Genomic DNA, 68,450 nt, shown 5'->3' with positions numbered 1-68,450 from the left:
GTGGAATGAGTGAAGTCAGAGGGAGAGCACCATTGGTGGGATGTGTTTAGGGGTTATTCCCCGTCAGCTACCAAAATCTTTAACATAATGACCCACCCGATATTGGTGACAACATTAACAATAGTAAATCTTATCCTTTGGTGTAAACTCAAGGAACTTACTGGGCAAGTATGGTCACTAAAAATAATAATGAAACATAACGAACCACTTTTAAAAGCCAAAGAATTTGCTTAGGGGAAAGAAAAGGGGAGAATGTTACAGGACATCTTGGAAAAAAAGGGTTAAAAGTAAGAAAGAAGATGCTTCTTAACAACTGTACCTGGCACTTAGAACTATTAGAGATAAAGACTGTCTCACTAACTCTCTGCTAACTGGTAATAACGATTAGCACAAGGAGGAATCGTAGAAAAATAGGATGGACTGCCAAAATAGTGCCCTACAGTTAACTCGTCTCATTATAATGTCATTAGAATGCTAAGGAACACACCTCCTAGCTAGAAAAGCCCCAACCCAATTAAGCCCCCTACTCTCTGAGCATGCCTGGTGAATTGAAAGAGAACTGTAACTTTAAGATGAGGTAAGAAAAGTATTAAGCAATAGTTAATTAAGGGGTAGCACCAGGAGGCGTAACTAACGTTGTTAACTGTTTTAAATACCTTTTCATGATTTTAACCCGGTGTGCATGTCAGGAGGAGAAATCCCCTTGCACCCGGGACCGCAATAGACCACTGTCGGCTTTACACCTCTGTGTGAGCTGTGAAGTTTGTTTCCGCGTGTCACCGCCCCCTCGAAGGCCCTCGCACAGCACCGTCCTCTTCGCCAGGACGCGTGTCCCAGCGACCGGGGTGAGTCCCCGTCCCCGTCCCCGGGGACACCCGAACCCCCTCGCTATGGCGCGGTCCCAGACACGGCAGGAGGGGCGGCCGAGGGGGTGCGGTGCCTCCGCCCGGCAGAGTGGCGGGCGGGTCCCGCAGGAGAGAGCTGCTTCCAGCACCGCGGGAAGCTCCCCCGGAGGGGCCTGGGGCCGCTGCCCGGCTGTGGCGGAGAGGCGCGGGCCGTGGCCGGGGCGAGCTGCCCCGCAGCCGGCCCGGCCCGCAGCGGAGCGGAGCGGAGCGGAGCGGCAGGTCTGGGCGCAGCGGGGGGCTCCCGGGGCGGGAAGCGCCCGGGCCGCGGAGAGAGCCGCCGGCAGCTGCCGCCAGAGCCGGGGCGGGGCCGGGGCGGGGCCGGGGCGGGGCCGGGGCGGGGCCGGGGCGGCGGCGGGCGGTCGCCCCGCGCTGTAACGGACAGGAGCGGCCGGTGGCCGAGGGGAGCCGCTCCGGAGCCGGCCCGGCCCGCAGCGGAGCGGAGCGGAGCGGAGCGGCAGGTCTGGGCGCGCCGGGCCGCGGCCGCCCCCGCGGCTCTCGACAGCGGCCGGGGCAGCGCTGGCGCCCGGAGCGGGCGAGGCCGGCGTGGCAGCCGGGAGGAGCTCGGCTGCGGTGCCCCGCCGGCAGAAAGCCGCGTCCTCTGCGCTCGCCAGGCCGGCGGCGGCAGCCGGAGAGAGCCCCCCCGAGAAGGGGCAGCCGCCCGGGCCTCGGGCTGCCGGGCGTGCCGGAGCCTGGGGCTGGTGCCGGCGGGCGGGAGCGAGAAGAGCTGCGGAGGGGTGACCCAGCGGAGCGCCTGCTCGGCCCGGTGGGAGAGCTGCGGGGGGAGGTAGGAAGGTGGGGGGGCGTCGGGGGGCTGAGACGGAGCTGGGCTGGGGGAGCCGCGCGCTGGAAGGAAACAGACAGACCCGGTCTGTTAATACATGTCTCTGTGACTCGTGTCACCATCACAGTTTGGGGTTTCTTGATAATGGGATGGCCGACACGGCACCAGGCCAGCTGGGGTCGGATGGGATTTCTCAAAGGGGGAAGAGGGTCTTTGCTGCCGAGCTAGCGGGTCTCATTGACAGAGCGTTAAACTAGACTTGGAAGGGGAGGGAGATGATATCAGGCTTGCCCTGACAAGCTGTGGGATGACACGCCAAGGTTAGCGGGACAGGGTGCTAGCGAGGGCCCTCAGCCCGTTGCTCTGAGATGTGCTGGGTACAGGGCAGCACAGGTGAAGTCTTACGGAGATGAGCTGGCGGCTCCCGAGGTAATAGGAGCCAACAAGGAAACAACAGTGAAATCATAGAATCATAGAATGTTGTGGGTTGGAAGGGACCTTTAGAGGTCATCTAGTCCAACCCCGCCCCTGCCATGAGCAGGGACATCTTCCACTAGGTCAGGTTGCTCAGAGCCCCGTCCAAGCTGACTATTTCCAGGGATGGGGCATCTACCACCTCTCTGGACAGCCTCTGCCAATCCCTCACCACCCTCATTGTAAAACATTCCTTCTTATATCAAGTCTAAATCTACCCTCTTTTAGTTTGAAGACATTACCCCTTGTCCTATCGCTACAGGCCCTGCTAAAAAGTCTCTCCCCATCTTTCTTATAAGCCCCCTTTAAGTACTGAAAGGCCACAAGAAGGTCTCCCCAGAGCCTTCTCTTCTCCAGGCTGAACAACCCCAACTCGCTCGGTCTTTCCTCATAGGAGATTTGTTCCTCTCTCTGACGATTTTTGTGGCCCTCCTCTGGACCTGCTCCAACAGGTCCGTGTCTTTCCTGTGCTGAGGACTCCAGAGCTGGATGCAGTATTCCAGTTGGGTTCTCGCCAGAGCGGAGTAGAGGGGCAGAATCACCTCCCTTGACCTGCTGCTCACGCTTCTTTTAATACCTCAAAGGAATTAATGTGTGTTCCTCTGAGGAGGTGACATGCTGAAGTGCCTCTGCACCAATGCATACAGCATGGGCAGCAAACAGGAGGGGTTGGAAGCCACCGTGCTGCTAGAAAGCTACGACCTAGTTGCCATTACTTAAAGCTGTTGGGAGGAACCCCATGACTGGAGTGGGGCTATGGATGGCTACAGGCTGTTCAGAAGGGACAGGCAAGGAAGGAGGGGGTGAGGGCTTGCCCTCTATGTCAAGAAATGGATAGATTGTGAAGAGTTGTCTCTGGAGGACAGCCACGAGCAAGTTGAAAGCTTGTGGGTGAGAATTAGAGACCGAGGAAACAAAGGTAACCTTATGCTTGGTGTCTACTACAGGCCACCAGATCAAGGGGAGCCTATTGACAAAGCCTTCTTGCTGCAGCTACAGGAGGCATCGCACTCGCAGGCTCTCGTCCCGCTGGGGGACTTCCACCACCCCGACATCTGCTGGAAAAGTAGCACGGCGAGCTGTAGGCGATGCAGGAGACTCCCGGAGAGCACTGAGGATAACTTCTTAAGCCAGGTAATGGACAGCGTGTCGTGGATGGCGTGATAGATGCACTGTGCTCCTAAGAGAGAAGCAGCAATATGTTTATTGATATCAAACCTTGTTAAATCTCTGTTTCACAGTAAATGTGACAGTGGTTTAACACGATTCGATGGCAAGGGACACTTGATTATTTACTGCATAGAGGACAGGGTCAGGCAGAACTGCTAGGGAGACCCTCCCGCTGACTCACGAGGTTCAGAGAGGACCCCCTTTGCATTCTAAACTCCTTCCCTTGGAGGAGTCTAGGTGCAGCTGGATCCAAACTTAGTCTTGGACTTGGTCAACGGTTTATGTCTAAAGGATTATATGTGCACAAGCAATCAAAGATATAATCTTAGTGAAGCTTACAAAGTTTAGCAAGCTATTAGTCACTTACCGAGGATCTGCTGCGGCAAGGACTCTCTCAACACCGAGGCATAAGGGAACTCTGCGGCAGGCGTAACCTTGGGAGGCGTCCCTACTCAAGGGGAGATCCCGTCGTGCAACCCGCTGCCGTGCAGGAGAGCTCAAAGGTCTCTTGGGCTGCTCACTATTTATGGGGGTAAGATGACTGACTCCTAGTCATATTTGCATACCGACCACAGAGATCTTAGTTTCTTTCTTCCAGATTTGGCTTGAGTGGGACTTTGACCAGCACTGTGGTTAGGTGGGCACATTGCCCACATCAGCCCTTGGCTATTGTGTTGTTATCTGTCTCCTGAATCCACTTTGAGCCGGATGCAGCCATCACGACCAGACGCAGCCATCACGACCGCCACTGGTGGTTATCGCTCGAGCAGGGTTAAGGGGGATAAAGGTCAGGTTGTGGAGGTGGGCTAAGCACACAATGTCACCCAGCCCCACTGGAGCGGGTGCGATACTGGACCTGACGGTCACCAATGCAATTGAGCTAATTGGTGACGTTAAGAGTGGAGGCAGCCTGGGCTGCGGTGATCATGCACTGGTGGAGTTCACAGTCCTGAGGGATGTGGGTCAGGCAAAGAGTAAAGTCAGGACCTTGAATTTTAGGAAAGCAAACTTCCAGCTGTTCAAGGAGTCAGCCAATAGGAGCCCCTGGGAAACTGCCCTCAAGGGCAAGGGAGCAGAACAGAGCTGGCAGATCTTTAAGGACGCTTTCCAGAGAGTGCAAGAGCTCTCGATCTTCAGGTGTAAGAAATGAGGAAAGGAAGGCATGGCTGAGTTGAGACCGGCTGGTCAAACTAAAGGGCAAGAAGGAAATGCACAGGCAGTGGAAGCAGGGACAGGTATCCTGGGAAGAGTATAGGGACGCTGCCCGGTTGTGCAGGGATGGGGTCAGGAAGGCCAAGGTGTGGCTGGAGCTGAACTTGGCCAGGGACACAGAGAATAGTACGAAGGGCTTCTACAGGTATGTCAGCCAGAAAAGGAAGGTCCAAGAAAGCGTACCCCCCTGATGAACACGACTGGGAAACTGGTAACAACGCATGAGGAGAAGGCTGAGGTACTCAGCAACTGTTTTGCCTCAGTCTTCACGGGCAACTTCTCTTCCCACACCTCTCGAGTGGATGGACCGCAAGACAGGGACTGAGGGAGCAAAGTCGCTCCCACTGTAAGGGAAGATCAGGTTTGTGACCCCATGAGGAACCTGGACGTACATAAGTCTACGGGACCTGACGAGATGCATCCCGGAGTCCTGAGGGAATGGGCTGATGTAGTTGCCAAGCCACTCTCCATACTGTTTGAAAAGTCACGGCAGCCAGGTGAAGTCCCTGGTGACTGGGAAAAGGGAAACATTGCACCCGTTTTTAAAATGGACAGGAAGGAGGATGCTGGGAATGACTGACCTGTCAGCCTCACCTGTGTGCCTGGGAAGATCATGGAACAGATCCTCCTAGAAGCTATGCTAAGGCACATGGAGGGCAGGGAGGCGATTCGAGACAGCCAGCATGGCTTCACCAAGGGCAAGTCTTGCCTGACCAACTTAGTGGCCTTCTATGACGGAGTGACTACAGCAGCGGACAAGGGAAGAGCTCCAGATGTCATCTACCTGGACTTCTGTAAGGCCTTTGACACAGTCCCCCACAACATCCTTCTCTCTGAATTGGACTGTCCGGTGGATGAGGAATTGGTTGGATGGTCGCATCCAGAGGGCAGTGGTCAACAGCTCAATGTCCGGATGGAGATCAGTGACAAGCGGTGTCCCTCAGGGGTCCATACTGGGACCAGTGCAGTTTAATATCTTCATCAATGACATAGACAGTGGGATCAAGTGCACCCTCGGCAAGTTTACAGATGACACCAAGCTCAGTGGTGCAGATGACACGCCAGAGGGATGGGATGCCATTCAGAGGGACCTGGACAAGCTTGATAAGTGGGTCCATGCGAATTTCATGAGGTTCAACAAGGCCAAGTGCAAGGTCCTGCACCTGTGTCGGGGCAATGCCCGGTATCAATACAGGCTGGGGGATGAATGGATTGAGAGCAGCCCTGCAGGGAAGGACTTGGGGGTACTGGTGGACGGAAAGCTCGACATGAGCTGGCAATGTGCGCTCACAGCCCAAAAGCCAGCTGTATCCTGGGCTAGATCAAAAGCAGCGTAGCCAGCAGGTCAAGGGAGGTGATTCTGCCCATCCACTCTGCTCTCCAAAAGAGGAAAAACCATCTTGGGTAGATTCCTTGGAGGAGTATGGGGCTGCTACCCTGGGTCTCAGGTCCCTAAAGCACACGTGAAAAAACTCCTGGAGATGCCTGGGAGGAGTCTTGGGCAGATCCTGGAGGAGAGAGTTTCACCCAAAGGACAAAAATATACTCTGGGTGCTTCCTTCGAGGAGTCTGGAGCTGCTACCCAGGATCTCAGGTCCTTGAAGCAGTGGTCAGAAGACTCCAGAAATTGCTTTGGAGGAATCTGGGGTGGACCCGGAGGAGAGAACTTCCTCTAAAGAAGAAAAAACATCTCGTGAATCTTTGTTGGCAGAGTCTGGGGCTGCTACCTGGGATCTCACGTCACTACATCAGAGGTCAAAAGACTCCAGGACATGCCTGGTAGCAGTCTCGGGTGGATCACAGAGGAGAGAGTTTCCTCCAAAAGAGGGAAAAACTTCTTGGGTATCTTCCTTGGAGGAGTCCAGGACTGCTATGCGGGACTTCACATCACTAAATCAGACGTCAAAACACTCCAGGAGATGCCTGGGAGGAGTCTCGGGTGGATCCCAGAGGAAAGAGTTTCCTCCAAAGGAGAAAAATATACTTGGGAAGCTGCCTTGGAGGAGTCTGGGACTGCTACCGGGGAACTAATGTCCCTAAAGTATATCTCCAAACACTCTGGGATCTTCCTGAGAGGAGTCTAGGGTGGATCCCAGGGGAGAGATCTTCCTTTTAAAAGAGAAAAATCATCTCAGGAAGCTTCCTTGGAGGAGTCTGGGGATGCAACCTGGAATCACAGGTCCCTGAAGCAGAGGTCCAAACACTCTGGGAGATGCCTGGGAGGAGTCTCGGGTTCATCCTGGTGGAGAGTGCTTCCTCCAAAAGAGGAAAAGCTTTTCGGGTAGCTTCCTTGGAGGAGTCTGGGACAGCTACCCGGGATCTCATGTCCCTGAAGCAGAGGTCAAAAGGCTCTGGGAGATGCCTGGGAGGAGTCTCGGGCAGATCCCTGAGGAGAGATCTTCCTTTAAAAGAGAAAAAATATTTTGTGAATTTTCCTTGGAGGAGTCTGGGGCTACTATGTGGAGTCTCAGGTCCATAAGAAGTGGTCAAAAGACTCAGGGACATGCCTTGGAGTAGTCTTGAGTGGATCCCAGAAGAGACGTGTTCCTCTAAAGGAGAAAAAACATCTCAGGTAGCCTCCTTGGAGGAGTCTGGGACTGCTACCTGGTATCTCAGGACCGTAAAGAAGAGGTCAGAAGACTCTGGGACATGCCTGGGAGGAGTCTCAGGCGTATCCCGGAGGAGAGATCTTCCTCTAAAGGAGGAAAAACATCTGAGGTAGCTTCCTTGGAGGAGTCTGGGGCTGCTACCCGGGATTCCACGTCCCTAAATCAGAAGTCAGAACTCTGTGGGAGATATTTGGGAGGAGTCTCAGGTGCATCCCAGAGGAGAGAGTTTCCTTTAAAGGAGAAAAGACATCTCAGGTAGCGTCCTTGGAGGAGTCTGGGGCTGCTACCTGGGATCTCATGTCCCTAAAGAAGAGGTCAAAAGACTCCGGGAGATACCTGGAGAACTCCTGAGGAGGAGGAGGATTACAATGAGTTCTGAGGAGAAGGAGAAGGGGGAGGAAGAGGAGAAGAACTCCTGAGGAGGAAGAAGAAGAGGAGGAGGAGGACAAGGACACCTGAGGGCATGGAGGGCTCCAGGAAAAAGGAGGAGAAGGACTCCTGAGGTGGAAGCAGAGGAGGAGGAAGAGAACGATGAGTAAGAGGATAACTCCTGAGGATGAGGAGGAGGATTTCTGAGGAGGAGTATGAAAGGGAAACCTGAAGACAAGGACTCCAATAGAGGAGGAGGAGGATGGGGAAGACTCCTTAAGAGGAGGAGGAGGACTCAAGAGGAAAAGGACTGTGGAGGAGGATGACAATGATGGCAACTCCATAGGAGGACAAGGACTCGTGAGGAAGAGGACTCTAGAGGAGGAGGAGGAGGAGGACACCTGAGGAGAAGACCTCCTATAGATGAGATGGAGGAGGACACCATAGGAAGAGGAGGACTCATGAGGAAGGGGAAAAGGAGTCTAGAGGAGGAGGAGGAGGAAAACTCCTGAGGAGATGGAGTAGGAAGAGGAGGAGGACTCCTGAGGAGGAGAATCGAGACAAAGAATTGAGTCCTGAGGAGTAGTAGGAGGAGGAGGATGACACCTCTAGAGTAGAAGGAGCACTCATGAGGATGAGGACTCCTGGGGAACATAAGGCCAGCTGAGGAGGAAGAGGAGGTGGACTCCTGAGGAAGAAGAGAAGGAGTCCTCCTCTTGAGGAGGAGGTTTCCTTAGCAGGAAGAGGAGGACTCTGAGTAGGAAAAAAGGAGGAGGACTCCTGAAGAAGAGAAAGAGAAGGAAGACTCCTGAAGAGGAGTACTCCTGAGGAGGATGAGGACTCCTGAAGAGGAGAATTCTGTACAAGGAGTCCTGAGTAGGAGAAGGAGGACGATATCTGAGGAGGAGGAGGAATAAGAAGAGAATGACGAGGAAGAAGATAACTCCTGAGGATGAGGACAACTCCCAAGAAGGACAATCTAGAAAAGGAGGAGTCCTGAGTAGGAGCAGGAGGAAGGCTCCTGAGGAGGACGACTTCTATCGAGTAGAAGAAGCACTCATGAGGACAAGCGGGAGGACTCCTGAGGATGATAAGGCCTCCTGAGGAGGAGGAGAACTCTTGAGGAGAAAGAAGGAGTGGACTCCTGAGGAGGACGAGGAGGAGGATTCCTTAGGGGGAAGAGGTAAACACCTGAGGAGGGTGTGAAGGAGGACTTCAGAGGAGGAGGCGGCGGAGGAGGAGGAAGAGGAAGAGGACTCCTGAGGAGGAGGAAGATAAGGAGGAGTTCTGAGGAGGAGTACTCCTGAGGAAGAGCAGCACTCCTGAGGAGGAGAACTCTGAAGAAGGAGGCATCCTGTGGAGGAGGAGGAGGAGAAGAAAGAGGAGGACTCCTGAGGAGGAAGAGAAGGAGAAGGACTCCTGAGGAAGTGAAGGAGGAATCCTGAGGAGGAGGAAGAGATGGACTCCTGAGGAGGAAGAGGTAGAGGAGGAGGACTCCTGAATAGAAGGACTCCTCTAGGAGGAAGAGGAGGACTCCTGAAGAGGAGAACTCTGAAGGAGGAGGAGTCCTGAGGAGGAGAAGGAGGGGAAGTCCTGATGAAGAGGTGGAAAACTCCTGGACAGGAAGAGAACTTCTGAGGACTCCTGAGGAGGAGGAGGAAGAGAAGGAGGAGGACTCCTGAAGAGCAGGACTTCTGAGTAGGTGAAGGAGGACTCCTGAAGAGGAGTACTCCTGAGGAGGACGAGGATTCCTGAGGAGGAGAATTCTGTAGAAGAAGGAATCCTGAATAGGAGAAGGAGGAGGATTCCTGAGGAGGAGGAGGAGGAAGACGATGCCTTAGGAGAAGAAGGAGGAAGAGGAGAAGGACTCCTGAGGAGGAGGAGGACTCCTGAGGAGGAGAATCTAGACAAGAAGTGCTGAGGAGGAGGAAGGGTCCTGAGGAGGATGACTCGTATGGAGTAGAAGGAGCACACATGAGGATGAGCGGGAGCACTCCTGAGGAGGATGAGGAGAACTCTTGAGGAGAAAGAAGGAGTGGTCTCCTGAGGAGGAAGAGAAGGAGAAGGAATCCCGAGGAGGAAGAGGAGGAAGAGAAGGAGAAGGACTCCCGAGGAGGAAGAGGAGGAGAAGGACTCCTAGGAGTTGAAGGATGAATCCTGAGGAGCAGAAAGAGATGGTCTCCTGAGAAGGAGGAGGAGGAGTCCTGAGGAGAAGAACTCTTTTGAAGGAGGAGTCCTGAGGAGGAGAAAGAGGGGAAGTCCTGATGAAGAAGTGGAAAATTCCTGAATAGGAAGAGAACTTCTGAGGAGGACATAGGAGGACTCCTGAAGAGGAGGAAGAGAAGGAGGAGGACTCCTGAAGAGGAGGACTTCTGAGTAGGTGAAGGAGGACTCCTGAGGAGGAGGAATAGAAGGAGGACTCCTGAAGAGGAGTACTCCTGAGGAGGACAAGGACTCCTGAGGAGAATTCTGTACAAGAAGGAGTCTTGAGTAGGAGAAGGGGGATTCCTGATGATGATGAGGAAGAAGACGACTCCTTAGGAGAAGAAGGAGGAAGAGGACGAGGACTCCTGAGGAGGACGAGGACTCCTGAGGAGAATTCTGTACAAGAAGGAGACCTGAGTAGGAGAAGGATGAGGATTCCTGAGGAAGAGGAGGAGGAATAAGAATATTCCGTAGGAGAAGAAAGAGGAAGAGGAGGAGAAGGAGGAGGACTCCTGAGGAGGAGAACCTAGACAAAGAGAAGTCCTGAGTAGGAGGAGGAGAAAAGGGTCCTGAGGAGGACGACTCGTATAGAGCAGAAGGAGCACTCATGAGGACAAGCGGGAGGACTCCTGAGGAGGATAAGGTCTTCGGAGGAGGAGGAGAACTCTTGAGGAGAAAGAGGGAGTGGACACCTGAGGAGGGCGGGGAGGAGAATTCCTTAGGGGGAAGAGGTAAAGTCCAGAGGAGGAGGTGAAGGAGGACTTCTGAGGAGGAGGAGGTGGAGGAGGAAGAGGACTCCTGAGGGGGAGGAAGATAAGGAGGAGTTCTGAGGAGGAGTACTCCTGAGGAAGAGCAGCACTCCTGAGGAGGAGAACTCTGAGGAAGGAGGCATCCTGTGTAGGAGGAGAAGTCCTGAAGAGGAGGACACCTGAGAAGGGGGAGGAGGAGGAAGAGAAGGAGGACTCCTGAGGAGTTGAAGGAGGAATCCGGAGGAGGAGGAAGAGATGGACTCCTGAGGAAGAGGAGGACTCCTGAGGAGGACTCCTGTAGGTGGAAGAGAAGGACTCCTGAAGAGCAGAACTCTGTTGAAGTCCTGAGTCCTGAGGAGAAGTCCTGAGGAGGTGGAGGAGAGGAAGTCCTGATGAAGAGGTGGAGAACTCCTGAATGGGAAGAGAACTTCTGAGGAAGTACATAAGAGGACTCCTGAGGGGGAGGGCTGCTATAAAGGAGGAGGAGGAGCAGGACTCCTGAGGAAGATGAGGACTCCTGAAGAGGAGGAGGAAGAGGAGGACTCCTGAGAACAAGGACTTGTGAGGAGGAGGAGGAGGAGGAGGGCAAGGACTGCTGAGGAGAAGTGGAAGAGGAGGAGAGGGGGCAGGAGGCATCCTGCGGAGGGGGAGGACTCTGGATAGTCACGCCGTCGATGATGCAGTCGTTACCCAGCGCTCCTCCAGTGACGGGTGGCAGCGGCAGAGCCGCGGCAGAGGCCGTTTCTCGGTGCCGGTCCCGCTGCCGCACACGGCCCCTCCTCCCGGCGCACTTCGCTCCGTGGCGGCGGGCAGCAGCCCCGCTGCAGCGTGTCCCTGCGGGAGCCCCCGCCCCGCAGCTCCCCGCCCCTCCGCCCCTCCGCCCCGCGGCCCGGCCCGGCCCGGCTCCGTCCCCGTCCCCGTCCCCCCGCCGCCCCGTTCTCCCCCGGCCCCGCTCCCCGCCGGGCCGCGCTGCCGGGGCTCCCCGCGGCGGGGGCGGAGCCGGCCTGAGCGGCGACTCATGAATATTCATGAGGGCGGGCGGGGCCGCGGCGGGGCAGGTTTTTGGTGTCCGTGAGGGTACGTTGTGTCCATAGGGTTTGTCGGTCAGATGAACGGAGGGAAAGTTAATTTCCGCCCTTTAGTTCAAGTGTGGAAAAAAGGACACGCTCAATGCTTGCTGCTCTTTGTGGTGACGTGAATTGGGTGGTTTTAGGGTGATGAAGCAGCCTCAGAGTGGTGTTGCAGAGGGTGGGAGCTCCCGGAGCCAAGGTGCATCCATCAGAAGCCGGCACGAAGCCGGGAGGCGAGAGCTGGCCCCGGGCGGGTTCTTGCCTTCTGCCTGCGGGAGGGGTTCCCACAGCTCGCGGGTGCTGGGAGAGGCTGGGGGTGGGCACGGGGGTGTCCGGGGGCCCAGCGCCTTTGCAGAGCCTTGCTGCTCCTCTGGCTTCCAGGATGGAGAGAGTTCCGTTTCTGCGGTGAGCTTTTCAGTTGCACGTTTTTCAAAAGACAAAGTCTGGTTTTTCGAGTTCGAACATTCAGAAAATAATCTCCTTACACCTGCAGACGGAGCAGAAACCTGAAGTCATTAAGGTACAAGAAGTAATTGGAACGTGCTGAAAGTTTCTATGTGCTGGGAAGCTGGGAGTGCTTCTGATTGGGAAATATGGCAGCAGAACTTGCTCTGAGACTGGAAATAACTGCAGTAATGTTGTGGCCATTGATGACTATAAATGTGATGTCACTAATTGCCATCGTTTTTCTCTGCAAGCTTGTACCGCCTGATGTGCTGCCAGCCTGCCGGTTGTCACCTCGCTGCTGGGTGACCGCTCCTGGGTGCTTCTCTGGGGTCCCCTGTGCACCCAGGCTTTTAAGGCAGCCTTGCTGCTGCCCCTTCCCGGTACCCAACCCCTGACCCAGCCCTCCTGCCCCAGTGACACACATCCCTGGGCAGCCTCGGCGAGTCCCCGGTTCCTTCCTTGCAGCGGCTCCTCCGTGCTTCTCCTGCGCCGTCCTTCTGCCCAAGGGCAGCTCCTGGGGCTGCTCCTCGTCCTAAGGAGACAACGGGGACTGTCACAGGCTGCTCTGTGCTGTGCACTTCTCACAGCTGCATCTTCTTAAATGTTGAAAAAATGCCTGTGTGAAAATAAAATTAATAATCAGAATAATTGATAAGGAATTACTAACCAAGAATTAATTGAGATTTAAACAAAATAGTTCTTCTTCCGAACACTTCTGTAGTTCAACTTGCCTATCTTTTCTTCACCTCGCCTTCAAGGTCCTGCTCAGTTCTGCTTTGTCCTGCATCTCTGTTTCTCGTACCGATCTCATGTACCCAGGCAGACCGATTTCCTCCTCCTTTTCCCCGGTTTTCGCCCTCTGAATCTGTTCTGTCATCACCTGGTCTTTGTGGAAAGACGTTTAAAAACTGCAGTTGCATGCTCCGGCCTTCCAGGAGGTGCCTGTAGCTGCAGGGATGCCATGTGAAGCAGGTGGGACAGGCCGGGTGTCTGCTCCGGGTCGGTGTTTCCTCCCCTCTGGTGCTGCTGAAGGCAGGGTGCTGTGGACACGCAGCTGCAGCTCGGGTTCAGAGCAGAACCGGGTCTGTGGAGGGAAGAGCTGCCGGGTCCCGCTGGGTGAGCCGCCGTGCCGGGCTGGAGCAGCACCGCAGTGCCGGCAGAGCTCTGGTCCCTGGCTGCCTCCTGCCCCGCAGCCCGGTCCCCCAGCAGCGTCCTCTCCCCTCTGCCAGCCTGCTTGCCCTGGGACTGAGCTTGGGCTCAACCTTTTGTTCCTCATTAGTGCGTCAGGGGTTTACCGGGGGTTTTTGTTTGTTTGCTTGCTTTTTATCTGCCATGCTCTGTTAAAAAAAAACCAAAACCCCAAACCCAGACCCTTACTGTAGCTCATTGGATTTCTGGCATTAAATTAGGTAGTGTTTTATGGGCTGAACTAAAGGAAGTCTGTAGGATTTCTACCCAGGAGGGAAGTGACCAGAAAGGACTGTCCTGGTATGCTGCTGCCAGCCTTCAGTCTAGTGAAATGGCTGGTCGTGGTGTATGTTTGTTGCAAATACTCTGATTTTTGAATAATCAAGATTTGATCATATAGAAAGGTTAAGTTTGATTAATAAATAAAAGAATAAAATACAAAGGTATAAGTTAGGATTGTTAAGTTTGAAACAATAACCATAGGAACCTCACCAGGGAGTCACTGTTCCATATTAAGGACCTAATTGTAGCGAGATTGAACGATGAAGAGTCGAATAGAGCAGTTTTGTCTGGGTCCCATAACAGTGTGACCTGATATGCACCAGTGATGCTGCTTGGAAAGTTCCTTACCTTTCCCACCTTGATTCGAATGTCAAGAATGCCAATCAATAGATATTAATGGAAATAGCCATTGATTATTTTAAGTACGGACATTGATAGAATGGTATAATCAAGAGAGCTATTAATGAAAAATTAAATTATATATATTCTGTATGAAGGTAACGAGGTATTACTTATCTGTGATTTAATCATAAACTAACTGCTGAACAATGTAGTATTGTGAATAGGTAGGATTTGCTTGTCAAGAGAATGATAAGTTGTAGGCCTGGTCAGTAAATGGAGGAAAACTTAGGAAGATTCCAAGAATGGAATTTTGCAACCAACCTGAGCCTGCGCAAAGATGGGGTTCGACTAAAGGACACCATGAGGAAGACTATGGACGACCACCAGAGGACCTTAGACGACCACCTGTGTCCCTGGAGGCGCATGCGTCACGAGCATTTACATATATTAAATGAGTTCTCGGAAATGGTATGAGTATGTTAATTGTTTCTTGGAAATGTGATGAATATGTATACTTTGATTGTGTATAACTTTTGTAGCGGAGAAACTAAGCACGCACACGAGGTGGAGCGATCCCCTGTGCGTCCAGTGCTGCAATAAAGAAGTGCCTGCTAACCTACGTACATTTTGTAGGTGAGTTTTTCTGTTACAGATTTGTAACATGTTTAACAGTCACGTAACCCAAATGCATGTTAAATGTACAAGTTTTGCCCTTGTTGCTGATCTGTCTGGGAGATAATTCTCAGGAGGTCATAAACGGTATGTTCTGCTGTGCTTTAAAATAATCTGTCGCCAGAAATGTCTTCCTTAGTGCCTGCGCAGAGCGAGAACCTCCAGAAGCGAGGGCGTGCTGACCCTCGGGCAGCTTCAAAGCAACGAATACTTGTAAATAGGTTAAAAATCCAGTCCCCTGGTAGCAGTGTGTCTAAGTCCACCTGACTCCACATTACTCAGCACTCAGTTAGAAGTTTTTGTGGGTAGGGGTGGATGAAGTCGATATACTCTAGAGGGAGGTGCTAAAACTGGCCAGGCAGTTTATCTAAATAAATCAAAATTTACCTTTGAATGGAGTGGCATGCCTTTAGATGTAGGGGGGTGTATTGCTTTTTCCTTCTTTTGTCTGAGCACAGCGCAGTGAGAGGTGCTTCCACCTGGGGGAGGGAAACTCATCCAACAGCCATCATCAGCCTCAGGGCTTGTGGTCCTTGATGGAATCGTTAAGTGCTTGAGTGCTTGGGATAGCTTTAGTTGTGTGGTGCTTCTCATTCTGCTCCCAGCTTTTCCCATTAATGTTTGCTCTTTGGTTAATTTGTCTGTACACTGTTTACTAAACATTCTCCATTCAGAGCTCTGAGTCGTGTCCCCCCCCCCTTTTTTTTTTTTTTTCCTTAAAGGCAGGTAAACTACATGTGCCTTTCTTTGAAACCCCATGAATAGCTCTGGAGTTTACCTTGGGGGCAGGGAAAATAGGGACCCTTTAGAGTAGAGAAGAGAATTTAATAGGGGAAGCACTTCAGTGATATGCTGCTTGTGAGGAGGAAAGTACCTGCTTCAACTTCTTTTGGTAGCTTCTGCACTGTTTAGCAATGACTACTTAAAAGACTGACTACTTCAGCAAAAGAAGAAGAAATCACTTCTGATTTCTGTGTCTGACTGAAAGAACTAACCTGAACATACAGAAAACTGATGTGAAGAGCCATTTTTGGTCATTACTGGGTCATCAGTGGTGGCCTTTGTATAAATCGGATGATGAGGAGAAATGGCCCTTTAATGCAACCTTGAATTAGAATACCTTGGTGCAATTGATGTTGTTTTTGAGGAGGAGCCGGTACCGCGTTTCCCGGATGGGGGGGAAGCAGGGAAACGTCCCCGCGGCCTCCCCCGGCTGGGGAGGGAGCTGGAGCCCAAAAAAACCGCTGTGACGAGGCCCGAGCGCGGTGCTGCGTGGTGTGTGCCCCAACCAGCGCCCAAGGGGGCCCCTCCCGCCTCAGCGGTGCTTCTTGGAGGCAGCAGCCCCGCTGCTCAGAATGACAGAGAAAGGGCAGACCCCGTCCTTGATTTTATTTTCTCAAGATGAAACCTATCAACCAAGCTTTAACACCTACGGATGGTGATTTTGTAATGGTACAGGGAGCTACTGGCCAAAGTGAAAAGGCATATTTTTTAAAAACCTCTTAAATTTAAATTGGGAAAAGAATTGGGAATACACAAATTCTTATATGTGCCTAACTCACCAAAACCTCTGTTGGGGTGAGACTTATTGGAACAACTAAAAGTGGAGATAAAATTTGAGAAAGGAAAAGTAGAACTTCGAGTGGGGATGACCAGCTAATTGAACTTCTGAGTCTGGCCCTCAGAGATACTCCTGTTTGCTCAGAAGTACCTGAGGAAATCCAGAACCAAGTATATCCAGGGGTATGTGCCTCAGAAATACCAGGAAAAGCGAAAAATGCCTCCCCAGTAATGGTCAGGCTCAAATCAGGGGCGCGGCCTGTAAGAATTAAGCAATATCCCCTCAGAACTGAAAGTAGGGAAGGAATACGACCAGTAATCAAGCGATTATCAAATAGAGTAAGAACAGAGGAGGGGATAGAGGGTCTTCAGTGGCTGCAGTTTTGATCAGTTTTCTTCCCAGGGGCGCTGGTGCTTTGTGGGCAGAAAACTCTCCCTGGAAGTCCTCCTCCTGAAAGGTCTGTTATGCACTGTACCTCCCACCTAATTTTTGATCTTTCTTTAATAAACCTTTTTTGTTGTTGTTGTTTGGGGTGTTTCCCCCCTCTCCAGGACGTGATATGCCTCTGTTTTGGAGAAAAGCAAGTAAAAGAGCAGAAGCTGGGACAGGACTAGGTAAGTCGGAGGAGTGGTAGAATATCATGGGCAAAAGTGCGTTTGGATTTTGGTCTGCTCCGAAATTTTCGTACTGGCCTTCCAACTCGCTTGTTACTAATGTGGAGGTGATTGTGAATGAAGAGAGGAGGGGAGAGACAAAGGAGTGGAGGGAGCGAGGAAGGGCTCAGGGGATTTGCAACACCTCGTGCTACATTAATCCATTCAGCAAGAGATCCTCCCCACTGCTCCCGGAGCTGTAATGTGCCGCTCCTCTAGTGTCAGAAGGGGTGACTTGCCAGTGACACTGGAGCTGTCACTCCTCGCCCCTGACTTCATAATTCCCTTGGAAGCCAGGGCTACAGCCTCTCTCTTAAGAACGTGTGTTAGGGGTGCAAGTGCACAGGGGCAGCAATGTGAACGGCGGGCAGTGCGAACAGGCAACGTCTCAGTCCATGGACAGGGAACTTGTTATTCCTGTCTTCTGGTGACGGGATGTCGTGGGCTTTAGCATCTTGCAGAAGGTTGTTCTTGAGAGGATGAGAAACAGGGAAGTGCTCGTCCGTCTTCCTAAGGTGCGGCATTGGGGAGGCACAGTTGGGCTCCCAGCGTGTGGGAGAATCTGCTTTCATACTAATTAGTTAGTATGTATTAAAATGAATTTGTCCTATCCTGCCCATGTGAAACCAAAGTGGGGCTGGTCCCTGTGTGGAGCTGCTCCAGGCAATGCTGAGGCAGCCTAGTGACTTCATCCCCAAGGCTTTTCCTTATTTACCTTTTTGGTTCAGACTTCCCACCTTGTTTCCTGAAGTTTAAGACCCATCCCGAGACCGTGTTGCCGTAACTGTGGTTTGAAGAATACCCAGTGTTCTTGCAAGTGGTTGCAGAAATTGCTGAAGTGATGTCCAGCTTCCTCATTCAGGGCTGTTCTGGATGGAGTAGAAGGGGTGGAAAATTATGATTCCTGTCCTGGAGTTTTCCTGGGGAAGGTTTCCCAAACCCCGCATGTTAAGGTTGAAAATTTTCACGGTGGAAATTCATTTACAAATAATCTGGTTCTCCTGAAATCAGAGCGCTCTGTGTTATGCCTCAGTTTTGATGTTTTTCAACGTTGGTGAGTCACTACAACGTTAAAGACATATTTTGGTTTGTGGCACACTTGCTTCCCTCTCAGGCTTTCCCCTCCTGAACCCAGGCTGTACTTTCCTCCCTGTTACCACCTGCGTGAGGGTCCCTGCGGCAGTGTCCGAGGGAAAGGCTGTGCGGGTTTGTGTGTTGCAAGCCCTGCGGCTGGCCTGGCCCACAGCGGTGGGTCTGAGCCAAAAGTCTATTTTTCGTAAGGCGATGGAGGTGATTTGGGAAAAAAACTCCACTTGTTCATGAGACTTGATATGAAATTTTTCCAGGTGTTTCAGGAAAGGAAGTAATTTGAGTTGGAGCTACTGTGTCAAGTATTTCTGATTGGTGAAAGTCTAATGATTTTCTCTCAAATATAAAACTTTCCTCCCAGAAAAAGCTTAAGCTTTGCAGAATATAAAATCTCTGTCAGGAAGATCTTACCGGTTGGTAATCTGCTCCCGCGCTGTGCATATACACCCTCGTAGCACAGATCGGTTTATTCTATCATTCTGCATCTGCTCGTTGAGCGTTACAATCTCTGTCCAAGAGTAATTGAGCGTGCATTTGCAAGATAAGCGTAAGTGACAGTATCACATTTGTGACAGCAAATAACCCTGTCTTGGCCCTATTGCTGGGAGATGGGCCTGTTTGCAGGGAGATGTAATTTGAGATGGCAGACACCCTGCTTCAGAACAGGAGTGGTGCATGGTGGAAATGGTGGCAAGCTTTGTTTATTTCTTCATTTCTAAGCCCTGCAGCTGAGTTCCTACCTTAGAGATGGCAATTCCGGTCGCAGCAACAATGCGGCACAAGGTTCTTGTTCTGGAGGTGCAGCGAGGTCAGTAAGGGACCCAGCCGAGGAGCCTGTCCGGCCGTCTGGGCCGTCTTTCCCCAGCTGACGGCAGGGTCGTGGCCTTTGACAGATGTGGAGTTGTTGTTGTTGGCAATCAATACCTCCCCTGCTCAAAGTGTGAGGAGCAGCCAGCCTGCCTCTGTTACGATCTCAGGTGGAGCGGGTCTTTGCAGCTGAGCGGCCGTGCTGTAAATGCAGCTCTACCTCCTGCCCGGTCTGTCTGGCCATGTTCTGGTCTGGGGCAGGAGCCTCAGTTCACATCTGGGGGGTTTGGGCAGCTGGGTGCAGGCTTTCTGTCCTGGCTTTGGGTGAGACGTGCTGTGCCGTAGGTTTCAGCCACTCTGTTTTAGTGTCTTGGAGGCTGCACCCCCACGAGCCAGCCCCGTTCAAGAGCAAACGTGTGCAGGTCCATGCATCTGGACTCTGCTCTCCTCGCCTGTCCTCTTGCAGTGTGGAGGAAGGTTACTTTAATAAAGTGAGAAGCCTCTTCCATGGCTTAGTCTGCTCCTCTCTGGTTACGCCCAGGGATGATCTCCAGGGACTCCACTCTGCAGGGACCTCTCTCCCCATGTCTCTGGCTTCTTGGTCCTTTGCTTTCTTTCAGGAGATGCAGCTGAACCAAGGCGTCTGGTCCGTGCGAGCGGCAAGTCAGGGGGAAATAGGAGTTACCAGCAGGGCTGAGAAGCTCTGTGGGGTTGGGAGGAGGCTCAGACCGTTTGAGGGCAGCGCAAAGCCCGATGTGCAGGGAGCCAGGGCTCACACGTGCCTCAGACTGACCTGCAGCAGTGGGGCAGGACAGGGGTCCCTCTGAGCCCCCCTCATACAAATGCCTGCTGCTGGAGAAGGTCCAGCTCAGTCGCTTGCCCCGTGCCTGGCACACTCACCTCCCAGGACTACCAGAGCCCTCAGCACTGCTGGTGCCCAGGGAAACCCCCAGCACCTCGGCCCTTGCTGGTGCCCCCTCCACAGCAGGAGCCTCCCCAGGCCTGGTGTTCCACCCAGTCAGGGGCTTGACTCCCTCTTCCAGCTCCAGCCCCACCTCTGTCAAGGAACGTGACTGTGCAAGGCAGGAGCACGTGTTTGAGCAATCTTTGCAGGGTCTTCAGTTAGGAACACAGGGATGGTGGGACCCCCGGGACAGGGGACCAGAGGCTTACATGGGCTCACAGCGGGGCCAGGGTGCCCAGCAGCCTGAGGGACGAAACCGCATCTCTGCTGGTGGGCTCCCTGTGTGGAGCTGCCCCTGCCCCACACAGATGTGCCCAGGCCCGCCGGGGCTGGGGACCAGCACCAGTGGGGCCTGTGTTAGTGGACAGGGGTCCGATGGGCCAGCCAGAGCCCTCTGCTACACTCTGTCCCTCTGCTCAGCCCCTGAGCCATAGCTGACCCTTTAAGATCCCCCGACATTCCCTACTTGTCCCCCAGTGCCCCCCTTCTGCCCCCTGACCACAGCCCTCTAAACTGCTGTGCCTCCCTTGGTTCTCCCCACCCATCCTCCAGTGCCCCCTACTCCCCCCAGTGCCCCCCTTTTCCCCTGATACCCCCCCACTCTGTCCCTGGGCAAGTGCTGTGGGGGGGCCCAGCATGGCAGGACACCGGGGAGGGCAAAGCCTGCTGTGGTGGTATGGTCAGGGTGTTCCCTGGGCTGTTCCCTGCACCAGCCCTTGCTGGTGCCAGAGGTGGTCATGCCGTGGTGGGAGGGGTGGCAAGGGGATCCCCATGGGCAGTGGGAGGGCACGGCAAGGCCCCAGGACCCCATGGGGAGACCCCTGCTCTGGGGTCTGTCCCAGCATGACTGCGTTGTGCCCAGCCCATGAAGATCCAGGAGGGGCCATGCAGCTGGCAGCCCCCAGCCTCGGTGTCACCCACATGTGGTCCCGCCAAGCACAAGGGTGCCATCGGGGGAAAAAAGATACACTGCCCTTTAGGCATCTTGTGCTGAGCTTTATTTAATTAACTCCTTGGTGCTGGCTGGAGACAGGTATCGTGGAGAGACTCCTCTAGCGCCTGCTTCACTCGCGGGTCCTTGTTGTGCTGCAGTCCCAAGAGAGCTGGAAGGACACAGGCAGTGCTGTGGGGACCTGGTCCTGGCCAGGCGCTCCCCTGTCTGCTCCGCTCCAGGGATCTTCCCACAAAAACAGACGTCCCAAGGAGCCGGATCTCACTAAAACCCTCTGAACCCTTCCTTCCCCACCCCCTGCCTTACCTCAGCAAAGAAGGCTGTAGCTGTCACCCGCAGCTTAACTGAGCAGGAATCCAGCCATGGGAAGAGGGTCTGCTTCAGACAGGGTGATAGAAGCCCAGCATGGACCAGGACGCTGCGCAAGGGAGCACAAGCGAGGGACACACAGTTACCCAGGAAGGCCAGGTTGCCAAAATTCATGTACACCAATGCAGATACTATTCTTCAGCTCAGGATGGCTTCCCAGGCATGCTGGAAGGGTCCTGCAGGCACTTCCCTGGGCACAGCCCCGCAGGAGGCAGCCATGTGCATCCCTGGGGCTCTTACCTGGTCAGGAGACGCACCCCATCAGAATGGGTCAGGGGGTCTTCAAGGAGAGCCCACGCTGCCCGATTCATGAGCAGCCGCATCCACTTCTCTGCCATGCATTTGCCTAGCACCAACTCTAAAGCCATAAGGAAAACCCTGGCAAAAGAAACAAAACACAAACCCAGTCAAAACACAGGCAAACAAAACAAGAAAAAAATCAAAACAGCAGCAGCACCACAAAACCAAAGAAAGATCAAATCACTGCAGTTTAGGGGAAGATTTCTCTTTAGCAGAGCTAAATACCCCGGGAATGATGCTTCGTAGACTGCAGCTAACGACACTGGCATTTTCATCATGCCCCAAACCCACTGAAGCAGAAGAAACTCCACGCCCCTGGACTGACTCCATGCTAGAGAACCAAGGCAACACCTAATACCTCTTCCCACCAGCATTTTGTGAAGAATGATGCCGTTGCCCGCAAGAGTCACGCTCCCCCCCGGTGGGGGTCCGCTGAGGGAGTGCAAAGCTATCGTGCATGCAAGGGTATGCAGAAGGCAAGATGACAGCCGTCCACAGCACGAGCTGCCTCAGATCGTCCTGCCTGGGAGCTGGAGTTTCCCCATGAAGGAGCAGAAGTAAACCCAACCACGACGAGCAGTTTGCTCATCTAGGAAGCGGGGCAGGCAAAGCCCTCCCTCAACCCCACAAAGGCACGTGCCTTGGCAAGGGGAACCGAAGCCAGCCCCTCCATCTGCCCCTTCGGCTCCTTACCTGCACGGCTTCTCCTCAAGCACCTGGCCCTTGAGGAACAGTTGTCTTCCGCCTTCTCCCAGGGGGGAAAGCAGCCGCTCCTCGCCCAGGGTTTCACTGGCCCACCTCAGGAGGCTGGGAAGGAGGTGGGGAAGCAGCTGCCTGAGCTCCTCCGTGCTCCTCAGGGCAAGCACCACTTCGGAGATGGCACGGGTGATCTGCAGAGAAACGTGACCAAGAAGCCCCTCTTCAGGCAAGGCCTTTTCCCACCAGCCTGGTTCCCCTGCCTGCCTGGGGCAGGGGGGTTACTGTCCGCAATTGTCACTTCTGCAACAGCCTTGTGGCTCAGGAGCACAACACTGTCCCAGCTCCCCACACTGCTTGAGGCTGGCCCAGCACAGCGCCCTGGGAGTCTCCAGGGGCATCTGCAAAGGGCACCTGACTCCCCCTTTTCCGAAGCAGGAGTTACAAAGCAGATGCAAAGCTACAGAAACGTGTCTGCCATTGAACGTACCATCAAAGTCTCCAGAGCAGTCTCATGGTTGTGCCACTCACAAGCGGAGGAGTTGGTCCCCAGGCAGTTGTTTCGTGCTCTGTTTAGTTTCTCCACTAAGCACCTCAGGACCTGAATCCCAATGGTGCTTCTCCCCAGGCTCCTCCACAGCTCCACCACGTCACTGCAAGGGAACAGATGTTCACCCCTGAGCCCGTATCTTCGCAGTCCTGCAGTGCCCTCAAACCTTCTCCTCCTCTGCAATGGGGCTTACAACGCCCCAGTCACGGCAGAGACACAAGCACACAGTCTTGCAACACTCAAGACAGCTCAGGCAGAAAAAAGACCTGCTTCTTAACTGGGCCACCCCAGTGCACGCAAGCTGTGGGGTCTCTGTTTGACTACAGTGGGGAAGTGGCTGGTGCACGTACCTGTCCATGGGCAGACCTTTCCGGAGGAGACTGCTGATGACGGGCTCCTGGTGAAAGTGGGCGAGGAGAAACACGGCCCAGAGCAGGAAGGGCCTGTGGGTGCTCTGCCGCATGTAGGTGCAAAGGGTCTTCAGGATTTTTGGCACCTGAATGGAAATGGAGGAGAAAGAAGGGCTCGGTGCATCCTTTACCCCCTCCTGCGGGGCCCAGACACAGTCATTCAGCACAGGAGCAGTGCCTGCTCCCGTGACACAGGGTCCAGACCTAGCTTGAAACCTCACCCCTTCCACCCTGCCTGGCCCTGGCTCACGTCTGGAGATGGGTGTGCTCTTGGCAACTGTGCACACGTACGCACACATGCACGTGCTCACACGCACAGACTCAGTCACTGCATGTGCCTGGGCCCAACCGTACGAGCAGCTGCGTGCCCTTGTGCACACAGAGGACACGGGCACGTTTCACACCCAACGCTTGAAGAACTCTCCCCACATGTGTGTAGCGATGCAAGAGCAAAACCAAACACGCTCTTTGAGACCCTGAAGTCGCCTTGCAGGGCCTCTGCAAGGGCACCTGACTCCTTCAGCAGCCCCTTGGCTCGACACACAGGTGGCATTTCTTGAGCCTGTGCCAACTGCACAGGGTGTCGTTAAAAAGCCAACAGGAGCAAAGACAAAGTCAAATGGGAAAAAGGTCGCCTTTACCTCCTGGACTATTTCTTTCCTGCATTCCACCAGGAAGATGAACACCCACTTCCATAGTGGCTTCACACACGTGGGTGTGACGTGCAGCAAGCTGGGCAGGACCGCAGTCAGAAAGTCTGTAGCCTGCGCTGGAGGGATGCACTTGCAAACAGCCTGGAGAGAAGTCAGGAACAAGAGAGACCACGTCACAGCTCTGCTCCAGCAATTCAGAATGGAAAGGAAACTTGACAGAACTGTTAGTTCGGCAGTCGTGCAGGGGGCAATCACTTTTTCCTCCTGCTATGCGTACAGTGCTGTTTACATCTGATGCAGCTACCCGATTGGGAAGTGTCGCCCCCCATGTTGTTTGCTTATTATGTACCAAATTTGTATTCTGACAAGAGCAATCACACACGCACACATATACGGTATCTGCTCCAGCATGCCTGAAGGACAGTCTTGTCTCAAAGCCTCCTGCTACTTGCTAACAACAGCCATCCTGGACAGCTTGCTCTGGAGACAGCGAGGGACGCTGGAGGGGAGCAGGGAGACGTGCAGGAGCCCAGGAGCTGGGCCCCCACCCCGCTCTTTTGGGGCCAGTTACCTTTGCTATTTTGGCGCAGGTCTGCACGGTGTCTGGGCTGTTCAGCTCCTCACCAAGGCACCTGATCTCATCTGCCTGAGGCACCACCTCCATGGTCCTGGCTGGAACAAACACCAGGAGAAAAGGGGAGTCACGCCCACAGAAAGGCAACCTCTGGCCCTAGATACTGCTAAAGGAGAACCCAGGGGGTGGCAGTGAAAGCCACAGGGAAACCCAGGGCCCTCCTGAACTCGGTGCAGCAGGATTTCCCGAGCCCGATAAATGGCTGACAAATCCCGGGCTGGAAAGAGCCCTCTTCCTCCTTGAACCATTTGTTGGGGCTTCAGGGTTTCAGCAGCTACTGGCCTCTGATCCCAGCAGCTGTGTCCCCTGTTCCCACACAGGCCACCATCGTCTCTGGGAGGCAGGAAACCTCCCCGTGACTGCCTCAGCACAGGCAGACCCTGCTGCCTGAAGAGGAAACGGTTCAAACACAACCCTTTGCGGCACGCCCCGGGCCTGCAGTTCAGATCCCTCTTCCCTGCCCAGTTTGCTCTGGGCAGCAAATTGGTTTCCTCTCTTGTGCTCGGCAGGAGATTTCTTCCCTGGCGGCGATGAGTTTGGATAGTTTGCCTGGGGAGCTGCCTGTCTCTCCAGGCTCAAGGCAGGGAGCAAGGGGGAAGGCACCCTCTGGAATGTCAGGGGCCTCATCCGAGCGAGTTGTCTGACCACCCTCTGTCTCTCCTGGAACGTGGAGGGGGGCAGACATGGAGGGGGACAGTCCCCAGCATTGGTGGCAATGTCCTGCTCTCAGACAGCAGTGGGGGATGGCCCTGACCAACCGCACACATGCGCTGCGGAGGTGGGACTCAGCGACCCTCTCCCAGGGATCCTTCCTGACATGTCCAGGGAGGCAGAGGGCTAACAGGGTGGGGGCACAAAACCAGCCAAGCACGTTGCCTCCCGCTTCCCTCCTGGGGACAGGGCCTGGCCCTGCAGGATCCCAGTGGTGCCAGGCCGGGAAGGGAGGGAGGATCAGGCAGAGCAAGGCTGGGAAGCGCCCGCTCTCCTCACCTTGCATTTGGAGAAGGTAGCCAAGGCAGACCCATGCCCTCTGGCGGGACGTGGCCAGGCAGTCGCTGGTCAGAGTCGCCAGCAATCCCACCAGGGAGCCGAACCGCTTGCAAGGACGTCCTCTCTGCAGGGGAGAGCAGCAGGAAAAGGGTCGCAGGCAGCCCCAGCACCCGCTCGCCTCTATCGCCCATCCTGCTCCCTGAGCAGCGACCGGGCAGAGGGGCAGGCAGAAGGGCTGCCCCGTAATCCCTGGAGCCCCAAAACCCAGCACCCAGTTGGGCAGGGTTCCCTTCTGGGGCCATGAATGGTGGGAAAAGGGCGCCAGGGCATGCGAGGGGGCTCTACTCACCATGAGCTCGAATCGCTCCTTGCAAGCTCCCAGCACGTGGGTGCAAACCTGCAGGGCTCTCTCCCGCTCCCATTCTTTGGCTGAGGTGAGCCAGCCCTTCAGGACCTGAGGCAGGGTGCATCTCTCTCACAACAGGCATCTTTCTCTCCCTGAGATCCCTCTCCAACTCCCTCCTTCTCTGGCCCCTTCCCAGTGCCCCACCGAGCACTGGCACTGCTGCCTCCACTGCCTCGCTCCCTCCAGCCGCCTCTGCCCTGAGCCTGCTGTTGCTACCCTGCCAGCATCTCCCCACTCCAGCCTTCCTCCAGGCTGCTCTCAGCCAGCTCAGGGCTGGCTCTGGGCTTTCCCTCCAACAGGGCCCACTGCTCTGCCTGGCCTGAGGCTGCAGTGGCCGGGCGCTCCCGTCCCCCAGCTCAGCCCCTGGCCCCGGCCAGATGCACAGCCTCAGAGCAAGGAGCCAAAGCCCCACGTTCCCGCAGGAAAGGTATCCACCTCCTAACACCCTCTAAGGCCTCCACTCTCTGCCCCTGCAACACTTTCCCTCTTGCCGCACGGCTACTCACATGGACCACGTCATCAAAGCAGGCAGAGGTCACCTCTGCCTCCAGAAAGGTCTCTAGGAGATGGCCCAGATCTTCCACATATCTCCTGTGCAGGAGCTGAAAGCAGGAAAGCAGAGCTGAGGTTCTGCATCATGGGGGCTGCCGGGGCGCACTGAGGTGGGATCCTGACCCAGGGGTGGGCAGGCACTGGCCAGCGGGTACCTGCATGTTCACAGCTGCCCTCACTGTCTTCCTGCCCTTTTTCATCCGCTCCTTGGAAGGACAGGACAAGACAGTCTGGCAGCACACTGCCAGCAGCTTGTGATTTTCCTCCCGCCTCAGAGGTGGCCTCAGCTTGCTGGCCAGAGGAAAAAGGAAGAGAAAACACAAAGGAGATTTACTGTCTCCAGAGTGGCTCAAACCACATCTGGGTTCCTCCTAATCGAGGGCCCCAAATCCAACACCCCCGCCCATGCCAGCGAGCACTGCCTTCAGCGCCAGCAATTCCTGCCTCCTCCCAGGCAGCAGGCAAACCCCTGCCCCCAGGTTAAGGAATCCCGGGGGCTCCCTTCCTGTGGGAGACACCCGACATGGGGGACACCCTCCCACTCCACAGCCCCAGCAGCTCCCGGCCCCATGCTCAAGGCCACTGGGGCTGCCCCAGCCAGCTGGGATGGGGCACACTGGGAGTCCCCACAGCCCGGGGAACAGACCTCACCTCAACTCCTCCAGGGCCTGGAACACTCCATACACCAGGGAGTCCCAGGGCTCCCCCTTGATCCAGTCCTGCAAGTCCCAGAGAGAGAATCACAGAGTTGGCAGGGGCACGGGACGGCCCTCCCGCCTCCCCTGGGGACACGTTCTGCTGCCAGGCCTGGGCAGACACTGCCCCGTCACCCCCACACATCCCCAAAGGCACCACAGGAGGGCCCCTGCTCCCCAACCACAGCCACCCAGCACCAGCACTCAAGAGCCCCACCAGCTCCGGACACAGCTCCAGGAGCTCACGTGAAGCCCAGAGACCATCGTGCCTCTGGGGTAAGGAGTCCGATGGCACAGCCCAAAACTCCCCCGTGCGACCGCCCCGGCTACAGGCACTCACCAGCAAGGTCCACGTTGCCTCCTGCTTTAAGGACAGCTCAAAGCTGCCGCAGTTGCCCACAGCCTGGATGGCACAGCTGACCTCGGTGATGCTCTGCACCAGGGCGAGCTTGAGCTGCAAGTCCTGAGGCCAAAGAGAGCAAAGCACCCCTTCAACTCTTTGAAGGGCTGAGAGGTGGAAGAAGAGCATGGGCAGGGGAAACCCATGGGGGGCTGGATCTGGATGTTGAGGACAAACCCTTCCTTGGGAGATCTTTAGAAAGGGACTGTCCACCTCAGTGCACCCCAGCCCCAAGGGGCTGGAGCTGGGACACCCAGGCATCCCTGCCCTGTGTGCCCCATGCTCCTACCCTCTGTTTAGCTCTGGAGAGCCGCAGGATGTTGCCCACGATTTCTTTATCCACGCGGGTGAGCAGCTGCTCCTTGGGGGCACGCAGCGCAATGCCGCTGTAGGTGCGCATCAGAGCAGCACGAATGGCCTGGGCGCTCTCCATCTTCTGCCACTGCTGGACCTGTGTCAACAGAGATGCCCTGAGAGGTCAGCCCCGGGACTCTGGCAGGCTCCTGCGGCAGGCCCTGCCCTGCACCCTCACCAGCTCCTTGTTTCCCTGGGCACCTCCCAGCAGCTCCCCAAGCCACTCCTCGAGCTGCGAGTTCCAAGGCCAGAAGTTGTTCCCATCCCACAGCTTGGGATCTCGCATGGGGATGGGGACGAGGGGCAGCCAGCATCGCACACACTGCTGGCTCTTTTACCACTGATTTGAGAGGTCGAGGAGCTGCCTGGAACCTTTCTGTGGAAAGGTATCTGACAGAGCCTGTCACGGTCCTGCTCAGACACGCAGCCCGTGCTCGTCAGGGGTGCAGATGAGCCCACTCTGCTCACCTCCCCAGGCCAGGCTGCACCGCTCTCTCTGTAGGGCCCTGCCCTGCCCTGAAAGGCTTCCCCACAGCCCCCAGGTGGGGAGCAGAGCCAGTGAGACTTCACCAGGCTCCTGCTCTTGGCCCTCAGCTTTGGGGAAGGGTCAGAGTGTCACACCGTGCCCACCCCCTTGTCGCCAGCTCCTGCTGAAGTTAAGTCAGGGGCAAGGTGGCTGCAAGCAAGCAACCGCTGCAGCTGCCCCAGCTGGGTGGCTCTGATCCACCCGGTGTCAAACCCCCTCCTCTCCAAAGACACCTCAGGGGCCCCAATGTCAGGACGTCCCCTCTGAAACAGAGGTCTCGGCTAGCTCTTACACGAATGCTTATCTCAAGGCAGCTGCCACAACTTGGCTGCTGCAGGTGTAGAAGTGAAAGAAGGCCAAAAAAGGAAAGCCAAACAGGGAAACCCTGGATCCTTTACCTTCCAGCCCATGGAAGTCTGATAAAACCAGCCTCTGGTGAAAGCGGTGGAGAACATGTTCACCGTGTCCAAGACCAGATGGAAGTGGCTCTCAGCCGTGTGGGACACAACAGAAATCATTCCCTGCAACCACAGAGAAACAGGGAGTTGGCTCCAGCCCAGGCACTCGGCCATGGCCAGCAACAACGGCCAGGCAGGACATTGCGGCAAGGGGGAAATGGCAGCATGGGGGAAATCGAGGTCTGGAGCAGCCCTGCCTCTCCCCCAGGAACAGGCAGGGGATGCGCAGGACATGAACATCACCTCACCTGGGCTTCAGACAGCTGCACAGGGTTTGTCTCCTGCAGGAACCTCAGCACCTGCCCTTGGACGTGTCTGAGATCCTGACAAGCTGCCAGCACTGTCCCAAGGGCCTTGTACAGGAAAAGCTGCAAGAGAAGAGGCCACGTCCGAGATGTGGTCACGGCCCGACCTGTCAGGAAAGGTCTGGCCCCAGACAGACCCGACCACCCCTGGTGGTAGCCAGCCACTGGAGTAGCCCAGGGAGGCGCATTTTGGGGGCAAGAGAAGGGGAAGCAATGAAAACCGCCTGCGTGGGCAGAGCCCCAGCCCTGGCGCGGGGCAGGAGACACACCTTCTCCCAGGAGCCGGGGGCAGAGCTGCCCAGCTGCTGGCTCAGCTCCTGGCTCAGGCCCATGGTCCAGGCCCTGTCCTCGATGGGCTCCAGCGACGCTCGCAGGAACTGTGGGGAACAGAGAGGAAGCGAGTGTTCCCCTGCCCTTGGCCAGGATGCTTTCTACGCTCGCATGTCCCGGGACACTGCTGAGGGGAGCTACTGGGAACGGCAGACTCTTCCCCTGCCCCACCCAGCCCTCTTTTCACCAGCCTCCCTCTTCCCCTAACACCTCAGGCGAGACCCTCCCGGCATGCCAGACATAGAGGAGGAGGCAGTGCTAAGGCGTGTGCCACAGCGATAGAGGGCATTAGCCATCAGCCGTGGCACGTGCGCAGACAGCAGCTCCTCTGAGCGGGCAGGCACCTACTGCGGGGGGAGGCACAGGGCACTCAGGAGGTGCCCCCACCTCCTGCTGCCTACACAGGCAGCCCCGAGCTTCCTCCCACAACTTTGTCTGTTCCCTCTTCTCCCCCTCTATTTGTGACACCCCCCAAGGATGCTGTACCTTGAGCACACGATGCTCCCACTCTGCAGAGTCCAGGGACCTCTTGGTTTTCCCTAGAAAGCAAGAGGAAGCAAAAGCCCTCGCTGCTATTTAAGCTCACACCAAAGACGAGCCCTGTGGTCTCCTCTGCGGTCAGACCTCCCAACATTCCCAGGCCATCAGGCTAGAAAGGGCCTACAAGCACCTACACCAAAGCCCTTGTGAGGCCAAAGACACAGGAGGGATCCCAGGAACATTTGTCAGGGCCACTGATTTGCAGCTCTTCTCCCAGGCTATTGCCAAGGACAGCTGCTGCAAACCTGGCCTGGCCTGGCAACTTGGTTCTCCAAAGCCAGGGGCTGCACCCCCTCCAGGAGCACCAGTCCTGTCCCTCCCCCAAACACCGTCCCGGCCAGGACATGGGGGTGCCGCCAAGACCTGCCCTCCAAAAGGACATCAACAGCCCCATCCATCCCCTGGGCCAAATCGACACTGGGGGACGGCTGCCCCCAGCCTCAGCTTTGGCTCCCTGGAAGGGGAAAGGCTGCAGAGCAAGTGCTGGGGAACTGGGGACAATTCTCCTCCGTCACGCTGGGAAGCTGCATTTTCCTGACCCCCTTCCCTCCCCCCAGCCTCTCCCTCCCCACCCGCACTTTACCTTCCAAGTACTGCAGCAGGAGGGGGATCTCGGTAGTCCACACCACCCCCAAGGCTCGGTGTATCCTGCCATGCAGGGCCTGCAGCAGCTGCAAGGCAGCGACTGCACGTTCGCCGCTCTTGTGAGGAGCTGCTGCCACCACCTAGGCGAGGGCAGGAGAGAAGGGTCACTCCTGCCACCAGAGCTGCAGTTTTTCCCGGGAGGGAGGGAGGGAGCTCGATGCCGCTCCTGCACCCGGGCTGCTGCTAGCCCCAAGAAAGGAGTGGGATACCGGACAGGCCCAGGCAGTCTCAGGCACACTGCCTCCTCCTTGGGGGATCCCGGCACGGGCCTCAACAGCATCTCTGCCCTGGGCTCCCCCACCACCCCTGGCCAGAAAAGCTCTTTCCCCCGGGCCCCACTACTCACCAGCAGTCGAGCCAGCAGGGCCTGGGGAGCCGGCAGCCGGGCTGTGGGGAGGAAGAAAGGCTGGGTGAGCCAACAAGCCCCCTCCGTGCCCTGCCCATCGCGCCTCCGATGCCCCGCACAGGGCTGAGGGCTGAGAGCAGCTGTGCTGCCACGGCGCTGACCCGGGAGAAATCCCCAGGGCTGCCCAGCACGGGACGAAGGCAGCTCCAGCATGGCCAGGAACAAGCCCCGGCTCGCCAGGAGAGTGCTGCGAGCAGGAGAGGCAGGCCTCTGCGCTGGGCAAGGGGCAATGCAGGGCAGAGCCCCTCGTGCCCAGCAGCAGAGCCTGGCTCCGCCCTTTGGTTCTCCCAGGCTTCTGCTGAGGGCTGGCAGGGTGCATGTAGACACAGACTGGCCAAGCCCCTGGCTGAACCCATTAGCTTCTACCTCGCTCCTGGGAGTCCACGGCGTCAGGCTCCTCCTCGTCTTCTTCACACCCTGCGCTCTCCCGTCTCTCAACTAGGGCTCGGAGACAGCGGGAGAGCGGGATCAGCATGCCGCTGTACTGGGCTGGCACTACGTACTGCAGCAGCCTCGGCCACAGGAGCTGCAGAGAAGAACCAGACAATTCACCACATCAGCATTTCTATTCAGCTCAAAGACAAAAGTGACAGTCTGCGGTTCCCTGAGCCTTGTGTGCTTCAGCACATGTGAGGGGAGAGGTTCACAGCATGGGGAAGCATGAAGAAAAATGTCCTGAAGGCAAGAAGTGGCCACAGCAGCAGGGCACAGGGTGACTTACTTTGGTCATCCCTCTCAGAGAGACGTCCAGCGAGCCCAGGATATCCACACACAGGGCTCGAAGAGCTCCTTCCTCCGGTGTTACCCAGGCAAAAAGGCCTCCTGCCACCTGTAAGACAGAGTTGGCAAAACCCCTGTTACTCTCAGCTCCTGACCGACAAGGCTCAGGCATGGCCTCACCAGTGCTCCTGCGCCAACCTCCCAGGAGCACTGACCTCCAGAAGGAGGACAAGAATGGCCAGACCCAGCTCGGGAACCACTTCCCAGACCCTGGGAAGGACTAGGAAGCCTGGGAGCAGAAAGAGACACTGCTTGTCTGCACGGTCCCCCAGGGCCCAAATGCTGCTGTCGTGCCATGGTGAGGAACGTGCCCTTCAGCAGGGCTGTGCTCGATGCCAGCCCTGGCAGCAGCACGCCCAGCCCGACAGATGTGGAGGAGAAGCTGGCTCTTTCCTTTGCCCTGCTCCCAAAGCAGAGCCTCCCCGAGCCCTGGAGCAAAGCAACACCCACAGATCCCCTGGTTGGAGGGAGGCTCTAGCCAGAGGGAAGGTCCTCAGCAAGTCAGCAAAAGGCTCAGCCATGCCCATCCTTCATCTCCTGGGCACCCAGCTGGAAACACTCACCAAAGGGACTGCCAGACGGCCTGTCCCCTTGCCAGAAGGGATGCGGGTCCCCAGACTGCTATTGGATGGGCAGGGCATGCTTTGGAGGGCCAGAGTATGAGAACACCACAGAAAGATCCTCTAGCCAGGCCCATCTGGCTGCAGTGGCTGTGTTTTGCTGATTGTCTGTGAGCACTTAAGGATGGAGGATGTCCTGTCCCTAGAAGACCCCTCCCTTTGCAAGGCAGCTTTGCTGAAGGTGTCTGTGGGCACAGCTCAGCCTGTGGGGTGCGCAGGCAGCCCCACAGTCCCAGGTGGCACGCCCGGGTGCAAACCCTCATCATTCACTGACGTCTCCACCAACATCAGCACACACACACACAGGAGGAACAGCCATTTGCAGGTCATTCCAATGGCAGCGCCGGCGCTGATGGCCCTGCAGCGTGGAGCTCTCCATGCTCAAGGATGCCTGCAGAAGCTCTCAGCACAGGCCAGGCACTGCTGGAAGCCCCAGGTGTCCCGCTCTGCCCTTACCAGTCTGCCTGAGGTCCGGCTGAACTCGCTGAAGATGTGCCCCACCACATCCCATGCCCAGCAGCTCTGGGAGCCGGAGCTGAGCAGCTCCCGGATGAACTCCAGAACTGCCCTCCGCACCTGCCAGGGGAGAGCGTGGTTACGGTCCTCCTGTTCAAAATCCAAAGGGAAGCCGCCTTTGCTTGGGGGCAGCCTCTGTGGCTCGCGGAGAGATGACAAGCGCATGGCAGAAGCTTTCGCTCCTGCCATCAGGGCTGGGCTTTAGCACCAGGCTGGACGGGCATTTGCCCCACAGAGCACAGCGACCTCCCCGCTCCACTCTGCCAGCTCTCCCCAGGGAAGAGCCATCACCCACTGCCTGGGCAATGCGCTGGCACTTCCCCAGGCACCCCAGCTCTGCCCTGAGGGAAAGGCTTCCTCTGCCTCCCCTGGTGGCACTGTCCCTTCCCAAACCAGCTCACCTGGGCACTGGGGTCGTTGCACACTGACCCCATGGCCTCCATCACCTGGGGCAGCTTCTCTCTCACTGCAGGTGCTGGAAGAGATATGGAGAGGTGTGCATTGAGGCAGAGCCCCAATGGCAGAAGCTTCCAAGTTTTTCGCACACCAACGGGACAGAAAAGCGGGGCCTGACTCTGACTTCACAGGAGGCAGCAGTGTAGCCAGAGCGACTCCATTTCTAGAGGCACAGCTGTTTTATAGGGACTGAAAGCTATGGTAATATGGTAACACAGAGCACGTGAGAAATGACTTGGGTACAAGCAGCTCCTGTGCACCAGCCCACCCGCCCACCCACCAGCCTGCCCGTGTTACTGAGCTTGGAGCATCATCCCTGGTGTGCCACCATTTCTAACTGCCAGAGGAGAGCTCGAGCCCTGTCGCAGGGCGTCAGCTCGGCTGGGGGACCCGCTCTTTGCAGCTCCTTTTGGGTGCAGGTGCACCGCTTTCAGCCCGTTCCTGCTCTCAGCCCAGCAGCCCCAACCCCTGCCTTCTGTCCCTGGCCCATGGCACTGACCGTCAGAGTGGGCCAGCGCTCCCAGCAGGCCCAGGGCTGCCACGCGACCGGCCTTGCTCCCACCGCTCTCCGGGGAGTGCAGAAACATGCCCGTCTCCTCAGGGCATATTCGTGCTGCAGGGAAGAAATCGCATTCTGCACTAGCAGGCAGCTGCCTCTGACTGCCGAGGACAGGGAGAGAGCCGCCACAGCACGACGGGGGATCGCCCAGTCTCCTCTCCTTACCCTGCAGCGCGATGCAGCGGGGAAGTTCTGCCTTAGGGGCCAGGCCAGGCTCTTTGGTCACGTCAGGGAGCTGTGGGAACAAGGTCTGTTTTAAAGAAATCTGCATCAGCATTGAGGGGGACTGAAAAGAAAGGGTGCTCTCTGCCCTCCTCTCCCAGAGTCCTGCTGCGACTTGGCTGAGAGGGAAATCACTGTGGGAACAGGGCTGCCCCTCAGGCCCATTCCGAACAGCCAGGACCAGGCCTCCTGCAGCCTTAAGGAACCTACGTGGCACCTGTCTCACAAATCCTGCCATGTTCCTGGCCTGCAGGAAGGTCTGTGAGACAACGGGGGAGGAAGAGGAGGCTAAAGCTACCTAAAGGCACATCTGGGAGAAGGGGAGTCCCTAACAGCAGCTCCCAGGGAAAACCACAAACCCTCCTGGATGGGGCTTCTTGTTTGCCCTCCCCTCAGAGCAGCATCGGCAGGGTCTCTTTCCTCTGAACAGAGCCCGCTGTTGACAACTCCGTTTCCCGGCACTTCCCACTCATCAGACCTCAGCCCTCACTGGACGGGACTGGACACGGCCCTGGGCATTAGGGCAAAGCTCTTCCCACACACAGAGCCCTACAGAGATGGCAATGCCTCCCTTCCTGAGAAGACGAGCCCCGGGGACTCTTGCCTCCCTTCTGGCCCCTCCCCGCATTTCTCTTTTCTTGCCCAAAGAGTGCGGGGAAGTCTCAGGCCTCCTCTGCTCTCCCCCTCCCTGTTCCTTCTCTAAGGCCTTCCCAGCTCCTCCTGGCACCCCACAGCTCCCCAGTGCCTCGTGGCACTCGCGCAGACCCACCCCAGCAGCCACGCCGGGCCCTGCGCAACACCTCACCTTGTTGACCCGGGAGGTGTCTCGGACCTCCTGAGATTGGTGCAGCAGCCAGAGGAGCTGCTCCCAGGCATGCTCGCGGTGCTGCTCCTCACGCAGCAGGACCTCCATCATGGCAGCCACCGCCCTGAGCACAGCCTGCTTGTCCTGAAGAGGGAAGGGAGAGGCTCTGCTTGGAGGGCTGAAGGTCTGCCTAGCACTCAGCATCGCCTGCACACCAGTCTGCCCTTCCCACTGGGAGGGGTTTCCCTTTCCCTTCTGCCCTGCAGCAGAAGGGCTCACTCCAGAGGAGAGAGAGCAGTTCCCCACGCTCGCACCCCAGCCCTCCCTGCAGAAAGGCCCCAGGACTCGGCTGCTTCCTGCCAGAGAGCCTCCAGCCCCAGGCACAGTGACAGCAGGCTCCCGGCCTGGGATGCTTTCTCATTCAGACCGCTCCCTCCCCTCACCCCTCTGCTCGCACCCCACCAGCCACAGACAGACCCACCAACGTGGACATCCCCGCTGTGGCCCCAGGCGTGGAAAGCAGCACTTCTTACCTCTTCTTCCTCGCAGCCCAGCCAATTTACCAGCGCGTAACGGAAGACTGGGTAAATGTCTTCACAGAGCTGCGCTTCCCCGTTGCGAGGGAAGGGGCATTGCTCCCGGCTGCCGAAGTATGTATTGACCCCTTTTGACCATTGCTCCAGAACTGCACCAGGAGAAAGGGAAGGGCAGCACGTGAGAGTCTGCAGCAGGGACGGTACCTTGCACCCTCACCCAAGCCTGCTCTAAGGATGGTCCCAGGCTCGGCAGGGCTCAGCCCAGGACCAGATCTGCATCTGAGGCCAAGCTGTGCCCTTGAGGTGTCTGGTTTCAAACACCCCACCGTTTCTCTCCTCCTCCCCATCCTTTTCCTCCTCAATGGCCTGTTCCCCTCCAGTATTTCCCAGGGGAAACAGGGGAACAGAAGCCATGGGAAGGCACTCAGGAGTTCCCCTGTGCAGCACCGTCACGTCCTACCCACAGAAACCTCCGGGGCTTCTCCCGCTCCTTCTGCACACTCACAGTGGTTTGGGATCGCCAAGGCCTGACCTCACTGTGGGCTGACACCTGCCATGTTCCCTCTGAGATCACATGGAGGCATCAAAGGCCACCCCAGCCCCTGACCCTGGGACCCCAGCTAAGGAGGGGACACTCACCACTGCAGACGGCGCGCAGGATCCGGCCGCTCCCCACCCGGCTCAGCATGGCACGCAGGGCAAGCAGCGTCATTCCCACGAAGGGGATGCACCGCAGGGCTGCAGAGAAGGCAGGGACAGAGGGACCGAGAGGGTCAGTGAGAGACACGGGAGACCGGGGTCGATCCCTGGCAAGGCTGGGGCTGCTGGGCCATGTGGGACATGCCAGAGGGTGTGGGGAGGGCTGCCTTCCCCAAGGGGGACACAGGAAAGCCCTTTAGGGAAATGGGGAGGACAGTGTGGGGCAGAGACCCTGCGGGTTTGTCTCCAGTGGGTTCCCACCCTCCAGGAACCAGGACTGGGCTAGTAAGGCAGAGCTGCCGGCCAGCCCTGGCACAGAGCAAGGAGGCATGGCGACTTCATAGCCCCCCAGTTCAACACAGAGCCTTCAGGAAGGGGGAGGGTGCTTTCTCCCCGTTATCACAGACCCCTACCCAAACCAAGAGGCCCAGGGTGCCGTACCGTAGCTGCGGGCCATTTTGCCCAAGGTGAGGAGCACAGTCTCATCAGGGACCTTCCCCATGGCCTTCAGGTGGCTCTGGAGCTCAGACATGACAAAGTGGAAGCGGGAGCGGGCCAGAGCCACCAGGACGTCGCTAGCAGCCATCTTCACATCATCTGTCACACCCTGAAAAAGTGCCACAAGTTAAACACTCCCGAGAAAAAGGCTGAGGCACTCGGACAGGCTGAACGCCCCTGCCTCCCCTGCAAGACCCCACGGGGCAGTTTGCTCAGGCCGGGCGCCTGCTGCCTCTTGTACCCTGGGGTAGGCGAGCAGCTCCCCAGTGAGATGAGGGAGGCTTTTCCCTAGCACAGCCCTGTGCTGCTGCCTTCTCTCCCTCTCTGCAGAGATGCCAGGAACAAACTGTCACAGACTCAAGGACCCCCTGGGGCCTCTCCACGGGGCTGCTGGGTTCCCAGGGCTGTTCCTCAAGTGAGCTTGAACCCAGCTCTCGCTCAGTTAGAAACAGCCCCGCGTCCACCTCTCTGCACTACTCTCTGCATCTCCTCTTCAAATTCCCTATAAGGAGGAGTCCCCTTCGGACCTCCACTGGGTCTGAATAGTTGAGGAACATCTCTGTGCTGCTCTGGATTTCCCCAAAAACCAGGGCCAGAGACAGGCTGCTTTGGCGGCCTTGAAAGAGAACAAGCTCACCTGGGCTGCTCGCATGTCACTGGACACCTCTGCTATCAGGCGGTTCACGACACCGCTCTGCAAACTGCCATCGTCTCCTTGCAAGAAGCTCTCCAGCTCCCGGTATGTCTCCACTCGGTCACCCTGGGGACAGACCACACATAGGAGTGATGGGACTTGCTTTGCCCTCGTTGCCAGGGACCCACGAGAGAGACCTACTGCCCCCCAAATCATCTCTCTGCCATGGGCACGAGGTACGAGCTGCAGGCATCGGTCAGGACAGCCATGGGGAACGGCAAGATCTTCCACGGCACCTCTGACACTACCAGAGAGCCAGACAGGGAGGTTGATTCCACCAGGGTAAAAGGCCATGCGGGAGCCTACGAAGTCGTTCCTGAGGATGGGGGATGGTGGAGGTCAGACGGACAGTGCCAGGCGAGGAAGGGGAAGATGTGGGAATGAGACCAGTCCCTGAGGAGGGGGAGCCATGAACTCCCTGCACCTTGGGGCACAGTGTCGCTCCCCTCGCACAGGCAGGAGCCCAGGCGCTGGGACAGTTCTGGAACCAAAGCTAAAGTGGGGCCTTGAGCACTTGGGCAAAGGTGCTGGAGAGATGCTGGGATTTATGCCAGAGGCTTTGCCTTGTCCAGGAGAGCACTGCAAGCTCCCAGGGAAAGGAGGGAGGGAGCAGTGGCATTAGTCCAGCTGGAGCGGCAGGATCGGCGCTTGGGGACGAAGCGCCTGCAGGAGGGCAGAGGTGCCATCAGGCGAGATCCCCCTCTGCCACGGCACCTGGGGAAGTCAAGGGCTTGGAGGGGAGCCCTCGAGCCCCCTTGTCTCACCTCATGGTCTTGCAGCCGCTTTAGCAGAGAAGCCCCACTAGCCACAAAGGTAGTGACGGCTTCAGGGACAGCCTTCTTTGCCCTGCCTCCATCCTCAGGATGTGCAGGTCTGGACTGAGAACCAAAGCACGGGCAGAGAGCTGGAAGAAAAGAAAGAAATGGTTTTGCTGGCTGCAGGGCTTTGCACCAGGGAGGGGAGAGGATCTTCCCAGCCTCTCCCAGCACTAACAGCCCGTGCTGGGCTGTACTGGCAAGAGGGCAGTCAGTGGGACGAGGGAAGGGAGTCTTCCCCTCACTGCGGCACTGGGAAGACCGCACTGGGAATACCACACTGGGGGACTGGATCCATTCTGGGCTCCTCAGTGACAGAATGGCAGCAATGCGCTAGAGCGAGTCCAGCACGGGGGCCCCGAGCTGGGCGGGACATGGACATGGGGCCCTGCAAGGAGGCGTTGGGAGGGCTGGGGCTGGGCAGCCCCGACAAGAGTCGGCCGGGCCAGGTCGTCTTTGAGCAGTCCCCAGCTGCCCCACGGAGGGCAGGGAGAGGATGGAGCCAGAGCCCCCTCGGAGGTGCCTGGCAGCAGGATGAGAGGTGACGGCGACGCAGGCCCCAGCAGGCAGCAGCCCCCAGCCCCCCACCACCGCCTCACCTCTGAGTGCTCTCATCCTCCTCAGGGCAGCAGGATCCCCCAGATGGACGCACTGCTCTCTCTGGGTCCTCCTCCTGCGAATGCCATGAGAAACTGGGGCAGCACCAGCCCCTTGGGAAGATATAGAGCCTGGCCATTGTGACACCCGTGCGGGGCGCGGCGCCTCACAGAGGGCTGCTGTGACACAGGGACACGTGCTGGGGACACGCCGCGGGGCGGGGACCAGACACGGAGCACCCTGCGGATCTCCACAGGCCCTGAAATGCAGGATTTCCCCATTCTCCATCACTTGAACTCACTCATGGTCCTCGAGCAGTTCTAGCAAGGACTTTCTCCCAAGAGCCCTTCCCAGCCCCGTCCCCGATCCACGTCCCCCTCCAGGGACCCGAGGCCACCGGAGCACTTTGTGCCACCGCTCACAGCCGCACGGCGTTACTCAGCCATCTGGCAAAGCCTCGCTGGCACCCAGGGCCTGAGAGCATCAGGCCACAAGCCTCCAGTAAACATGCACGGCAAAGTTTTTCCCCATTTTCCCATTTTCAGCCCAGAACAGCAGCGCTGATGGGGGGCTCCAGCCCAGCCTGTCTGGGCCCTCGGGGCACAGCTGCTCCTGGCCCATCCCGCCCTGCGGGCCGTGCTGGGCCTTCTCAGGGGAAGGCGCGGGCCCTCGCCCTGAGGCCTCGCAGCACGAACAGGCGGAAGGTGCCCAGCCCAGCCCCAGTCGGGCGCCCTCCTGCTCCCTCCCTCAGTGCCAGTGTCACCGAAATCGGGAATGAAACCCCTTCACACTGGTCTATTAAAGAGCAGGCATTACTTCATTCGGCGCCGGGTGCATGGGGGATCTCTCCAGCCAGCATGCACCCCGGGCTGAAATCATGACAGGGATTTAAAACAGGTAACAATGTTAGTTACGCCTACTGCTCCTACCCCTTAACTAACTATTGGTTAGTACCTTTCTTACTTCATCTTACAGATACAGTTCCAATTCCCTACGCATGCCCAGAGGGGAGGGGGCTTATTTGGGTTGGGGGCGTTTTCTAGCTAGGAGGTGTGAGTTTCACACGACAATGAGGCAGGTCAGCCTTAAAACAGTTTTGGCACTCTCTTCTATTTTCCTAGATTTCGACCTTGTGGTAATCCTCACCGTTAGTTAGTGGAGACAGTTTTTAACTGTAATTTTATGTCTAAATACCAGGTGCACGCATTACAAAGTATCTTCTTCAGTCTGGGTTGGAAAGGGCAGAGCCAGCCATCAGAGGGATCCCTCCCTCTCCAGCCAGGTCCCCCACAAAAAGCCAATTCAGGTGCCCAGCAAGCCCCTCTCCCTCGTCAGGGAGCTCCAGTCCAACGCCAGGCTCTAAAACCTGCTTCTGTCTCTCGTGGAGTGTCAGAGAAGTCCCCTCTTCCCCGCCCCGGGCTGGCCCTGCAGCCGGGGGAAGCACCTTCCCTGTTTGGAGGTACTTACCAGGGCGGCTGCCTCTGCAGCTCTTGCTGCTGCCTGTTGGTCTCAGTGACGTGCTTGAATATGTCCCAGCCTGCTTGATGCGGCTCCAGCCTTTCCAGGACCCGGACCGCTCCTGGAGAAAGGTGGCTGCAACAGCAGGGAAAAGTCATCCCTCAGCTTCTGCTGGAGACCCCTTCTGCCTCCACGCCCGTCCGGCCTCTGCACCCACCCACTCCTCCGTCCACCCGCACTTTCGCCCCGTGGTGAGTTTTAGGCCTTGGCTGTGGGGGGACCCTGGTCATGCCCATGTTAGGAGGAATTAGGTACACTTGCTTACTCTTTTATTACATGAGCAACGAATCACACACACACATAGTCACAGAATCACCAAGGTTGGAAAAGACCTGTAAGATCATCAAGTCCAACCATCAACAAAAAAAAACCCCAAAACAAACAAACAAAAAAACCCAACACACATCACACACCGCCATGCCCATTAAGCCATGTCCCGCAATGCCACGTCCACACGTTCCTTGAACACCTCCAGTGAGGGTGACTCCACCACTTCCTTGGGCAGTTTATTCCAGTGTGTCACCACTCTCTCAGTAAAGACATTTTTCCTAATGTAGATGAACAGCAGAAACGCTGTGGAGAAAAGCACTTCTTCAAATCTGTTATAAAGCTGTTATCTTCAAAAGCTACACACTTATTGGGAAGAGTTGAAGAGATGATTTAAAGGGAATATGTGAAGGAGAAAAAATAGTCTGTCAAGACTTACACCTCCTGTGCTTTCTGCTGATTGTTGTATAGTGTGCAGCACTACATCAGTGATGACACCATGACACTGTGGTGCACTGTGCTGCAACTGGGGAAGAGCAGTCCCTGGGCACTGCAGACGGTTTTCCTATGCAGGATTATTACTGTGTTTGGATATGGTTATGTGAGGAGGGAAAGAAATACCGGTTCAGTGTGGTACAGCCAGGGAGGGAGGGAAAAGGAACGAGGATCAGGGCAGGTCGCTCATGTGGGGATGAGGCAGTGGTTTGTTTGGGGGCTTAAAGATCTCTTCTGAGATGGAGATGGGGCTGTGTGTGCTGGAGACTGAGCTGAGGGATTCCTGTGAGTAGGGGGGGCAACTGATCGCAGTGTGAATCTTGGCTGCATTGGAATTGAGTCTGGTGGTTTCCTGCATCAACAACCTTTTCTGCTGTCTTCTGGAGGTAAGAGCCAATTGAGGTGGAATCTCACTGTGACTGTTGGTGCTGAAGTTCTCATCATAGCCTAGTCGGAGAGCTCTGGAGGAGACAGGGGAAGTGTCTTCTTCCAAAAGTTTGGCAGCTTACTGATTTGCTTCCTCACAGTTTATATGGTACACAGGGCAGGCAGGAGACCATCTGATGCCTCAAGGCTTTTATGCACGACCAGGTGAAAGCCTTGTCCGGTGTCCGGAGACAACTTCACACAGCCACAGCTCCGGCCGCGTGACGTGTGCCCAGATATCTCGGGACAGTTGCTGGAATGGGGAGGGAAAATGGTGGTGGAAGTTTCCTGCTCTCTAGTAAATCCTTGTTATCGTCACATTGCTTGTTTTGCTTTTTCCCCTACTGTACGTTTCCTGGTACCACCACCATCATACACTTTTTCTGGGACTTACAAAATACTTTCCTTCTGTTTGTCCACGCCTGTGAGACTTCAGCTGCTCTGCCCTGTTGCACGGCTTATTTTGCTTCTCTCTGATCGTGCCTCTTAACTTATCTCTGAGGGCTTGATGCGCTTCCGTATTTTTTCCTCTTTGTCTTTCTCTGCATCTGTGGGGTTTTTTTATTTTTATTATTTTACACTCCTGTGCAGTGGACACCTTTCTTCCCTTCCCTCTGAATGAGCTGGGGCACTTCCTTGTCCCTGTCTGTGCCATTCCCCGCTCTCCTTGGGTAAACGGAGTCTCTGTGGCCTCCCAAGTCCTCACGTTCCTTTGGTGGCTCTTGGGGCCTTAAGTTTCACCGAAAGCCTTTCTCTTGCTGGCAGTGTGTGGTTTCAGATGCATCTTTCCCTTTCTTGTCACTCCTCTGCCCCATCAGAAAGAAGGGTCACATAGATGTTTGGACAAGGTTCTGGAGCAAGTGTTTTCTCATGGTTATTCCTCAGAGCGCCCTCAGTCACGAGGCATTCCCATCACCCTCTTCTTCAGAGCTGGCCTGGTCTCAGACATTGATTGCAACTTTCTTTGCTCCTTAGTTTGGGTGCAAAACACCGCTGGGTACAAAAGAGAGGATGCTGCTCCCGGCAAGAGCTGTTGGTATCAAAGTCCCTTGCATGATGATAGATGCTGTGAAGGGTCTGTGTACTCCCTGTGTCCTGCCTCAACCCATGTACACGGTGGTAGAAGTCCTGCCTTTTGCTGCTCTTGAGCTTTTGACTGTTAGTGGCCTCTCAGTGGAGTCTTTCTTCTGAGTCCCACTCTTTGTTTTACAACGGGTCTGCACTTGCACACTCCTGTCCTGGCTTGTGGGGTAGCTGCTGATCCTCTCTCATTGCAGCTGTGAGCAGGTGCTGGAGCCTTTTACTGGAAGAGCAGAAATGGATGGAGTGGAGCGATTCAAGACCGTCTTGGGTGGCCTAGAGAGTGGAAAAAAAATTGATTTGGCAATAAAAACTGGCAATCTAACTTGGTTTTTTAGCTGCATGCAGTTTGACTGTCTGCAGGGGTAAATTCACCCCCACGCACGTTTAAGCAGTCATGCTTACAAGAAAAGCCAAGAAAGAAATCACCTTCATCAGGGGGAAGCATTCCTGCCTTTCTGTGAAATTTTATCCTTCAGACAGGTAAAAAAAAGACCCCTTCCTTATACATTGTAAGGTCTTTATTGCACTTGATTTTAACCACACACATTTATTTCAACTCAGACTAACGTCTTCATTTGCCAAATTATAAAGACTGAGGATTTCGGTGCCACAAAAATCTTACTTAGCATCTGTATGGAAGCTCAGGCTGAACTAGCAAGTTACTCTCAAAACTCAGGGAAGGTTGTTTGCTTTTAGTTTGCATAGTAGATACCTGTATAAAAAGTCTTCTATGGGTAGGTATTTCCCGCAGCAAAAAATAGAAATTAAAAAGGAAAAAGAAAAACAACCTAAAAAAATCTAAAAAATACCCAGAACATTTGATGAACTTTATTCTTTGACTAATAGCTGTTGCTATAACTAAGATCGCGAGATGTTGTTTCCAAAAGTTTCAGACATTTTTCAGTACAGTTAGCTAAGTTTCATTAATCTGAGATTTGTTTATTTGTTTTGCAGCAGGTTTTATACTAATGTGTGTCTTTAAGAAAATTTCCAGGTTTTCTGTTTGGAAGGAATTGGGATTTGTACAGTCGCATAGGAAGGAACTGCAATGAAATTACTTCAGAAAGAATTGGTAAGTGGTTGTCATCCTCAGGCCTGGAGGTACTGAAAAACCAGCGCATCCTCTGCAATGTTAATTAGCTATCAATAATAAGCATAAAACTCATTTGTACAGAGGTGATTAAACCTGGCTGCGTACAGAAGCGTGCTGTGTTCCCAACAGCGGCCCCGCCACTGACTTCAGTCCTCCACCAAACTCCTTTTTTCTTCTCCACCGCAATAAAACTAGCCTTTCCTGTACTGCTGTAACCTTAGTTCCCCCTTACGGCACATCCATTTCTCCCACCCAGAGAATAACCCGTTTCCCTCCATACGCCGTGGTCTCCCTACTGCAATAGGTGCTGGGGCCCAGAAGGTACCATAAAGGGGCAGTTCCCAATTCCCCAAACAATAAATGCAAATAACTGCTGGACAGCAATACACCACGGAAGGTGGTATGAAAGTTATTTTACTGCAGCCGCTACAGTACGTCACCGTACGATGCTGAGCTAGAACACTGCAAGGGAATGGGAAATGGCTTGGAGAAAAACTCTTGTGATTGCCCCTAGAGCTTCAGCAAGAAAGGCAAAGATGAAAGGTGAGTTTTAAAAAGCACCTGCCATTTTTGACATAACTATCAGTCTGATGCAAAACACAATTTTTCACTGCCAACTGGAAACTCTTCAAGTGATTCTGGATTCCAAGTAAGATGTACCTTCCGTCAAGATATATTGAGGATTTGATGAGTTTACTGTATAGCCACAATTCTTCAGATTATGATGGTTTATATTGCTTTGCGTATGTGAAAGTCAATGAACTTTTTTGTCCCTTGCATGAAGTAGTCAAAACCTTTCTCCTTGTAAAAAAAATAAAATAAAATAAAAAAGGTTGTTGAAGTGATCAGAAAAGACTCTGCTCAGTTTTAAATATAGAATATACAATGGCCTAAACTCTGCAATAAAAAAATACTGTAACTCTTGATTTCCATGACAGTAGAGCCAAACCGTTCACTTCGCCTTACCATCAAAAGTCAGCAGTTTCCACAGTTTCAAAACTATGTGTTGCAGGACGCACGCAGTGCTCTTCAGGGAGGACTCGCTCCCTGACTGATCGAGCAAGGCTTTTAACCAGCAGGATTACAATTCCACCTCTTAAAAGTTCAGTTTTCTTCCCCTGAATCCAAACTCATCTAACTAAAGAGGTCTTTCTTGCTAACAACAGCTTGAGGGCTTCTGAGGGCGCTTCCTGCTCCTCAATGTCTTTTTTTACCCCCCTCGACCACACTGTTCTGAGCAGAATTTTTTTATTTTTCTTTTTTAGCCTTTTGTCTACCCATCTCCTTGAGTCTCTGCTCAACAGGGCAGCTGAGCCCACAGACTTTGTCAGGTCCCTGCTGACACAACTCCTAAGGATACTGAGGATAATTAGTACAAAAATAAATGCTTTTCATGTAAAAAGATACTTCAGTGGTGCATTAATAAGCGATGTCTCACAATGCAGCTACGTGTTTAAAGTGTTGAATCTTGAATTGGTACAAAGAAAGCCTCTGAGGTGTCATGGAGTATATTAGTGTTCATGTGGACTGATAATTACCCCATGGAACCTGATAATGAATCTGTTCGTTGCAAAACTAGTCCAGCAACTGATTAAATAAACCTAATCTACATTCTACTGCTAATTGGCTTTTCTTCTTTGCATGATGATGGAAAAAATTCAGTATAGAAATGGACAAAACCTTCACAAAGTGAGCATGCCAGGAACAGACCGAAGGGGAAAGAGGGAGGAGAAATTTTCTTTCCAATGTTATGAGACATTCACGAGGTTGTCTTTTTTTAACTCCATTTGATGACTTGCACATCCTGATAATAAATGCTAATTTATTGAAGGCTTCCTGAGACAATGGGGAAAAAAAAAAAATACTTACCAGATTTGATCAGACACAGAAACACTAAGGTAAATATAAAACTATGTAACAACAACAAAAGAAGAACCCAAACAACAAACACCACAGGTTTTCTTGGAAACCGGAATTTATCTAACAACAGTAAATTCATTCCCAGAGAGAAAGTAAGATGGCGACAACTAGGGAACGCACACAGAAGCATACGGAGCAATTACCAGACACAGGAGTTCATACATGCATCCTTTCATCTAGCAAAGACATGGGACATGGTTTTTCCTGTTGTTATAAGGCAATATATTTGGTTTGTGACACTTGAATTTTTGAAAGGTTTATGCTAGCTCATTGGAAGACAATACTGAAGCTGTGCTTTGCATTCCCCTAACGGAAATGAAGTGAAAGGATTTGCACATGTATTATGAGACAGAACTTTGAACAATGACTTTGAACGCTGTCTTATCGTGGGCTTTGGTGACTTTTTTGCAAGATAATAATTTTTGCAATGATTATTAGAGGACTCAAAACTCAGTAGATTTATTTCTTTTCCCTCCTGGTCTGGGAACTTGTAAAGCAGTTTACTCCACCACTGTCACGGGCACTGAATCGGACTCAACAGGTAGCACTTCACAAGCAAATTTCTGCCCAGGGAAGCAATACCTAATCTAAGGTGCAGATCACAGGCTGTTAACTTAGCTCTGTGTCCGCGCTTCAGCAGCGGTGAGGCAGTTTAGCCCACACTTACCACTCACCTACCGCAGGATTAAGCATTCAGAATAGCTCACGTGCTGCAAAAACATCCAAAGTTTGTTTACTCTGAACTACGAGTTTCTGCCTCCTCTACAAAGTTGCAGAAGCACCTCACAAGCATTTGATACCAGAGGCACTGATGTTTATATGACCTTAGCTGTGATCCTAGACCTAATAAGGCCATGATAGCAATCAATTACAGTAGCTCATTGGTGGCACTGCAAAAGTGACACTCACAAAACCAGGCAACCACCAATGAAGATCGTCGCACCTTGTGGCAAAGCTCGGTCGGTTACAGGCAGCACCCAGCTGACCGAGAAGGGACTCTCACAACATTTCACCCTATATGCACACCCAGAGAGGACCATGAGATGACCTTTGGCTCTGCTTGGAAGACCTGCAGCTTCGGGGGAATTTACACTGTCTGTGCAAATGGCAGAACTGCAAAACAGGTTTTTACAAGTGTATAAACTGTAATTATACAGCACTGTGCCCAGCCTGGAGCAGATTTAATAATATTATTAATACTGCCATGAGTCAGACCAACTCTCAGAGGGCATAGTGTAAACCTTGATATTGTTCTTCAGGAAAATAAATTGCTTCTCTGGTAACAAAGAGATCCATTAATTTTGCCGGCCTTTTCCATCTCTGCACACCAAAGACCATAAACAAAGCTCACACTGTACGGATTCTTCATTGCCAATCTATCCAACTGCTTTAGAGCGTCGAAGGGAAAGAAGCTTGGAAAGGAAATATGATTCTGACCTCAGTAAATTCATGGATAGATGCCAGCTAAAGGTAAGTAATTGCGCAAGACTGAACAAAAATATTATTCTTACCAGTTACATGAAATGCTTTACTTTAGGGGTCAGCTGAGTAGATGTCTTGCCCTGTAAAGCAGGACTTCTTTTTCAAGCTACTGCTTCTGAATAATTCATACTTCAACTTTGTTCTAGAGTCATTAATATTCCTTCTCATGTTCATTGAAAAATTAAAAAGCAAATTAAAAAAAAAAAAGATGGTATTGGACTAAAAATAGTCCTTTGGCCTATGTAGTGGCTACCATCAAAAAACCCTCAGCAATCAGCATTCTGTTCCTTTTGCTACACACACTGGAGGTTCAACACCTACAGTGCAGTAAATTTTGATCTTTAAAAAAACCAAAACAACTGGTGCGAGTCACTTCAGACAAATCATTCTGAGGAGCGTATTGGCTACTATCAGCTTGTATATAACCTGACATCATAGTTAAAGTCTTACAGCATCACGGACTCAGATGGGTCTCGTCTATGTGGTGCAATGCAGCCGTTTCACATCACGCAGAAGGCTCCAACCTATCTCTGAACGAGGTCCTCTGCCCAGGCTGCTTTGTCAGATCAGAGCATCACAGGAGTCCACTGCCAGCCCCTGGCTAGTCCAGATGCTCAGGCTTCTCTGCACTTTATCACACTGCTTTTTGCAGCACAAATGTACTACATTTATTTACTAGCTGAATCTTTTTAGGTACCATCTATATCTTCTAAAGGAATCATCATTTACAAGTCAGGTAAATATTTGAGGTACCAAGGTAAAACTTTGAGTTCAAACATCCTTCTTCCACTTCAGTTTATCAAAATTGCTACAGCACTCCAAATAGATAAACAGCAAAGAGCCGGTAGTTTATCAACAGAACCGGTTTCTCATTTCATAGATCAGATTTCTCAAAGTGCAGTTTGACACAAAAAAGCCAAAAAGCAAACACAAAAAGCCGACACCTGAACAGATTGTAGCTTATGAAGTTAAACGAATACATTTGGCAACTCAGCACCTAAATCACTAGTCAGATTTTTCCTAGCCTAGACACGCTCCTTGGCAGACACTGCTTTGTCTCCCAGCACAGCGTATGTGCCTGACGAAGGGCAGGAACACATACAGAGCTGGATTCCTTTCATCTGTGAGAGCTGTATCAGGAAAATTCTATGATCTGCATTATACCTTAAGATAACCAGACAAAAACCAAGGTAACGACCAAACAGTGGTTATTAATAATTTCTGCCTCACTGCCTCTGTACTGGGCACTCCATCAGATCTGTGCAGATACAATGGGGTCATACTCTTGTCACCCTGCATAGTTTGGGTGCCCTAGTAACCCTGATGAGGCCGCATACTCAGCTGGACAGTAACTTGTGGTAGCCCAGTTTCCTTAAAATGACACTAAGCCCAAGCCAAATTAATGTAAAATTTAAAGAAAAGCATTTATTCACAAAGTCAAAAACAAACAACACAGTTACAAAGGGTTATCAAATGCCAACATGTAGAAGTGCAAAAAAAGAAGTGTAAGTCAATATAACAAGGTTAAATATGGAACATCTCTCCCCTTCCCTTTCACAGCTGATTTGCTGCTGTTACAAGCTGAATATCAAGGCTCCAGTCTTGCTACACCTTACAAATCAGGCTGCAGCTGTTAGGAAGTGATTCTCCAGTAGAGAGAAATCACCTCTGTTGGAGGTGCACGTGCCCTGCAAGACCCAGTCTTCTCCCAGAAGTTTCCCAAAGGGTCCAGACAGACTTATACCACCTCCCCGAAGCTTGTTCCAGCCCTCCCTTATCCAGAAGGCACACTAATCACACACCTTGATTACAATAAGCCCTGTCTTACCTCCTTGAGATTGCACTGGTTATTAAACCAGAGCCTGTACTGTTAACCTGTGCAGAAGCAATTGATCAACTGCTGTATATTAGACACAATTTCAGCTGGTCCTAAAATGAATAAAACAACTGTGGGAGATTCTGAAACTCGCTAAGAGTATCATCTGAATCAACCAAGCACAGTGGCAGCAGTGCTTGGTGACCCTGCTCAAGCATATTTGCAGCGGGACCCTGAGGCCAGACAAAGCAGGAAACCGTAACGTGCAGGTTGGCAAAAGACTACGAGGCACAGGACGGCAAGGATGAGTAAGGCAGAGAGGATGAGTAAGGCAGAGAGGATGAGTAAGGCAGAGAGGATAGCAAGAACCTCCACACTTAGAGCCTAAACCTCCCCTGTCTCCTGGTTGGAGGAAGCAGAACAGAGAGCGTGTCCTGCAATGAACAAGGGAAGTCATGATCTTAATGTCAATACTCAATGTTCTCTTAATGTCAATGTCAATCCGGAGGGGTAATACCTAGTGATTCAATTGGTTCTCCCTTTTCTTATTCTGAAATACATGAATCAAAGGTCATATATCAATATCAGTCAGGAAATTAATTCTTCTGCTTCACCCACCACAGAGACACACATCTCCATTATACCAAGCAGCAGTTCTCCTGTAAGGAAGGGGAGTTGGCACCATCTTTCATCAAGAAATTATAAAGCTCTCAGCTGCCCCTTTTTGTGATTCACTGTGCATGTTCCAGTGTGAAATGAGCCTCACGCTGACCTTTATCCCTACCCTAACTGACGCATTAACCGATCTACTTAGTGCAAGCATTTACATGAGAAAAAACATTGCTCTTTAGTGCCTCTTGATTGAAACCAGACCGTAGCAACACACAATCTTTTCAGGGACTAGTGACTAATGCTTCCTCTTCCAAAAAATCTTTCTCCTAAGGTCTGTAACAAGCCTGAATGGAATAATGTGTCAAGTCCCTTCTCAAAGGTGCTTCTTCAGGGTATTTCGAGAGCAAAACACGGACACATCAGGAAAAGCAATTCCACAATTTACCAAATTTCAGAGAGACTCAGCCCTTGTAGGAAACAAGCAGTTTGCCACTGTATCAAAGCTAGAACTGCACCATCTATTCCTACATACCTCTTACCACGGTTTTCTTTTGTTTAGCACATAAAATGTGGCATAAAGCGTACGTGACCTTTCTAGTTACAGTTCTCAACTGTGTCCACAGAAAAAGACGACAGTCGCTTGCAAAATAAACGTATAAAAATAAAATGTATTTTATAACTATATATATGCATTTTACAATATATATAATATAATAATGGATTTTATATACATTTTTATATCTATTAAAAATATATATATCATAAAAATAACATAAAAAATAAACATATAAAACTCGCAAAAAATCAAGAGGACTTACAGGATCAGTCAGTTCTGGCAAGCTCGCTTCGTAGGTGAGAGGTCTACAGTCACAAGTATTATTCACCAAGACACAGGGAAGAAACATTGGTCCCACATCGTCCCCATCGAGCACATCTACTGTCAGGCTGGTTGTACTTGTCCTTCGCTCATTAAGATTCTGTCCTCAGTCCTGTGGAGCAAACGAGTTACATCTGGTGAGACTTTCTGAACTCAGAATCTACAAAAAAGTTTGAAGTTAAAGCGAAGGGCAAAACATATAAGCACCATAATTATCCAGGTTCTAGGAAATAGCTAATTACAGAAACTTCCGCCTCCGAGCTACAGCCTTTAATTTCATAAAGGCTCAGAAATACAATTAAGAGGTAAAAATTTACCTCTTGAATTAAGAAATGGTGTGAGACATCTATTACTCAGAAATAATACAGTTTTGAGAAATTAATTCTCAGGAAATGTGTGAGATGAAGATACATGTCTTGTTAAATAGATATAAAAATGGAGCATATTTGTAGGAGATAGAGAGTGCCTTGTGCCTTACTTAAAATCTGAAATGTACTCTTATGCTGCCTTGTGTAGCTCTACCGGATCCTATCTGTAAGTAAAAGGACTTTCACTTACAGAAACGGAAAGCATAAGCAGTAACAGCTACTTTTCTAATTGGCAGTGGGAAGGCCATGGACTGTAATGCTCAATCCACCTCTGCATGCCACAATTTAGGAAAGATTTAGCACCTCCTTCCCCACCTCCCACCCCCCACCCCCCCTCAAAAAAAATAACCAGCCAGAGGACAGCAATGAGATTGATCTAAGATCTCCAAACTGTACTCCATGTGGAAAGCTGATTTGTCTAGAGAATGAGTTATACTGCTCATGGTTTAAAGGTTGAAGAACACTTCTGTCCACAATAAAGCAGCTACAATGCTGCATCCCAAAAAAGTCTCCATGCTGCGTGACAGGTTCTTTTCAATCTATCATGGTTTCACTTTGTTTGTTTGTTTGTTTGTTTTGGGTTTTTTTAACTCTTTGGGTACACAAGACACCATTGACTACTGCAACTTCTTTATTGTCTCTTTTTTCTCTTTCCAGATGGTACAGAATAAAACTATACTTTCCTGAATTGTGGGAACCACCCGGATTATTTTTATATGCTGAACAATGTACACGCTAGCAACAGTTCACCGTTCCTTTCTTTCTTCTTTTGTTATCATAGCAAAAAACCAGCATGACTCTCCAATACTTTTTTTAAAATAGTCAAAAATATTTCCATTTTCATGAAGCAACTGTTGTGATAGCTTTTCTTTACAAAAAGAAAATCTTGCGGAGGGAGTATGGGCCATTAGCTAAGTCTTGCCCTCCTATCCTAGAATAACACTGACAGAAAAAAGCAATTTTTTTTAAGTATTTATGCTGTTTAATATCGTCATCTGCGTAAGACGAATAGGTCATTGCTCTGAATCAGACTGGGTACTTACATTTTTTTTCCTATTTTGGAGTCCACTCAGTTCTTGGAACCCCTTTACCTTTACAGTTACTAAATACGTGAATTTCTGAATTCAGTTTTCTTCATGGTCAATGATGAAAAACAGTAACAGCTACAAGGAGCAGCCTTCATCATCAGCCAATCTTTTCTACATTCCCCCAATATGTGCTCTTGAGTAATACTGGGTCAAAGCACAGAGTTATTGATTTCATAAGAAAACACATGGCCTTGCAAGACATTTCCATCATGCAAGCTGCCCTATGATAAAAAAACACGATACAGAGGCTATCAGCACAGCTCTAGTTCCAAACCCAGTACCACAAAGGTGACAATTTACTGTCTAAGGACATATATTCAAAGGAACGAACAAATTAAGATGAGATTGCTTTGTTGTACTGCCACCATGGATCCCAAGCTGTGCCTTCACCAGTTGCTCCCCCAGCGTGACAGGCTTCCCTCCTCACGCGAGGTGTTCGCACTGCTGCATGCCATGCCCGTCTCTTGAAAACCACGACCTGCTCAACTACCCCAGTTACTTTTCTAGGAGTGCTGTGTCTCATGAAACTCACAGCTCTGACATCAAAGGAAAAGAGCAGAATAAATGCAGAATAAATTATTGGTAAAACAACAAGGCAAATCAGTTCTGAGCCTTCACGTATTCCTTTTCAAGAGATCAGCAAGTTACGTTACCCGGGTAAAACGACTTGTTCCAACAGCCGTAACTGTGTGGGCCAGGAGCGTCTTTAAATATATCTGAGTGCGAGAAGCACTGAGACAGCCCCGGAGCTTGTCTTCTATTGGGGGAATGCTGAACATGCCACAAAATATGTAGGGAAGTGGATTGTAAAATGTATCTACAATTCTGTATCAGCAGGATGACAGTAATATAAATGTGTGAATTCAGGAGCAAGCTATCTAAAGTTGCTTCAGAGCATTCTCATTTTCCCACAAACAAAGTAGTGTCACAACAGAGGTAAACAACAGAGGAGAAGTTTTCGTTTCGGCTATTGTCGGAAGGACAAAAAGGGAAAAAAGCTTTCACAGCCTTCAAGGGCACCAAAAAACTTCCCTGATGACAGATACATAAGATACAGTTTAAACATCACTCTTCTCCGTATGCATTATCCACTGCCAGCCACTCTATCAAAACCTCCACATACACTTGCAAGACAACTTGAAAGAAAAATCATACCTTCATAGAAAAATGCATTTCAAACCTGAAGGATACAACTAAATTATATCCATTAAACTCGTTTGAGATCAAATTAGCATCGCTAGATTTGTTAGAAAATGAACACTTAGTGACACCAGAAGGCACTTTTCTGCATGGGCTGTACTATGAATTTGCAACTTGCTCCTTGTGCCAAAAAGGTTGTCTTGTTACACACACTGAGCAAGCTTTTTTAACCAGTAATAATATGTCTAAGCTTTCAGCAACCGAGATAAATCTTAAATAAGATCTTCAGGAGAAGAGTATTATCAGACCTGGTAGTTCAGCGAGACTTTTCCTTTCCTTTGAAAAATCTCAATCTCCAAACTAAACCCCCCCCAAATCAGTGGCACAAATGGTCGTTAAGAGAGCTATACTTACATTTGCTTGAACAATGACAAAATAATGTGTCTTTTCTTCGTAATTTAGTCTTTCCCATAGAATACTGCTCCAGACAAAGTGAGAGGAATATCAAAGGTGCTGCTGGAAGTCTGAAAAAGTTAAAACAGTACGATAAAATTGAACATGCTTCGAAGTTAAAACATGTTTCAGATAGGACACAACGAGATGATCGATTGGATGGCACACCAAAATTGCATATGCTTTCCACATTAGAGATTTTAAAGTCTTCTATGTTTTCTCCCCGCCCAATTTACTCTTTAAGAACCCCACAATAAATAATCTGTACGTAACAGAATTCTGATTCTTTGCATATACATTATTACTTCCAACCACAAACTGAAGTCTAACTATCCTGCTTCTTGCAGATTTGCCATGCTGAATTAGCAGCGGTGTGTTCAGAAAAGCTTTCTCTGTTTGTCAGCTGAGAGTTCAGGTCTTCCGTTTCTACGGTTTGGCGTGCCTTCATCTATTTTTTCCCACTATTGTAGAAAGTATCAAGTATTAGAGATTAAGAAATCCACGTCACTGTACTTATCTTCTCTTTACTCTGGCTTTCAAGAGGGCAAGGAAGTAGTAAACATGCGGAGAACAGTAAAGCTACACGCATAGGTGCCAGTTCACAGTGGCAGTTATGCACTTGTTCATAAGGTAGTAAATTCAGATTTCACAGTGTCCCGCCAGCGAGTAGGCTGGGGGTGCACAAGAAGCTGGGGGGGTACACACGGTTGGGACAGCTGACCCCAACTGACCAAAGGGATTTTCCATACCATAGGATGTCGTGCTCAGCAATAAAACTGGGGGGGAGGGTGGCAGGGGGGCCACTGCTCTGGGTCTGGCTGAGCATCGGTCAGTTGGTGGGGAGCAATTCTTTTCATTTGCATCACTTGTTTTTCTTGGGTTTTATTTTCCTCTCTCTGTTGTTTGGGGGTTTTTTTCCTTAGGTTTGTTTTTTTTTTTAATTTCTTTTTATTTATTAAACTTTTTATCTCAACTCACAAGTTTCTTTCTCACTTTTACCCTTCTGATTCTCAACCCCATCGCACCAGATTTTGTTATTACCATCCTGCTAATGACACAATAGATCCTGCCAAACCTACAACCTGCAAAATGTGAAGACCAACTTAGGCAAGACACGTTCCAGAAATTACAGTCAGCACAGGGAACCAGATGTATCTATCTTGTTCTGTCCTTGCCAGAACTGCTGGGTGACCTGTCATCAGCCCCAGTGACTAACAGCAACCAACAATCTCTAATCTGCCTTAGCTGAGATGCAGCTCCTAGGAAAACAGCTCTTTCAGAAAGTCACGCCTTGTGATTTTGGGAAAGTGTTTCAAGGAAATGTTTTTAACACTCTAGAATGGTAAGACTAAGCATGGGAATCTCACTCCAAGTTCTAGCTCTGTCACAAATTACCTTTTTCTTTTTTTCTTTTCACCAGAAGCATGGCACTTCTTTCTGAATGCAAGATGAGTTACATGGGCTACACAGACAGCCCAATGAAAACTGAGAAATGAGTCATTCCCATCCCCCTTCCTTGGCACTCCAACACTCCTTTCACACTCCCTTCCCTGCCCGCAGGCAGGCCTTACGCAGTCTGCGCAACACGTACAAGAGGATGACTCCACCAGATATTGCCCAAATCATCTCCTATTTGAGTTTGATCAGCTCAGCTGCTGCCACAGCCTTTTCTGGCCTTACATGCAGTCTTGCCCCATTCTGGCCCTCTCAGAAAGCTCCTACAGGGAGTATCTCACTCGCTGCCTTAATCACAACTGACAGACTCCTTAAAACCCTCAAGTTGTTTCCGTCACTTCGCACATACAGTTAATACGGCCTCTCCTGGCTCCAGTAAAACCATCCACCCTCTGTACCCCCATTTCCCAAAAGCCGGCAGCACAGCGTCGGTGGGGGGAAAGGCACATATCAGAACCTGGGGCTGAGAGAGAGGCACCAACATCTGCCAAAGGGAGCTGCCTCCAACCAGGGCCGCTCCCCACCGAGTTCTCTGACAGCAAAACCCCGGTGCATGGTCTCACCAGGAGCGAGAAACAGCTTCCACGTCTGGAAAGCCCCCTTTATGAAAGGCTGTCAACAGCGATGGGGTTGTCCATGAGCATGAGACCCGCTTCAAGGCCTGGGGACAGCAAAGGCACCCGGTCTGTCCCCACCAGAGCACGCCTGCTCCACAGCTTGGAGCCGCCCCTCGGCGAGGAGGCAACTCTGCCCTCCCCTGGCCTGCCGACAGGCAACACTCACCTCCAGCTGTCCGGGCTCCAGCTGGGGACCCCCGGGGCAGCAGCAGGAACCGCTCTGACCCTGGCTGTGGGGCTGAGCACTCGGGCCCAGGGCTGGCGAGGGCCCCGCCCTCCCCTCCTCCTCCTCAGCCTGCTCAGCCTCTGCCCCCTCCGGCCCCGCCTCAGGCTGCCTGGGGCTGACAGGCTGCCGCCAGCTCCGCTGATTGGCTCAGCCACGGCCAATGGCGTGGCTGTTGTTGGGTGGGCACAGGCAGCCCGGGCTCCTCGCCGAGCTGCCCCGTGCCTGCTGCCCCGCTGTGCTGCAGCGCAGTGCTCAGCCGGCCGGGACGCCGGGCCTGGGGGAGAGGGCCTTCGAGCAGGGCCCTTCGAGCAGGGCCCTTCGAGCAGGGCCCTTGCACCGGGGGCTGTTCGCTCCGCAGCACGAGGCGCGTGCACAGCTCTGCCCTCCCTGTCCCTGAGTGCTCTCAGGGGTCTGGGCCTGCTCGGGGAGGGGAGAGGGAGCGGGGCAGGAGGGGCGCTCCCTTGGATCTGCTCTGGCGTGGTCAGTCTCTCCAGAAAAGCAGGTGTGCCTGTGCTGCCAGCCACAGCCCTGGGCAGGAGGAGCTGCGTGATGGGAGCCTCTCGCATCGGCCAGGCCGGCACCTGGCAGGAGGCAGGGCTCTGCGCTGAGCCCAGGGCCTTCCTCAGGCCTCGCCTTCCTCTGGGCAATGAGGAGGAGAGACACCCCGTCCTGGCGCGGCCCAGGACATCCTCCTGTGGCCAGAGGGAAGGACAGAGCCCCCGTCGCTCTCCCCCGCGGGGACTGGCCGCTGTCCTTCGCTTCTGTTCCCGAAGCTCCCCCGTGCTGGCAGGCCCCACAGAACTTCAGGGCCAAGCAAATGCCGGAGCGCTGGGGGCTCCTGGGGCTCAGGGCAGGTTTGGGCATCTCCGAAGCCAAGGTGCGGCTGCCCCTTTGCTTCTGCAGATGCAGTTACTTGCTGCCCCCTTAGTGGTCAAAACTGCTTCTCTTCATGGCACACGGACTGGACAGAAGCCACTTCCCTGTTAGTCTGAGAGGACTTCAGGGAAACGAGGAAGTCAAAGCATGCACGCGTGTATGAGGACAATGAAAAGGAGCTGCGTCAAGGTTTTTCTGCTGTTCCAGATCTGAACTCAGACATTTGTGTGCATCCCAGCACCAAGTCAGGTTTTCTTCCTCCAAGCTGCACAGCTTTTTGCCAGCGAAAGTGAGTTGGGCTGAGATGGTCTTTGGGATCACTCGGCTCCTTTCTTTTTTAATTGGGTGCCTACACTTCCCTTTTTTTCAGCAATTTCTTTCTCTCTCCCCCCCTTCCCCCCCTTCAGTTCCACCCTCTTTCAAAGGTAATTATGATTTGACTTTCTGGACAGATCATCGCACAGGCAGACACAAGATATAAGTATAGGCTGGTCTATACCTTCAGAGCTGTAGGCTGAGCTATTCTACTCTACCTTTGAAGGCTAGATAGGTATGGGCTATGGGTAGAGTTACTCTTTGCCAGTTATTATTTCTTTTGGGGTCCTGTGACAGGGATGGTAAGGTCATCAGCCTGCAGCTCACTGAAAGAATTTTGATGGCGAATGCTGTTCTGTGTGTTTCATTTTCAATAATCATTGCATTGAGCTAGAATTATTTCTATGCCATTAGGTGATGGGAATCTTCTTGCACTCGTCTTCTGTTTCTGGATCGCGTCCTGACAGCCATTGTCATTCAAAGCTTTCCTGTCTGTTCCCGAGAGGAGTGATGGCCACGACATGGAACAACTCCTGTGAGTAATGGCTTCACCAGTAGGCTTGGATTTAGTGAATCCCCATGGACAAAGGGATGTAGCAGGTGCTCCATCCAAGAATTTTGATGTGCTGACACTCTAGTGTGAATGTGGAGGTGTTTCTTCCTCCTCCTCCTCTTCCTTTTCCTCCTCCTCCGCTGGTTCTTCGTCATCATCATCGTCCTCCTCCTCCCATTCCTCTTACTCCTGTTCTTCCTCCTCCTCCTCCTTCCTCCTCCTCCATCCTTCTCCCTGCTTCTATTACCTTCTGTTTTTCTTCCTCCTCTTCCTGTTATGCAGTTATGCTGTTAACACTCCTCTTCCTTACCCTCATCCTCCTGTTCCTTCTGTTCTTTTTCTTCATTTTCTTCCTCTTATTCCTCCTCCTCTCTTCCTCTTTCTCTTCCCCCTCATCCTCCTATCCCCCCTCCTACTTTTTCTTCCTTCGCCTTCTCCTCCTCTTCTTACTGCTGTTCCTTTTCCTATTTCTTCTCCTCCTGTTCCTCCTCCACCACCTCGTCTTCCTCCGCTTGCTCATTTCTCATTTTTCTCCTCCTCTGCCACGTTCTGTTCCTTTTCATCCTCATCCTATTTTTTCCTCCTCCTTATCCTCATCTTCCTTCTTGTGTTCCTCCTTCTCTTTCTCCTTCAACTTTTCTTGCATTTTCTCCTCATCCATTTCCTTTTGTTTCTCCTCATCCTTTCCTTGCATTTTCTCCTGGCCAATTGTATGAGGTTCCACAAGGCCAAGTGCCGGGTCCTGCACTCAGGTCGTAACAACCCCATGCAACGCTCCAGGCTTGGGGAAGAGTGGCTGGAAAGCTGCCCAGCAGAAAAGGACCTGGGGGTGTTGGTCGACAGCCGGCTGAATATGAGCCGGCAGTGTGCCCAGGTGGCCAAGAAGGGCAACGCCATCCTGGCCTGTATCAGAAATAGTGTGGCCAGCAGGAGCAGGGAGGTGATCGTGCCCCTGTACACAGCGCTGGTGAGGCCGCCCCTCAAATGCTGTGTTCAGTTTTGGGCCCCTCACTCCAAGAAGGACATTGAGGTGCTGGAGCGTGTCCAGAGAAGGGCGACGAAGCTGGTGAGGGGTCTGGAACACAAGTCTTGTGAGGAGCGGCTGAGGGAACTGGGGTTGTTTCGCCTGGAGAAGAGGAGGCTGAGGGGAGACCTCATGGCTCTCTACAACTACCTGAAAGGGGGTTATGGTGAGGTGGGTCTTGGTCTCTTCTCCCATGTAACTAGCGATAGAATGAGAGGAAATGGCCTCAAGCTGCGCCAGGGGAGGTTTATAATGGAAAGCACAGGAGGTGTAAGTCTTTACAGACTATTTTTTCTCCTTCACATATTCCCTTTAAATCATCTCTTCAACTCTTCCCAATAAGTATGTAGCTTTCAAAGATAACAGCTTTATAACAGATTTGAAGAAGTGCTTTTCTCCAAAGCTTTTCTGCTGTTCATCTACATTAGGAAAAATGTCTTTACTGAGAGAGTGGTGACACACTGGAATAAACTGCCCAGGGAAGTGGTGGAGTCACCCTCACTGGAGGTGTTCAAGGAACGTGTGGAGGTGGCATTGCGGGACATGGCTTAATGGGCATGGCGGTGTGTGATGTGTGTTGGGTTTTTTTGTTTGGTTCGTTTGGGGTTTTTTTTGTTGATGGTTGGACTTGATGATCTTACAGGTCTTTTCCAGCCTTGGTGATTCTGTGATTCTGTGTCTGTGTGGTTCATTGCTCCTGTAATAAAAGAGTAAGCAAGTGTACCTAATTCCTCCTAACATGGGCATGACCAGGGTTCCCCCCACAGCCAAGGCCTAAAACTCACCACGGGGCGAAAGTGCGGGTGGACGGAGGAGTGGGTGGGTGCAGAGGCCGGACGGGCGTGGAGGCAGAAGGGGTCTCCAGCAGAAGCTGAGGGATGACTTTTCCCTGCTGTTGCAGCCACCTTTCTCCAGGAGCGGTCCGGGTCCTGGAAAGGCTGGAGCCGCATCAAGCAGGCTGGGACATATTCAAGCACGTCACTGAGACCAACAGGCAGCAGCAAGAGCTGCAGCGGCAGCTGCCCTGGTAAGTACCTCCCTGACGCCGGAGAGGGGCTTGCTGGGCACCTGAATTGGCTTTTTGTGGGGGACCTGGCTGGAGAGAGAGGGACCCCTCTGATGGCTGGCTCTGCCCTTTCCAACCCAGAGTCTGTCCTCCCTTTGCAGAGGCCTGGCACCAAGACATCTTGCCCCGAGGGGGGAATACCTGTTTGGGACAGCCAAGGTCTCGCCCCACCTGACTCAGCCCCAGGCTGATCCGCTGCACGGAAGGCAGAAGGGGCAGTATGGAAGAGGAGCAACACAGTAACTGAGCTCTTGGGAACCTACTTGCAGAAGCCCCTCGCCGCTCCCGGCCCACCCGTGCGTAACCACACAGCATCACGCTGCGCCCCTGAAAGTAAGGCTGGGGCAGGGGAGGGCACCGGCCCGACCTGGACCCTCTCCACAGGCCACTTCTCCGCAGGCTGAGGGTGAGGCCACTTCTCCGCAGGCTGTGGGCCAGGCCCCCCCACACCTGGGGGCTCCTACGCCTCAGCAGGAGCTGACGGCCGCAACCCCAGGCCCCCGCAGTCAGTGGCTCGGCCTGGTGCTGGTGTTACAGAACATCCTGAAACGCAGGGTCAAAGTAGTGTAAAAGGAATGGAAATAATGTGAAGAAGATACTTTGTAATGCGTGCACCTGGTATTTAGACATAAAATTACAGTTAAAAACTGTCTCCACTAACTAACGGTGAGGATTACCACAAGGTCAAAGTCTAGGAAAATAGAATAGAGTGCCAAAACTGTTTTAAGGCTGACCTGCCTCATTGTCATGTGAAACCCACACCTCCTAGCTAGAAAACGCCCCCAACCCAAATAAGCCCCCTCCCCTCTGGGCATGCGTAGGGAATTGGAACTGTATCTGTAAGATGAAGTAAGAAAGGTACTAACCAATAGTTAGTTAAGGGGTAGGAGCAGTAGGCGTAACTAACTTTGTCACCTGTTTTAAATCCCTGTCATGATTTCAGCCCGGGGTGCATGCTGGCTGGAGAGATCCCCCACGCACCCGGTGCCGAATGAAGTAATGCCTGCTCTTTAATAGACCAGTGTGAAGGGGTTTCATTCCCGATTTCGGTGACACTGGCACTGAGGGAGGGAGCAGGAGGGCGCCCGACCGGGGCTGGGCTGGGCACCTTCCGCCTGTTCGTGCTGCGAGGCCTCAGGGCGAGGGCCCGCGCCTTCCCCTGAGAAGGCCCAGCACGGCCCGCAGGGCGGGATGGGCCAGGAGCAGCTGTGCCCCGAGGGCCCAGACAGGCTGGGCTGGGGCCCCCCATCAGTGCTGATGTTCTGGGCTGAAAATGGGAAAATGGGGAGAAACTTTGCCGTGTGTGTTTACTGGAGGCTTGTGGCCTGATGCTCTCAGGCCCTGGGTGCCAGTGAGGCTTTCCAGATGGCTGAGTAACGCCGTGCGGCTGTGAGCGGTGGCACAAACTGCTCCGGTGGCCTCGGGTCCCTGGAGGGGGACGTGGATCGGGGACGGGGCTGGGAAGGGCTCTCGGGAGAAGGTCCTTGCTAGAACTGTTCGAGGACCATGAGTGAGTTCAAGTGATGGAGAATGGGGAAATCCTGCATTTCGGGGCCTGTGGAGATCCGCAGGGTGCTGCGTGTCTGGTCCCCGCCCCACAGCGTGTCCCCAGCACGTGTCCCTTGTCACAGCAGCCCTCTGTGAGGCGCCGCGCCCCGCACGGGTGTCACAGTGGGCAGGCTCTATATCTTCCCAAGGGGCTGGTGCTGCCCCAGTTTCTCATGGCATTCGCAGGAGGAGGACCCAGAGAGAGCAGTGCGTCCATCTGGGGGATCCTGCTGCCCTGAGGAGGATGAGAGCACTCAGAGGTGAGGCGGTGGTGGGGGGCTGGGGGCTGCTGCCTGCTGGGGGCTGCGTCCCCGTCACCTCTCATCCTGCTGCCAGGCACCTCCGAGGGGGCTCTGGCTCCATCCTCTCCCTGCCCTCCGTGGGGCAGCTGGGGACTGCTCAAAGACGACCTGGCCCGGCCAACTCTTGGTGGGGCTGCCCAGCCCCAGCCCTCCCAGCACCTCCTTGCAGGGTCCCATGTCCATGTCCCGCCCAGCTCGGGGCCCCCGTGCTGGACTCGCTCTAGCACATTGCTGCCATTCTGTCACTGGGGAGCCCAGAATGGATCCAGTCCCCCAGTGTGGTATCCCCAGTGCGGTCTTCCCAGTGCCGCAGTGAGGGGAAGACTCCCTTCCCTCGTCCCACTGACTGCCCTCTTGCCAGTACAGCCCAGCACGGGCTGTTAGTGCTGGGAGAGGCTGGGAAGATCCTCTCCCCTCCCTGGTGCAAAGCCCTGCAGCCAGCAAAACCATTTCTTTCTTTTCTTCCAGCTCTCTGCCCGTGCTTTGGTTCTCAGTCCAGACCTGCACATCCTGAGGATGGAGGCAGGGCAAAGAAGGCTGTCCCTGAAGCCGTCACTACCTTTGTGGCTAGTGGGGCTTCTCTGCTAAAGCGGCTGCAAGACCATGAGGTGAGACAAGGGGGCTCGAGGGCTCCCCTCCAAGCCCTTGACTTCCCCAGGTGCCGTGGCAGAGGGGGATCTCGCCTGATGGCACCTCTGCCCTCCTGCAGGCGCTTCGTCCCCAAGCGCCGATCCTGCCGCTCCAGCTGGACTAATGCCACTGCTCCCTCCCTCCTTTCCCTGGGAGCTTGCAGTGCTCTCCTGGACAAGGCAAAGCCTCTGGCATAAATCCCAGCATCTCTCCAGCACCTTTGCCCAAGCGCTCAAGGCCCCACTTTAGCTTTGGTTCCAGAACTGTCCCAGCGCCTGGGCTCCTGCCTGTGCGAGGGGAGCGACACTGTGCCCCAAGGTGCAGGGAGTTCATGGCTCCCCCTCCTCAGGGACTGGTCTCATTCCCACATCTTCCTCTTCCTCGCCTGGCACTGTCCGTCTGACCTCCACCATCCCCCATCCTCAGGACCGACTTCCTAGGCTCCCGCATGGCCTTTTACCCTGGTGGAATCAACCTCCCTGTCTGGCTCTCTGGTAGTGTCAGAGGTGCTGTGGAAGATCTTGCCGTTCCCCATGGCTGTCCTGACCGATGCCTGCAGCTCGTACCTCGTGCCCATGGCAGAGAGATGATTTGGGGGGCAGTAGGTCTCTCTCGTGGGTCCCTGGCAATGAGGGCAAAGCAAGTCCCATCACTCCTATGTGTGGTCTGTCCCCAGGGTGACCGAGTGGAGACATACCGGGAGCTGGAGAGCTTCTTGCAAGGAGACGATGGCAGTTTGCAGAGCGGTGTCGTGAACCGCCTGATAGCAGAGGTGTCCAGTGACATGCGAGCAGCCCAGGTGAGCTTGTTCTCTTTCAAGGCCGCCAAAGCAGCCTGCCTCTGGCCCTGGTTTTTGGGGAAATCCAGAGCAGCACAGAGATGTTCCTCAACTATTCAGACCCAGTGGAGGTCCGAAGGGGACTCCTCCTTATAGGGAATTTGAAGAGGAGATGCAGAGAGTAGTGCAGAGAGGTGGACGCGGGGCTGTTTCTAACTGAGCGAGAGCTGGGTTCAAGCTCACTTGAGGAACAGCCCTGGGAACCCAGCAGCCCCGTGGAGAGGCCCCAGGGGGTCCTTGAGTCTGTGACAGTTTGTTCCTGGCATCTCTGCAGAGAGGGAGAGAAGGCAGCAGCACAGGGCTGTGCTAGGGAAAAGCCTCCCTGGTCTCACTGGGGAGCTGCTCGCCTACCCCAGGGTACAAGAGGCAGCAGGCGCCCGGTCTGAGCAAACTGCCCCGAGGGGTCTTGCAGGGGAGACAGGGGCGTTCAGCCTGTCCGAGTGCCTCAGCCTTTTTCTCGGGAGTGTTTAACTTGTGGCACTTTTTCAGGGTGTGACAGATGATGTGAAGATGGCTGCTAGCGACGTCCTGGTGGCTCTGGCCCGCTCCCGCTTCCACTTTGTCATGTCTGAGCTCCAGAGCCACCTGAAGGCCATGGGGAAGGTCCCTGATGAGATTGTGCTCCTCACCTTGGGCAAAATGGCCCGCAGCTACGGTACGGCACCCTGGGCCTCTTGGTTTGGGTAGGGGTCTGTGATAACGGGGAGAAAGCACCCTCCCCCTTCCTGAAGGCTCTGTGTTGAACTGGGGGGCTATGAAGTCGCCATGCCTCCTTGCTCTGTGCCAGGGCTGGCCGGCAGCTCTGCCTTACTAGCCCAGTCCTGGTTCCTGGAGGGTGGGAACCCACTGGAGACAAACCCGCAGGGTCTCTGCCCCGCACTGTCCTCCCCATTTCCCTAAAGGGCTTTCCTGTGTCCCCCTTGGGGAAGGCAGCCCTCCCCACACCCTCTGGCATGTCCCACATGGCCCAGCAGCCCCAGCCTTGCCAGGGATCGACCCCAGTCTCCCGTGTCTCTCACTGACCCTCTCGGTCCCTTTGTCCCTGCCTTCTCTGCAGCCCTGCGGTGCATCCCCTTCGTGGGAATGACGCTGCTTGCCCTGCGTGCCATGCTGAGCCGGGTGGGGAGTGGCCGGATCCTGCGCGCCGTCTGCAGTGGTGAGTGTCGGCTCCTTAGCTGGGGTCCCAGGGTCAGGGGCTGGGGTGGCCGTTGATGCCTCCATGTGATCTCAGAGGGAACATGGCAGGTGTCAGCCCACAGCGAGGTCAGGCCTTGGCGATCCCAAACCTCTGTGAGTGTGCAGAAGGAGCGGGAGAAGCCCCGGAGGTTTCTGTGGGTAGGACGCGACGGTGCTGCACAGGGGAACTCCTGGGTCCCTTCCCATGGCTTCTGTTCCCCTGTTTCCCCTGGGAAATACTGGAGGGGAACAGGCCATTGAGGAGGAAAAGGATGGGGAGGAGGAGAGAAACGGTGGGGTGTTTGAAACCAGACACCTCAAGGGCACAGCTTGGCCTCAGATGCAGATCTGGTCCTGGGCTGAGCCCTGCCGAGCCTGGGACCGTCCTTAGAGCAGGCTTGGGTGAGGGTGCAAGGTACCGTCCCTGCTGCAGACTCTCACGTGCTGCCCTTCCCTTTCTCCTGGTGCAGTTCTGGAGCAATGGTCAAAAGGGGTCAATACATACTTCAGCAGCCGGGAGCAATGCCCCTTCCCTCGCAATGTGGAAGCGCAGCTCTGTGAAGACATTTACCCAGTCTTCCGTTACGCGCTGGTAAATTGGCTGGGCTGCGAGGAAGAAGAGGTAAGAAGTGCTGCTTTCCACGCCTGGGGCCACAGCGGGGATGTCCACGTTGGTGGGTCTGTCTGTGGCTGGTGGGGTGCGAGCAGAGGGGTGAGGGGAGGGAGCGGTCTGAATGAGAAAGCATCCCAGGCCGGGAGCCTGCTGTCACTGTGCCTGGGGCTGGAGGCTCTCTGGCAGGAAGCAGCCGAGTCCTGGGGCCTTTCTGCAGGGAGGGCTGGGGTGCGAGCGTGGGGAACTGCTCTCTCTCCTCTGGAGTGAGCCCTTCTGCTGCAGGGCAGAAGGGAAAGGGAAACCCCTCCCAGTGGGAAGGGCAGACTGGTGTGCAGGCGATGCTGAGTGCTAGGCAGACCTTCAGCCCTCCAAGCAGAGCCTCTCCCTTCCCTCTTCAGGACAAGCAGGCTGTGCTCAGGGCGGTGGCTGCCATGATGGAGGTCCTGCTGCGTGAGGAGCAGCACCGCGAGCATGCCTGGGAGCAGCTCCTCTGGCTGCTGCACCAATCTCAGGAGGTCCGAGACACCTCCCGGGTCAACAAGGTGAGGTGTTGCGCAGGGCCCGGCGTGGCTGCTGGGGTGGGTCTGCGCGAGTGCCACGAGGCACTGGGGAGCTGTGGGGTGCCAGGAGGAGCTGGGAAGGCCTTAGAGAAGGAACAGGGAGGGGGAGAGCAGAGGAGGCCTGAGACTTCCCCGCACTCTTTGGGCAAGAAAAGAGAAATGCGGGGAGGGGCCAGAAGGGAGGCAAGAGTCCCCGGGGCTCGTCTTCTCAGGAAGGGAGGCATTGCCATCTCTGTAGGGCTCTGTGTGTGGGAAGAGCTTTGCCCTAATGCCCAGGGCCGTGTCCAGTCCTGTCCAGTGAGGGCTGAGGTCTGATGAGTGGGAAGTGCCGGGAAACGGAGTTGTCAACAGCGGGCTCTGTTCAGAGGAAAGAGACCCTGCCGATGCTGCTCTGAGGGGAGGGCAAACAAGAAGCCCCATCCAGGAGGGTTTGTGGTTTTCCCTGGGAGCTGCTGTTAGGGACTCCCCTTCTCCCAGATGTGCTGGATTTCTCCCTTCCCAAGTGCCTTTAAGTAGCTTTAGCCTCCTCTTCCTCCCCCGTTGTCTCACAGACCTTCCTGCAGGCCAGGAACACGCCAGGATTTGTGAGACAGGTGCCACGTAGGTTCCTTAAGGCTGCAGGAGGCCTGATCCTGGCTGTTCGGAATGGGCCTGAGGGGCAGCCCTGTTCCCACAGTGATTTCCCTCTCAGCCAAGTCGCAGCAGGACTCTGGGAGAGGAGGGCAGAGAGCACCCTTTCTTTTCAGTCCCCCTCAATGCTGATGCAGATTTCTTTAAAACAGACCTTGTTCCCACAGCTCCCTGACGTGACCAAAGAGCCTGGCCTGGCCCCTAAGGCAGAACTTCCCCGCTGCATCGCGCTGCAGGGTAAGGAGAGGAGACTGGGCGATCCCCCGTCGTGCTGTGGCGGCTCTCTCCCTGTCCTCGGCAGTCAGAGGCAGCTGCCTGCTAGTGCAGAATGCGATTTCTTCCCTGCAGCACGAATATGCCCTGAGGAGACGGGCATGTTTCTGCACTCCCCGGAGAGCGGTGGGAGCAAGGCCGGTCGCGTGGCAGCCCTGGGCCTGCTGGGAGCGCTGGCCCACTCTGACGGTCAGTGCCATGGGCCAGGGACAGAAGGCAGGGTTTGGGGCTGCTGGGCTGAGAGCAGGAACGGGCTGAAAGCGGTGCACCTGCACCCAAAAGGAGCTGCAAAGAGCGGGTCCCCCAGCCGAGCTGATGCCCTGCGACAGGGCTCGAGCTCTCCTCCGGCAGTTAGAAATGGTGGCACACCAGGGATGATGCTCCAAGCTCAGTAACACGGGCAGGCTGGTGGGTGGGCGGGTGGGCTGCTGTGCACAGGAGCTGCTTGTACCCAAGTCATTTCTCACGTGCTCTGTGTTACCATATTACCATAGCTTTCAGTCCCTATAAAACAGCTGTGCCTCTAGAAATGGAGTCGCTCTGGCTATGCCGCTGCCTCCTGTGAAGTCAGAGTCAGGCCCCGCTTTTCTGTCCCGTTGGTGTGCGAAAAACTTGGAAGCTTCTGCCATTGGGGCTCTACCTCAATGCACACCTCTCCATATCTCTTCCAGCACCTGCAGTGAGAGAGAAGCTGCCCCAGGTGATGGAGGCCGTGGAGTCAGTGTGCAACGACCCCAGTGCCCAGGTGAGCTGGTTTGGGAAGGGACAGTGCCACCAGGGGAGGCAGAGGAAGCCTTTCCCTCAGGGCAGAGCTGGGGTGCCTGGGGAAGTGCCGGCGCATTGCCCAGGCAGTGGGTGATGGCTCCTCCCTGGGGAGAGCTGGCAGAGTGGAGCAGGGAGGTCGCTGTGCTCTGTGGAGCAAATGCCCGTCCAGCCTGGTGCTAAAGCCCAGCCCTGATGGCAGGAGCGAAAGCTTCTGCCGTGCGCTTGTCATCTCTCCGCGAGCCACAGAGGCTGCCCCCAAGCAAAGGCGGCTTCCCTTTGGATTTTGAACAGGAGGACCGTAACCACGCTCTCCCCTGGCAGGTGCGGAGGGCAGTTCTGGAGTTCATCCGGGAGCTGCTCAGCTCCGGCTCCCAGAGCTGCTGGGCATGGGATGTGGTGGGGCACATCTTCAGCGAGTTCAGCCGGACCTCAGGCAGACTGGTAAGGGCAGAGCGGGACACCTGGGGCTTCCAGCAGTGCCTGGCCTGTGCTGAGAGCTTCTGCAGGCATCCTTGAGCATGGAGAGCTCCACGCTGCAGGGCCATCAGCGCCGGCGCTGCCATTGGAATGACCTGCAAATGGCTGTTCCTCGTGTGTGTGTGTGCTGATGTTGGTGGAGACGTCAGTGAATGATGAGGGTTTGCACCCGGGCGTGCCACCTGGGACTGTGGGGCTGCCTGCGCACCCCACAGGCTGAGCTGTGCCCACAGACACCTTCAGCAAAGCTGCCTTGCAAAGGGAGGGGTCTTCTAGGGACAGGACATCCTCCATCCTTAAGTGCTCACAGACAATCAGCAAAACACAGCCACTGCAGCCAGATGGGCCTGCCTAGAGGATCTTTCTGTGGTGTTCTCATACTCTGGCCCTCCAAAGCATGCCCTGCCCATCCAATAGCAGTCTGGGGACCCGCATCCCTTCTGGCAAGGGGACAGGCCGTCTGGCAGTCCCTTTGGTGAGTGTTTCCATCTGGGTGCCCAGGAGATGAAGGATGGGCATGGCTGAGCCTTTTGCTGACTTGCTGAGGACCTTCCCTCTGGCTAGAGCCTCCCTCCAACCGGGGGATCTGTGCGTGCTGCTTTGCTCCAGGGCTTTCTAGTCCTTCCCAGGGTCTGGGAAGTGGTTCCCGAGCTGGGTCTGGCCGTTCTTGTCCTCCTTCTGGAGGTCAGTGCTCCTGGGAGGTTGGCGCAGGAGCACTGGTGAGGCCATGCCTGAGCCTTGTCGGTCGGGAGCTGAGAGTAACAGGGGTTTTGCCAACTCTGTCTTACAGGTGGCAGGAGGCCTTTTTGCCTGGGTAACACCGGAGGAAGGAGCTCTTCGAGCCCTGTGTGTGGACATCCTGGGCTCGCTGGACGTCTCTCTGAGAGGGATGACCAAAGTAAGTCACCCTGTGCCCTGCTGCTGTGGCCACTTCTTGCCTTCAGGACATTTTTCTTCGTGCTTCCCCATGCTGTGAACCTCTCCCCTCACATGTGCTGAAGCACACAAGGCTCAGGGAAAAGCAGACTGTCACTTTTGTCTTTGAGCTGAATAGAAATGCTGATGTGGTGAATTGCCTGGTTCTTCTCTGCAGCTCCTGTGGCCGAGGCTGCTGCAGTACGTAGTGCCAGCCCAGTACAGCGGCATGCTGATCCCGCTCTCCCGCTGTCTCCAAGCCCTAGTTGAGAGACGGGAGCGCGCAGGGTGTGAAGAAGACGAGGAGGAGCCTGACGCCGTGGACTCCCAGGAGCGAGGTAGAAGCTAATGGGTTCAGCCAGGGGCTTGGCCAGTCTGTGTCTACATGCACCCTGCCAGCCCTCAGCAGAAGCCTGGGAGAACCAAAGGGCGGAGC

At 54.0% G+C, this 68,450-nt stretch overlaps 3 protein-coding genes across 3 annotated transcripts in view; 1 reads left to right on the top strand and 2 right to left on the bottom strand.

The window, feature by feature from the left end:
* Window positions 1-20,549: 20,549 nt before the first annotated feature.
* LOC132321163 (maestro heat-like repeat-containing protein family member 2B) lies at window positions 20,550-26,054 on the bottom strand. Its single transcript, XM_059834744.1, has 11 exons — window positions 26,016-26,054; window positions 25,453-25,557; window positions 25,104-25,227; window positions 24,051-24,151; window positions 23,468-23,620; window positions 22,767-22,912; window positions 22,357-22,519; window positions 21,864-22,060; window positions 21,111-21,248; window positions 20,808-20,919; window positions 20,550-20,652 (listed from the first exon to the last, which is right to left on the bottom strand). The coding sequence occupies exons 2-11, from the start codon at window positions 25,453-25,455 to the stop codon at window positions 20,614-20,616; spliced, it is 1,176 nt and encodes a 391-aa protein (XP_059690727.1). The 5' UTR covers window positions 25,456-25,557; window positions 26,016-26,054; the 3' UTR covers window positions 20,550-20,613.
* Window positions 26,055-26,078: 24 nt separating this feature from the next.
* On the bottom strand, window positions 26,079-50,075 carry LOC132321164 (maestro heat-like repeat-containing protein family member 2B; the record flags this gene model as incomplete). Its single annotated transcript, XM_059834746.1, has 27 exons — window positions 50,048-50,075; window positions 40,742-42,579; window positions 39,985-40,110; window positions 38,520-38,593; window positions 37,870-38,009; window positions 37,049-37,171; window positions 36,355-36,520; window positions 35,854-35,952; window positions 35,212-35,363; window positions 34,679-34,822; window positions 33,817-33,886; window positions 33,592-33,705; window positions 33,038-33,111; window positions 32,577-32,696; window positions 31,442-31,549; window positions 31,087-31,246; window positions 30,661-30,701; window positions 30,253-30,394; window positions 29,616-29,668; window positions 29,069-29,176; window positions 28,743-28,862; window positions 28,435-28,557; window positions 27,446-27,607; window positions 27,097-27,219; window positions 26,713-26,780; window positions 26,217-26,352; window positions 26,079-26,111 (listed from the first exon to the last, which is right to left on the bottom strand). Coding segments are annotated over exons 4-27 (2,595 nt in total), but the record flags the coding sequence as incomplete, so codon positions are not given.
* A 10,954-nt stretch (window positions 50,076-61,029) lies between these two features.
* The window catches only part of LOC132321162 (maestro heat-like repeat-containing protein family member 2B), a 16,241-nt gene continuing 8,820 nt past the window's right edge, over window positions 61,030-68,450 (top strand). The window contains exons 1-13 of the mRNA XM_059834743.1: window positions 61,030-61,095; window positions 61,606-61,745; window positions 62,444-62,566; window positions 63,095-63,260; window positions 63,663-63,761; window positions 64,252-64,403; window positions 64,793-64,936; window positions 65,752-65,821; window positions 65,933-66,046; window positions 66,529-66,602; window positions 66,944-67,063; window positions 67,890-67,997; window positions 68,193-68,352. Of these exons, the coding sequence (XP_059690726.1) occupies window positions 61,080-61,095; window positions 61,606-61,745; window positions 62,444-62,566; window positions 63,095-63,260; window positions 63,663-63,761; window positions 64,252-64,403; window positions 64,793-64,936; window positions 65,752-65,821; window positions 65,933-66,046; window positions 66,529-66,602; window positions 66,944-67,063; window positions 67,890-67,997; window positions 68,193-68,352 (1,486 nt within the window). The 5' untranslated portion in view covers window positions 61,030-61,079. The remainder of the gene's footprint in view (window positions 61,096-61,605; window positions 61,746-62,443; window positions 62,567-63,094; window positions 63,261-63,662; window positions 63,762-64,251; window positions 64,404-64,792; window positions 64,937-65,751; window positions 65,822-65,932; window positions 66,047-66,528; window positions 66,603-66,943; window positions 67,064-67,889; window positions 67,998-68,192; window positions 68,353-68,450) is intronic.

This window comes from Gavia stellata, unplaced genomic scaffold, assembly GCF_030936135.1.
Source record: "Gavia stellata isolate bGavSte3 unplaced genomic scaffold, bGavSte3.hap2 HAP2_SCAFFOLD_131, whole genome shotgun sequence".
Lineage (NCBI taxonomy): Eukaryota > Metazoa > Chordata > Aves > Gaviiformes > Gaviidae > Gavia > Gavia stellata.
Note: the sequence above shows the minus strand (reverse complement) of the source record. Positions and strands in the feature narration are given on the sequence as shown.

What these genes read in the sequence shown, in the direction of transcription:
- LOC132321163 (XM_059834744.1), bottom strand. An exon ending in GGAAAGAAATAGTCCAGGAG is followed by an intron (nt 22,913 to 23,467) that starts GTAAAGGCGACC and finishes ATTTCCATTCAG; the next exon opens with GTGCCAAAAATCCTGAAGAC. An exon ending in CTTGAGGAGAAGCCGTGCAG is followed by an intron (nt 21,249 to 21,863) that starts GTAAGGAGCCGA and finishes TTCTTTTGCCAG; the next exon opens with GGTTTTCCTTATGGCTTTAG.